Source organism: Nicotiana tabacum, chromosome 15, assembly GCF_000715075.1.
Source record: "Nicotiana tabacum cultivar K326 chromosome 15, ASM71507v2, whole genome shotgun sequence".
NCBI classification, from domain to species: domain Eukaryota; kingdom Viridiplantae; phylum Streptophyta; class Magnoliopsida; order Solanales; family Solanaceae; genus Nicotiana; species Nicotiana tabacum.
The window spans coordinates 10,115,670-10,187,758 of NC_134094.1; the positions used below are offsets into that span (position 1 = coordinate 10,115,670).

The following is a 72,089-nucleotide window of genomic DNA, read 5'->3' on the forward strand; positions in this document are numbered from 1 at the left end:
AATTTAAAATGGCCTAAAAATTGTCCGAAACCATCCGACACTCACCCGCGTCACTCGGGACCCCGTCTGAACATACCAACAAGTCTCAAAACATCATACGAACATAGTCGAAGCCTCAAATCACATCAAACAATGCTAAGACCACGAATCATTCCCCAATTCAAGCTTAATGAAAATAAGAAATTCCAACTTCTACATCTGATGCCGAAACTTATCGAATCAAGTCCGATTGACATCAAATATTTCACACAAGTCATAAATGACATAACAGAGTTATTCCAATTTCTGTAATCGAAATCCGGCCTCGTTATCAAAATTTCAACCTTCGGTCGAACTCCTTAAAAATCTTTTATTTTCCAGCTTTCGCCAAAATGCATCGAATTGTCCTACAGACTTCTAAATCCAAATCCAGACACACGCATAAGTCCAAAATCACCATACGAAGCTATTGACATAATCAAAATTTCATTTCGGATGTCGTTTCCACAAAAGTCAAACTCAGATCAACTCAAACTCCGATCAACTCTTTTAATTTTAATCTTCAAAATGAGAATTGTTCTTTTAATTAAATTCTGAATCGTCCGAAAACCAAACTCGACCGCACACGCGAGTCATAATACATATTAAGAAGTTTTTCGGGACCTTAAATCACTGAACAGGGCGTTAATTCTTAAAACGACAAGTTGGGTCATTACATTCTCCGCCTCTTAAACATACGTTCGTCCTCGAACGTTCCATCCGGACAGCTCAAATCTATCCAAATTAATTGTACAACCTCATTAAAATTCATCGGAAATAATTCTGGATAATAATACGTCGACTTAAAAAAAATCAAAAAAGTCAACAAAATTCAATGCGGGACTTGCCTCTCGGAACCTAACATAATTTGCACGATATCCGAACACCCATTCCGATACGATTTCAACCATACCAATTTTATCAAATTCCGATAACAACTCGACCTCCAAATCTTAAATTTTCGTTCTTGAAAGATTTTGCAAAAAACATGTTTTCTTCCATTTAAATCCGAAATATATGATGAATATAGCCATAGATTCATGAAATATAATCACTTTAAGATATAGAACACTTACCCCAATCCATATGGTGACAATCGCCTTAAAAATCACTTCAATCCGAGCTCCTTAGCTCCAAATATGTTTAAAATGGCAAACACCTCGAAATATAGCTACTGCCCAGGTATTTACTCTTCGCGATCGCGGAAAATGCTTCTCGATCGCGAAGCACAACTTTTCTCAGCCCAAAATTTGCCTTTTGCGATCGCGGAAAATGCTTCGCGATCGCGAAGAACAAGTGCCCAGCTCTTCCAGACAACCTTTAGTATAATGGTCATAACATTTTGTACGAAACACAAAATTTCAAATAGTTTAACTTTTTGAAATCTAGACACCAATTTCTATAACTTTTATTTGTTGCTCATCTCCCAATTCCCTATATATTACGAGATATAACCTTTCAAAGTCAGCCCTGTGCAACCGATATTTCGAAACTCTTCCTAGATAGCCTATAGCGTATACACTATAATCTTTAGTACACAACTCCAAATTACAAATGGTTTACCCTTTAGCAAACTAGACACAAAGAGCTACAACTTTCATTTTTGGATCATCTCCAAATTCCTTATAGATTGCGAGATATAAGCTTTCAAAGTCGGGTCAGTGCAGGAGAGGTTTGTTCTACGCAATCGTGAAATAGCTTCCGCGATCGTGATTCACAAGGCCCCAAACTGCTGTTTAACCTTCGCTAACGCGACCTAATGTTCGTGATCACGATTCACACCTCTGTGGACAAAAACCAGCAATTTAAAATGGCCTAAAAATTGTCCGAAACCACCCGACACTCACCCGCGTCACTCGGGACCCCGTCTGAACATACCAACAAGTCTCAAAACATCATACGAACTTAGTCGAAGCCTCAAATCACATCAAATAACGCTAAGACCACGAATCATTCCCCAATTCAAGCTTAAGGAAAATAAGAAATTCCAACTTCTACATCTGATGCCGAAACCTATCGAATCAAGTCCGATTGACCTCAAATTTTGCACACAAGTCATAAATGACATAACAGAGTTGGTCCAATTTCTGTAATCGAAATCCGGCCTCGTTATCAAAATTTCAACCTTCGGTCGAACTCCTTAAAAATCTTCTATTTTCCAGCTTTCGCCAAAATGCATCGAATTGTCCTACAGACTTCTAAATCCAAATCCAGACACACGCATAAGTTCAAAATCACCATACGTAGCTATTGACATAATCAAAATTTCATTTCGGAGTCGTTTCCACAAAAGTCAAACTCAGATCAACTCAAACTTCGATCAACTCTTTTCATTTTAATCTTCAAAATGAGAATTGTTCTTTTAATTAAATTCTGAATCTTCCGAAAACCAAACTCGACCGCACACGCGAGTCATAATACATATTAAGAAGTTCCTCGGGACCTTAAATCACTGAACAGGGCGTTAATTCTTAAAACGACAAGTCGGGTCGTTACATTCTCCGCCTCTTAAACATACGTTCGTCCTCGAACGTTCCATCCGGACAGCTCAAATATATCCAAATTAATTGTACAACCTCATTAAAATTCATCGGAAATAATTCTGTATAATAATACGTCGACTTAAAAAAAATCAAAAAAGTCAACAAAATTCAATGCGGGACTTGCCTCTCGGAACCTAACATAATTTGCACGATATCCGAACACCCATTCCGATACGATTTCAACCATACCAATTTTATCAAATTCCGATAACAACTCGACCTCCAAATCTTAAATTTTCGTTCTTGAAAGATTTTGCAAAAAACTTGTTTTCTTCCATTTAAATCCGAAATATATGATGAATATAGCCATTGATTCATGAAATATAATCACTTTAAGATATAGAACACTTACCCCAATCCATATGGTGACAATCGCCTTAAAAATCACTTCAATCCGAGCTCCTTAGCTCCAAATATGTTTAAAATGGCAAACACCTCGAAATATAGCTACTGCCCAGGTATTTACTCTTCGCGATCGCGAAAAATAATTCGGGATCGCGAAGCACAACTTTTCTCAGCCCAAAATTTGCCTTTTGCGATCGCGGAAAATGCTTCGCGATCGCGAAGAACAAGTGCCCAGCTCTTCCAGACAACCTTTAGTATAATGGTCATAACATTTTGTACGAAACACAAAATTGCAAATGGTTTAACTTTTTGAAATCTAGACACCAAGTTCAACTTTTATTTGTTGCTCATCTCCCAATTCCTTATATATTGCGAGATATAACCTTTCAAAGTCAGCCCTGTGCAACCGATATTTCGAAACTCTTCCCAGATAGCCTATAGTGTATACACTATAATCTTTAGTACACAACTCCAAATTACAAATAGTTTACCCTTCAACAAACTAGACACAAAGAGCTACAACTTTCATTTTTGGATCATCTCCAAATTCCTTATAGATTGCGAGATATAATCTTTCAAAGTCGGGTCAGTGCAGGAGAGGTTTGTTCTACGCAATCGTGAAATAGCTTCCGCGATCGTGATTCACAAGGCCCCAAACTGCTGTTTAACCTTCGCTAACGCGACCTAATGTTCGTGATCACAATTCACACCTCTGTGGACAAAGACCAGCAATTTAAAATGGTCTAAATATTATCCGAAACCACCCCGAAACTCACCCGAGCCACTCGGGACCCCGTCCGAACATAATAACAAGTCTCAAAACATCATACGAACTTAGTCGAGGCCTCAAATCACATCAAACAATGCTAAGACCACGAATCATTCCCCAATTCAAGCTTAATGAAAATAAAAAATTCCAACTTCTACATCTGATGCCGAAACCTATCGAATCAAGTCCGATTGACCTCAAGTTTTTCACACAAGTTATAAATGACATAACAGAGTTGTTCCAATTTCTGTAATCGAAATCCGGCCTCGTTATCAAAATTTCAACCTTCGGTCGAACTCCTTAAAAATCTTCTATTTTTCAGCTTTCGCCAAAATGTGTCGAATTGTCCTACAGACTTCTAAATCCAAATCCAGACACACGCATAAGTCCAAAATCACCATACGAAGATATTGACATAATCAAAATTTCATTTCGGAGTCGTTTCCACAAAAGTCAAACTCCGTTCAACTCTTTTCATTTTAATCTTCTAAATGAGAATTGTTCTTTTAATTAAATTCTGAATCTTCCGAAAACCAAACTCGACCGCACACGCGAGTCATAATACATATTAAGAAGTTTCTCGGGACCTTAAGTCGCAGAACAGGGCGTTAATTCTTAAAACGACAAGTCAGGTCATTACATTCTCCGCCTCTTAAACATACGTTCGTCCTCGAACGTTCCATCCAGACAGCTAAAATCTATCCAAATTAATTGTACAACCTCATTAAAATTCATCGAAAATAATTCTGGATAATAATACATCGACTTAAAAAGAATAAAAAATGTCAACAAAAGTCAATGCGGGACTTGCCTCTCGGAACCTAACATAATTTGCACGAAATCTGAACACCCATTCCGATACGATTTCAACCATACCAATTTTATCAAATTCCGATAACAACTCGACCTCCAAATCTTAATTTTTGTTGTTGAAAGATTTTGCAAAAAACTTGTTTTCTTCCATTTAAATCCGAAATATATGATGAATATAACCATAGATTCATGAAATATAATCACTTTAGGATATAGAACACTTACCCCAATCCATATGGTGACAATCGCCTTAAACATCGCTTCAATCCGAGCTCCTTAGCTCCAAAAATGTTAAAAATGGCCAACGCCTCGAAATATAGCTACTGCCCAGGTATTTACTCTTCGCGATAGCGGAAAATGCTTCGCGATCGTGAAGCACAACTTTTCTCAGCCCAAAATTTGCCTTTTGCGATCGCGGAAAATGCTTCGCTATCACGAAGAACAAGTGCCCAGCTCTTCCAGATAGCCTTTAGTATAATGGTCATAACGTTTTGTACGAAACACAAAATTGCAAATGGTTTAACTTTCTGAACTCTAGACACCAAGGTCTATAACTTTTATTTGTTTCTCTTCTCCAAATTCCCTATAGATTGCGAGATATAAGCTTCCAAAGCCAGCCCTGTGCAACCGATATTTCGAAACTCTTCCCAGATAGCCTATAGTGTATACACTATAATCTTTAGTACACAACTCCAAATTACAAATGGTTTACCCTTCAACAAACTAGACACAAAGAGCTACAACTTTCATTTTTGGATTATCTCCAAATTCCTTATAGATTGCGAGATATAAGCTTTCAAAATCGGGTCAGTGCAGGAGAGTTTTGTTCTACGCGATCGCGAAATAGCTTCCCCGATCGCGATTCACAAGGCCCCAAACTGTTGTTTAACCTTCGCTAACGCGACCTAATGTTCGTGATTGTGATTCACACCTCTGTGGACAAAAAATCAGCAATTTAAAATGGCCTAGAAATGGTCCGAAACCACCCCGAAACTCACCCGAGCCACTCGGGACCCCGTCCGAACATAATAACAAGTCTCAAAGCATCATACGAACTTAGTCGAAGCCTCAAATCACATCAAACAATGCTAAGACCACGAATCATTCCCCAATTCAAGCTTAATGAAAATAAGAAATTCCAACTTCTACATCTGATGCCGAAACCTATCGAATCAAGTCCGATTGACCTCAAATTTTTCACATAAGTTATAAATGACATAACAGAGTTGTTCCAATTTCTGTAATCGAAATCCGGCCTCGTTATCAAAATTTCAAACTTCGGTCGAACTCCTTAAAAATCTTCTATTTTCCAGCTTTCGCCAAAATGCGTTGAATTGTCCTACAGACTTCTAAATCCAAATCCAGACACACGCATAAGTCCAAAATCACCATAAGAAGCTATTGACATAATCAAAATTTCATTTCGGAGTCGTTTCGACAAAAGTCAAACTCCGATCAACTTTTTTCATTTTAATCTTCAAAATGAAAATTGTTCTTTTAATTAAATTCTGAATCTTCCGAAAACCAAACTCGACCGCACACGCGAGTCATAATACATATTAAGAAGTTTCTCGGGACCTTAAGTCGCTGAACAGGGCATTAATTCTTAAAATGACAAGTCGGGTCGTTACATTCTCTGCCTCTTAAATATACGTTCGTCCTCGAGCGTTCCATCCGGACAGCTCAAATCTATCCAAATTAATTGTACAACCTCATTAAAATTCATCGGAAACAATTCTGGATAATAATACGTCGACTTAAAAAAAATCAAAAAAATCAACAAAAGTCAATGCGGGACTTGCCTCTCGGAACCTAACATAATTTGCACGAAATCCGAACACCCATTCCGATACGATTTCAACCATACCAATTTTATCAAATTCCGATAACAACTCGACCTCTAAATCTTAAATTTTCGTTGTTGAAAGATTTTGCAAAAAACTTGTTTTCTTCCATTTAAATCCGAAATATATGATGAATATAGCCATAGATTCATGAAATATAATCACTTTAGGATATAGAACACTTACCCCAATCCATATGGTGACAATCGCCTTAAAAATCACTTCAATCCGAGCTCCTTAGCTCCAAATATGTTTAAAATGGCCAACACCTCGAAATATAGCTACTGCCCAGGTATTTACTCTTCGCGATCGCGAAAAATAATTCGGGATCGCGAAGCACAACTTTTCTCAGCCCAAAATTTGCCTTTTGCGATCGCGGAAAATGCTTCGCGATCGCGAAGAACAAGTGCCCAGCTCTTCCAGACAACCTTTAGTATAATGGTCATAACATTTTGTACGAAACACAAAATTGCAAATGGTTTAACTTTCTAGACTCTAGACACCAAGGTCTATATCTTTTATTTGTTTCTCTTCTCCCAATTCCCTATAGATTGTGAGATATAACCTTTCAAAATCAGCCCTGTGCAACCGATATTTCAAAACTCTTCCCATATAGCCTATAGTGTATACACTATAATCTTTAGTACACAACTCCAAATTACAAATGGTTTACCCTTCAGCAAACTAGACACAAAGAGCTACAACTTTCATATTTGGATCATCTCCAAATTCCTTATAGATTGCGAGATATAAGCTTTCTAATTCGGGTCAGTGCAGGAGAGGTTTGTTCTACGCAATCGTGAAATAGCTTCCGCGATCGTGATTCACAAGGCACCAATCTGTTGTTTAACCTTCGCTAACGGGACCTAATGTTCGTGATCACGATTCACACCTCTGTGGACAAAAACCAGCAATTTAAAATGGCCTAAAAATTGTCCGAAACCACCCGACACTCACCCGCGTCACTTGGGACCCCGTCTGAACATACCAACAAGTCTCAAAACATCATACGAACTTAGTCAAAGCCTCAAATCACATCAAACAATGCTAAGACCACGAATCATTCCCCAATTCAAGCTTAATGAAAATAAGAAATTTCAACTTCTACATCTGATGCCGAAACCTATCGAATCAAGTCCGATTGACCTCAAATTTTGCACACAAGTCATAAATGACATAACAGAGTTGTTTCAATTTCTGTAATCGAAATCCGGCCTCGTTATCAAAATTTCACCCTTCGGTCGAACTCCTTAAAAATCTTCTATTTTCCAGCTTTCGCCAAAATGCATCGAATTGTCTTACAGGCTTCTAAATCCAAATCCAGACACACGCATAAGTCCAAAATCACCATACAAAGCTATTGACATAATCAAAATTTTATTTCGGAGTCGTTTCCACAAAAGTCAAACTCCGATCAACTCTTTTCATTTTAATCTTCAAAATGAGAATTTTTCTTTTAATTAAATTCTGAATCTTCCGAAAACCAAACTCGACCGCACACGCGAGTCATAATACATATTAAGAAGTTTCTCGGGACCTTAAGTCGCTGAACAGGGCGTTAATTCTTAAAACGACTAGTCGGGTCGTTACATTCTCCGCCTCTTAAACATACGTTCGTCCTCGAACGTTCCATCCGGACAGCTCAAATCTATCCAAATTAATTGTACAACCTCATTAAAATTCATCGAAAATAATTCTGGATAATAATACGTCGACTTAAAAAAAATCAAAAAAGTCAATAAAAGTCAATGCGGGACTTGCCTCTTGGAACCTAACATAATTTGCATGATATCCGAACACCCATTCCGATACGATTTCAACCATACCAATTTTATCAAATTCCGATAACAACTCGACCTCCAAATCTTAAATTTTCGTTCTTGAAAGATTTTGCAAAAAACATGTTTTCTTCCATTTAAATCCGAAATATATGATGAATATAGCCATAGATTCATGAAATATAATCACTTTAAGATATAGAACACTTACCCCAATCCATATGGTGACAATCGCCTTAAAAATCACTTCAATCCGAGCTCCTTAGCTCCAAAAATGTTAAAAATGGCCAACGCCTCGAAATATAGCTACTACCCAGGTATTTACTCTTCGCGATCGCGGAAAATGCTTCGCGATCGTGAAGCACAACTTTTCTCAGCCCAAAATTTGCCTTTTGCGATCGCGGAAAATGCTTCGCTATCACGAAGAACAAGTGCCCAGCTCTTCCAGATAGCCTTTAGTATAATGGTCATAACGTTTTGTACGAAACACAAAATTATAAATGGTTTAACTTTATGAACTCTAGACACCAAGAGCTATAACTTTTATTTGTTTCTCATCTCCCAATTCCCTATAGATTGCGAGATATAACCTTTCAAATTCAGCCCTGTGCAACCGATATTTCGAAACTCTTCCCAGATAGTCTATAGTGTATACACTATAATCTTAAGTACACAACCCCAAATTACAAATGGTTTACCCTTCAGCAAACTAGACACAAAGAGCTACAACTTTTATTTTTGGATTATCTCCAAATTCCTTATAGATTGCGAGATATAAGCTTTCAAAGTCGGGTTAGTGCAGGAGAGTTTTGTTCTACGCGATCGCGAAATAGCTTCCCCGATCGCGATTCACAAGGCCCCAAACTGTTGTTTAACCTTCGCTAACGTGACCTAATGTTCGTGATTGTGATTCACACCTCCGTGGACAAAAAACTAGCAATTTAAAATGGCCTAGAAATGGTTCGAAACCATCTCGAAACTCACCCGAGCCACTTGGGACCCCGTCCGAACATAATAACAAGTCTCAAAGCATCATACGAACTTAGTCGAAGCCTCAAATCACATCAAACAATGCTAAGACCACGAATCATTCCCCAATTCAAGCTTAATGAAAATAAGAAATTCCAACTTCTACATCTGATGCAGAAACCTATCGAATCAAGTCCGATTGACCTCAAAATTTTCACACAAGTCATAAATGACATAACAGAGTTGTTCCAATTTCTGTAATCGAAATCCGGCCTCGTTATCAAAATTTCAACCTTTGGTCGATCTCCTTAAAAATCTTCTATTTTCCTGCTTTCGCCAAAATGCGTCGAATTGTCCTACAGACTTCTAAATCAAAATCCAGACACACGCATAAGTCCAAAATCACCATACGAAGCTATTGACATAATCAAAATTTCATTTCGGAGTCGTTTCCACAAAAGTCAAACTCCAATCAACTTTTTTCATTTTAATCTTCAAAATGAGAATTGTTCTTTTAATTAAATTCTGAATCTTCCGAAAACCAAACTCGACCGCACACGCGAGTCATAATACATATTAAGAAGTTTCTCGGGACCGTAAGTCGCTGAACAGGGCGTTAATTCTTAAAACGACAAGTCGGGTCATTACATTCTCCGCCTCTTAAACATACGTTCGTCCTCGAACGTTCCATCCGGACAGCTCAAATCTATCCAAATTAATTGTACAACCTCATTAAAATTCATCGGAAACAATTCTGGATAATAATACGTCGACTTAAAAAAAATCAAAAAAGTCAACAAAAGTCAATGCGGGACTTGCCTCTCGGAACCTAACATAATTTGCACGAAATCCGAACACCCATTCCGATACGATTTCAACCATACCAATTTTATCAAATTCCGATAACAACTCGACCTCTAAATCTTAAATTTTCGTTGTTGAAAGATTTTGCAAAAAACTTGTTTTCTTCCATTTAAATCCGAAATATATGATGAATATAGCCATAGATTCATGAAATATAATCACTTTAGGATATAGAACACTTACCCCAATCCATATGGTGACAATCGCCTTAAAAATCACTTCAATCCGAGCTCCTTAGCTCCAAATATGTTAAAAATGGCCAACACCTCGAAATATAGCTACTGCCCAGGTATTTACTCTTCGCGATCGCGGAAAATGCTTCGCGATCGCGAAGCACAACTTTTCTCAGCCCAAAATTTGCCTTTTGCGATCGCGAAAAATGCTTCGCGATCGCGAAGAACAAGTGCCCAGCTCTTCCAAACAACCTTTAGTATAATGGTCATAACATTTTGTACGAAACATAAAATTGCAAATGGTTTAACTTTCTGAACTCTAGACACCAAGGTCTATAACTTTTATTTGTTGCTCATCTCCCAATTCCCTATAGATTGCGAGATATAACCTTTCAAAGTCAGCCTTGTGCAACAGAGATTTCCAAACTCTTCCCAGATAGCCTATAGTGTATACACTATAATCTTTAGTACACAACTCCAAATTACAAATGGTTTACCCTTCAGCAAACTAGACACAAAGAGCAACAACTTTCATTTTTGGATCATCTCCAAATTCCTTATAGATTGCGAGATATAAGCTTTCAAAGTCGGGTCAGTGCAGGAGAGGTTTGTTCTACGCAATCGTGAAATAGCTTCCGCGATCGTGATTCACAAGGCCCCAAACTGCTGTTTAACCTTCGCTAACGCGACCTAATGTTCGTGATCACGATTCACACCTCTGTGGACAAAAACCAGAAATTTAAAATGGCCTAAAAATTGTCCGAAACCACCCGACACTCACCCGCATCACTCGGGACCCCGTCTGAACATACCAACAAGTCTCAAAACATCATACGAACTTAGTCGAAGCCTCAAATCACATCAAACAATGCTAAGACCACGAATTATTCCCCAATTCAAGCTTAATGAAAATAAGAAATTCCAACTTCTACATCTGATGCCGAAACCTATCGAACCAAGTCCGATTGACCTCAAATTTTGCACACAAGTCATAAATGACATAACAGAGTTGTTCCAATTTCTGTAATCGAAATCCGGCCTCGTTATCAAAATTTCACCCTTCGGTCGAACTCCTTAAAAATCTTCTATTTTCCAGCTTTCGCCAAAATGCATCGAATTGTCCTACAGGCTTCTAAATCCAAATCCAGACACACGCATAAGTCCAAAATCACCATACGAAGCTATTGACATAATCAAAATTTCATTTCGGAGTCATTTCCACAAAAGTCAAACTCCGATCAACTCTTTTCATTTTAATCTTCAAAATGAGAATTGTTCTTTTAATTAAATTCTTAATCTTCCAAAAACCAAACTCGATCGCACACGCGAGTCATAATACATATTAAGAAGTTTCTCGGGACCTTAAGTCGCTGAACAGGGCGTTAATTCTTAAAATGACAAGTCGGGTCGTTACATTCTCCGCCTCTTAAACATACGTTCGTCCTCGAACGTTCCATCCGGACAGCTCAAATCTATCCAAATTAATTGTACAACCTCATTAATTCTTAAAACGACAAGTCGGGTCGTTACATTCTCCGCCTCTTAAACATACGTTCGTCCTCGAACGTTCCATCCGGACAGCTCAAATCTATCCAAATTAATTGTACAACCTCATTAAAATTCATCGAAAATAATTCTGGATAATAATACGTCGACTTAAAAAAAATCAAAAAAGTCAATAAAAGTCAATGCGGGACTTGCCTCTCGGAACCTAACATAATTTGCACGATATCCGAACACCCATTCCGATACGATTTCAACCATACCAATTTTATCAAATTCCGATAACAACTCGACCTCCAAATCTTAAATTTTCGTTCTTGAAAGATTTTGCAAAAAACTTGTTTTCTTCCATTTAAATCCGAAATATATGATGAATATAGCCATAGATTCATGAAATATAATCACTTTAGGATATAGAATACTTACCCCAATCCATATGGTGACAATCGCCTTAAAAATCACTTCAATCCGAGCTCCTTAGCTACAAATATGTTAAAAATGGCCAACACCTCGAAATATAGCTACTGCCCAGGTATTTACTCTTCGCGATCGCGGAAAATGCTTCGCGATCGCGAAGCACAACTTTTCTCAGCCCAAAATTTGCCTTTTGCGATCGCGGAAAATGCTTCGCGATCGCGAAGAACAAGTGCCCAGCTCTTCCAAACAACCTTTAGTATAATGGTCATAACATTTTATACGAAACATAAAATTGCAAATGGTTTAACTTTCTGAACTCTAGACACCAAGGTCTATAACTTTTATTTGTTGCTCATCTCCCAATTCCCTATAGATTGCGAGATATAACCTTTCAAAGTCAGCCTTGTGCAACAGAGATTTCCAAACTCTTCCCAGATAGCCTATAGTGTATACACTATAATCTTTAGTACACAACTCCAAATTACAAATGGTTTACCCTTCATCAAACTAGACACAAAGAGCTACAACTTTTATTTTTGGATTATCTCCAAATTCCTTATAGATTGCGAGATATAAGCTTTCAAAGTCGGGATAGTGCAGGAGAGTTTTGTTCTACGCGATCGCGAAATAGCTTCCCCGATCGCGATTCACAAGGCCCCAAACTGTTGTTTAACCTTCGCTAACGCGACCTAATGTTCGTGATTGTGATTCACACCTCCGTGGACAAAAAACCAGCAATTTAAAATGGCCTAGAAATGGTTCGAAACCACCCCGAAACTCACCCGAGCCACTCGGGACCCCGTCCGAACATAATAACAAGTCTCAAAGCATCATACGAACTTAGTCGAAGCCTCAAATCACATCAAACAATGCTAAGACCACGAATCATTCCCCAATTCAAGCTTAATGAAAATAAGAAATTCCAACTTCTACATCTGATGCAGAAACCTATCGAATCAAGTCCGATTGACCTCAAATTTTTCACACAAGTCATAAATGACATAACAGAGTTGTTCCAATTTCTGTAATCGAAATACGGCCTCGTTATCAAAATTTCAACCTTCGGTCGAACTCCTTAAAAATCTTCTATTTTCCTACTTTCGTCAAAATACGTCGAATTGTCCTACAGACTTCTAAATCCAAATCCAGACACACGCATAAGTCCAAAATCACCATACGAAAGCTATTGACATAATCAAAATTTCATTTCGGAGTTGTTTCCACAAAAGTCAAACTCCGATCAACTTTTTTCATTTTAATCTTCAAAATGAGAATTGTTCTTTTAATTAAATTCTGAATCTTCCGAAAACCAAACTCGACCGCACACGCGAGTCATAATACATATTAAGAAGTTTCTCGGGACCTTAAGTCGCTGAACAGGGCGTTAATTCTTAAATCGACAAGTCGGGTCGTTACATTCTCCGCCTCTTAAACATACGTTCGTCCTCGAACGTTCCATCCGGACAGCTCAAATCCATCCAAATTAATTGTACAACCTCATTAAAATTCATCGGAAATAATTCTGGATAATAATACGTCGACTTAAAAAAAATCAAAAAAGTCAACAAAAGTCAATGCGGGACTTGCCTCTCGGAACCTAACATAATTTGCATGAAATCCGAACACCCATTTCGATACGATTTCAACCATACCAATTTTATCAAATTCCGATAACAACTCGACCTCGAAATCTTAAATTTTTGTTGTTGAAAGATTTTGCAAAAAACTTGTTTTCTTCCATTTAAATCCGAAATATATGATGAATATAGCCATAGATTCATGAAATATAATCACTTTAAGATATAGATCACTTACCCCAATCCATATGGTGACAATCGCCTTAAAAATCACTTCAATCCGAGCTCCTTGGCTCCAAATATGTTAAAAATGGCCAACACCTCGAAATATAGCTACTGCCCAAGTATTTACTCTTCACGATAGCGGAAAATGCTTCGCGATCGCGAAGCACAACTTTTCTCAGCCCAAAATTTGCCTTTTGCGATCGCGGAAAATGCTTCGCGATCGCGAAGAACAAGTGCCCAGCAATTCCAGACTACCTTTAGTATAATGGTCATAACATTTTGTACGAAACACAAAATTGCAAATGGTTTAACTTTCTGAACTCTAGACACCAAGGTCTATAACTTTTATTTGTTGCTCATCTCCCAATTCCCTATAGATTGCGAGATATAACCTTTCAAATTCAGCCCTGTGCAACCGATATTTCGAAACTCTTCCCAGATAGCCTATAGTGTATACACTATAATCTTAAGTACACAACCCCAAAGTACAATTGGTTTACCCTTAAGCAAACTAGACACAAAGAGCTACAACTTTCATTTTTGGATCATCTCCAAATTTCTTATAGATTGCGAGATATAAGCTTTCAAAGTCGGGTCAGTACAGGAGAGGTTTGTTCTACGCAATCGTGAAATAGCTTCCGCGATCGTGATTCACAAGGCCCCAAACTGCTGTTTAACCTTCGCTAACGCGACCTAATTTTCATGATCACGATTCACACCTCTGTGGACAAAAACCAGCAATTTATAATGGCCTAAAATTGTCTGAAACCACCCGACACTCACCCGCGTCACTCGGGACCCCGTCTGAACATACCAACAAGTCTCAAAACATCATACGAACTTAGTCGAAACCTCAAATCACATCAAACAACGCTAAGACCACGAATCATTCCCCAATTCAAGCTTAATGAAAATAAGAAATTTCAACTTCTACATCTGATGCCGAAACCTATCGAATCAAGTCCGATTGACCTCAAATTTTGCACACAAGTCATAAATGACATAACAGAGTTGTTCCAATTTCTGTAATCGAAATCCGGCCTCGTTATCAAAATTTCAACCTTCGGTCGAACTCCTTAAAAATCTTCTATTTTCCAGCTTTCGCCAAAATGCATCGAATTGTCCTACAGACTTCTAAATCCAAATCCAGACACACGCATAATTCCAAAATCACCATACGAAGCTATTGACATAATCAAAATTTTATTTCGGAGTCGTTTCCACAAAAGTCAAACTCCGATCAACTCTTTTCATTTTAATCTTCAAAATGAGAATTGTTCTTTTAACTAAATTCTGAATCTTCCGAAAACCAAACTCGACCGCACACGCGAGTCATAATACATATTAAGAAGTTTCTCGGGACCTTAAGTCGCTGAACAGGGCGTTAATTCTTAAAACGACAAGTCGGGTCGTTACATTCTCCGCCTCTTAAACATACGTTCGTCCTCGAACGTTCCATCCGGACAGCTCAAATCTATCCAAATTAATTGTACAACCTCATTAAAATTCATCGGAAATAATTCTGGATAATAATACGTCGACTTAAAAAAATCAAAAAAGTCAACAAAAGTCAATGCGAGACTTGCCTCTCGAAACCTAACATAATTTGCACGATATCCAAACACCCATTCCGATACGATTTCAACCATACCAATTTTATCAAATTCCGATTACAACTCGACCTCCAAATCTTAAAATTTCGTTCTTGAAAGATTTTGCAAAAAACTTATTTTCTTCCATTTAAATCCGAAATATATGATGAATATAGCCATATATTCATGAAATATAATCACTTTAAGATATAGAACACTTACCCCAATCCATATGGTGACAATCGCCTTAAAAATCACTTCAATCCGAGCTCCTTAGCTCCAAATATGTTAAAAATGGCAAACACCTCGAAATATAGCTACTGCCCAGGTATTTACTCTTCGCGATCGCGAAAAATAATTCGGGATCGCGAAGCACAACTTTTCTCAGCCCAAAATTTGCCTTTTGCGATCGCGGAAAATGCTTCGCGATCGCGAAGAACAAGTGCCCAGCTCTTCCAGACAACCTTTAGTATAATGGTCATAACATTTTGTACGAAACACAAAATTGCAAATGGTTTAACTTTCTGAACTCTAGACACCAAGGTCTATAACTTTTATTTGTTGCTCATCTCCCAATTCCCTATATACTGCGAGATATAACCTTTCAAAGTCAGCCCTGTGCAACCGATATTTCGAAACTCTTCCCAGATAGCCTATAGTGTATACACTATAATCTTTAGTACACAACTCCAAATTACAAATGGTTTACCCTTCATCAAACTAGATACAAAGAGCTACAACTTTCATTTTTGGATCATCTCCAAATTCCTTATAGATTGCGAGATATAAGCTTTCAAAGTCGGGTCAGTGTAGGAGAGGTTTGTTCTACGCAATCGTCAAATAGCTTCCGCGATCGTGATTCACAAGGCCCCAAACTGCTATTTAACCTTCGCTAACGCGACCTAATGTTCGTGATCATGATTCACACCTCTGTGGACAAAAACCAGCAATTTAAAATGGCCTAAAAAACTTGTTTTCTTCTATTTAAATCCGAAATATATGATGAATATAACCATAGATTCATGAAATATAATCACTTTATGATATAGAACACTTACCCCAATCCATATGGTGACAATCGCCTTAAAGATCGCTTCAATCCGAGCTCCTTAGCTCCAAAAATGTTAAAAATGGCCAACGCCTCAAAATATAGCTACTACCCAGGTATTTACTCTTCGCGATCGCGGAAAATGCTTCGCGATCGTGAAGCACAACTTTTCTCAGCCCAAAATTTGCCTTTTGCGATCGCGGAAAATGCTTCGCTATCACGAAGAACAAGTGCCCAGCTCTTCCAGATAGCCTTTAGTATAATGGTCATAACGTTTTGTACGAAACACAAAATTATAAATGGTTTAACTTTATGAACTCTAGACACCAAGAGCTATAACTTTTATTTGTTTCTCATCTCTCAATTCCTTATAGATTGCGAGATATAAGCTTCCAAAGCCAGCCTTGTGCAACAGAGATTTCCAAACTCTTCCTAGATTGCCTATAGTTTATCCACTATAACCTTTTGTACACAACTCCAAATTACAAATGGTTTACCCTTCAACAAACTACACACAAAGAGCTACAACTTTCAATTTTGGATTATCTCCAAATTCCTTATAGATTGCGAGATATAAGCTTTCAAAGTCTGGTCAGTGCAGGAGAATTTTGTTCTACGCGATCGCGAAATAGCTTCCCCGATCGCGATTCACAAGGCCCCAAACTGTTGTTTAACCTTCGCTAACGCGACTTAATGTTCGTGATCGTGATTCACACCTCCGTGGACAAAAAACCTGCAATTTAAAATGGCCTAGAAATGGTCCGAAACCACCCCAAAACTCACCCGAGCCACTCGGGACCCCGTCCGAACATAATAACAAGTCTCAAAGCATCATACGAACTTAGTCGAAGCCTCAAATCACATCAAACAACGCTAAAACCACGAATCATGCCCCAATTCAAGCTTAATGAAAATAAGAAATTCCAACTTCTACATCTGATGCTGAAACCTATCGAATCAAGTTCGATTGACCTAAAATTTTGCACACAAGTCATAAATGAAATAACAGAGTTGTTCCAAATTCTGGAATCGAAATCCGACCTCGTTATCAAAAATTCAACCTTCGGTCGAACCCTCTAAAAATCTTCTATTTTTCAACTTTCGCCAAAATGCGTCGAATTGTTCTACGGACTTCCAAATCCAAATCTAGACACACGCATAGGTCCAAAATCACCATACAAAGCTATTGACATAATCAAAATTTCATTTCGGAGTCATTTCCACAAAAGTCAAACTCTGATCAACTCTTTTTATTTTAAGCTTCAAAATGAGAATTGTTCTTTTAATTAAATTCTGAATCTTCCGAAAACCAAACTCGACCGCACACGCGAGTCATAATACATATTAAGAAGTTTCTCGGGACCTTAAGTCGCAGAACATGGCGTTAATTCTTAAAACGACAAGTCGGGTCGTTACATTCTCCGCCTCTTAAACATACGTTCGTCTTCAAACGTTCCATCCAGACAGCTCAAATCTATCCAAATTAATTGTACAACCTCATTAAAATTCATCGGAAACAATTCTGGATAATAATACGTCGACTTAAAAAAAATTAAAAATGTCAACAAAAGTCAATGCGGGACTTGCCTCTCAGAACCTAACATAATTTGCATGCAATCCGAACACCCATTCCGATACGATTTCAACCATACCAATTTTATCAAATACCGATAACAACTCGACCTCCAAATCTTAAATTTTTGTTCTTGAAAGGTTTTGCAAAAATCTTGATTTCTTCCATTTAAATTCGAAATAAATGATGAATATAACCATAGATTCATGAAATATAATCACTTTAGGATATAAAATACTTACCCCAATCCATATGGTGACAATCGCCTTAAAGATCGCTTCAATCCGAGCTCCTTAGCTCCAAATATGTTAAAAATGGCCAACACCTCGAAATATAGCTACTGCCCAGGTATTTACTCTTCGAGGTCGCGGAAAATGCTTCGCGATCGTGAAGCACAACTTTTCTCAGCCCAAAATTTGCCTTTTGCGATTGCGGAAAATGCTTCGCTATCACGAAGAACAAGTGCCCAGCTCTTCCAGATAGCCTTTAGTATAATGGTCATAACATTTTGTACGAAACACAAAATTATAAATAGTTTAACTTTATGAACTCTAGACACCAAGAGCTATAACTTTTATTTGTTGCTCATCTCCCAATTCCTTATAGATTGCGAGATATAAGCTTCCAAAGCCAGCCTTGTGCAACAGAGATTTCCAAACTCTTCCTAGATTGCCTATAGTTTATCCACTATAACCTTTTGTACATAACTCCAAATTACAAATGGTTTACCCTTCAACAAACTAGACACAGAGGGATACAACTTTCATTTTTGGATTATCTCCAAATTCCTTATAGATTGCGAGATATAAGCTTTCAAAGTCGGGTCGGTGCAAGAGAGTTTTGTTCTACGCGATCGCGAAATAGCTTCCGCGATCGCGATTCACAAGGCCCCAAACTATTGTTTAACCTTCGCTAACGTGACCTAATGTTCGTGATCGTGATTCACACCTCCGTGGACAAAAAACCAGTAATTTAAAATGGCCTAGAAATGGTCTGAAACCACCCCGAAACTCACTCGAGCCACTCGGGACCCCGTCCGAATATAATAACAAGTCTCAAAACATCATACGAACTTAGTCGAAGCCTCAAATCACATCAAACAATGCTAAAACCAGGAATCATGCCCCAATTTAAGCTTAATGAAAATAAGAAATTCCAACTTCTACATCTGATGCTGAAACCTATCGAATCAAGTTCGATTGACCTCAAATTTTGCACACAAGTCATAAATAACATAACAGAGTTGTTCCAAATTCTGGAATCGAAATCCGACCTCGTTATCAAAAATTCAACCTTCGGTCGAACCCTCTAAAAATCTTCTATTTTTCAACTTTTGCCAAAATGCATCGAATTGTTCTACGGACTTCCAAATCCAAATCCGGACATACGCCTAAGTCCAAAATCTCCATACAAAGCTATTGACATCATCAAAATTCCATTTCGGAGTCGTTTTCTCAAAAGTCAAACTCCGGTCAACTTTTTTCAATAATGTTATTTCGAGTGTACTTCCTTCAAATAAATATCTTTCAAATAGAATTTTGGAATATAATTCCTTCAAATAAAAGTCACCTTGTGACACCTCATTACATATTCATAAAAATAAGGGTCTCAATCCACTTTCATATTTTCACGGCACCTCGTGCCCATGTTTCTATCACAACTGTACGGACAACTCACGTGTCAAAAATATCAATATATAAAAGAATCGGCACGATCAAATTACTTTAGAAATAGTTTGAGTGAAGAAAATGACATTTGCACTTAAACTAAAGCATCAGATAAACTACTGATTTGGATGTAATACTTATTAATTTAAAACATAATAGAAATTTTCTTTTATTTCAAACAATCCAGTCATAAAAATTCAGTAAAAACCAGAAATATAAATCTTCAGAGTCTCGTACTAAAAAGCCAAAGAAAACACAATACAACAAGGAGCACAAAACACTTAATAATAAAGTCAACTAGTACATCACCGAAGAAGACAAGAATTTACATATCACGGAATAACAAAATAACCAAAGGCAAGTGCATCCATAGAAAAATATCAACAAAAAGGCACTCCCGAGGTACCGCCTCGTAGTCCCAAAAGTAAATATGCAAGATAGGGGGATCTCTCGAAATACCGTTCCGTAGTCCCAAAGTAAATATGCAGGGAAGGGTAATCTCCCGGATTACCGTTCCGTAGTCCCAACGTAAATATGCAGGACATGGGGATCTCCCGAAATACCGTTCTGTAGTCCCAAAGTAAATATGCAGGGCAGGGGGATTTCCCGAAATACCGCTCCGTAGTACGAAAGAAAATATGCAGGGGGTCTCCCGCAATTCCAATCCGTAGTCCCAAAGTAAATATGATTTCAACAACCGCACATCAAGTGCTCACATATCACAAATGGCTCATCAAGTGCTCAAATATTATAACATATCACAAATTTCAACAATATACATTATTTTTCCACAATAAGAAGCTCACGGCTCGGCCATAATGAGCACAACATCTTTAACAAAATGTTCGGGAGTGAACAACTCAATCGAATAATATTTCACAATTTGGCATTTTGCCTCAATATGATTCACAACATTTATAATTCAAATTCTTGATGATGATATAACGCATCGGTTTAAACTTATTTCATTAACTATTTGCGGATGAAAAATTCATAATAAAATTAAATTCCAAGAAATATCAAATCATCAAACTCACGGAATTCACATAAATATACAAGTAATAATCATATCAAATTGTTATATAAAAATAAATTCAACAAACGTGAATTGAGGCATGGCAAATAGATGATTTACTAAATGCCAACGGTTATCCGATTTACTACACAATATGCCTAAGACTTTAACCCAATATATTTTACACATATAAGCCCGAGTACGTACTCGTCACCTCGCGTACACGGCTTTTTCATATTTCACAAATAGCACGTAAAACTCGCTGCCTAAGGGGTAATTCTCCCACTCAAGGTTAGGCAAGATACTTACCTTTTTGAAGTTAAGCCGATATTCATAAATAACCTTCTTGCTTGAATTGGTCTCTGGACAGCTCAAATCTATCCAAATTAATTGTACAACCTCATTAAAATTCATCGGAAACAATTCTGGATAATAATAGGTCGACTTAAAAATTTATTCCAAAAAAGTCAACACGGAACCCGCCTCTCGGAACCCAACATAATTTTCATGAAATCCGAACACCCATTCTGATACGAGTTCAACCATTCTTTGATGGAATTACTGAAAATGAACTATAACTATGTAGCTCATCATTATCTTCAGTTCCTTAGTTATTATTGTTACTTGGTGAGTTGGTTGTCTTCATACTACACCATGCACTTCGTGTGTAGATCCAGGTGTTTCAGGATATAGCGGGTGTTGATTCTCTCACACAGAGATTCAGAGGTAGTTGTCGTGTTTCGCAAACCTTGTCTCTCTTTCCCTATCTCCGACTATTATCGACCGTATTTTTTTCAGACTTGTATTCATATTAGATGTTCATGTACTCAATGACACCAGATTTTGGGAGCGTTTGTATCGGAATTTACGAGATGTGTGGATTGTATTATATTTTCAAATTTAAAAGAAATTGTGATTTATTGAGAATGTCGGCTTGCCTAGTATCGAGATAGGCGCCATCACGACAAGTTAAGATTTTGGGTCGTGATAATAAAATTGCTCGGGACCTTAAGTTATTGAGCGGGACGTTAATTCTTAAAACGACAAGTTCGATCGTTTTACATAAAGATGAGACGGCTATGCATGCATTAAGCATTGCAAGTTTAGAAAGTAAAACGCGTCGTTTTCTTTATTTCTTATCCGCGTTTAGTTTCTTACATTCCGTAATTTGGCTATATATATAAAGCTCAGATTGAAAAATTATATATACAGAGCAACATACAACAAGAGGAGAGACTAGAAAATTAATGGCGTACTTTATTGAAGAAGAAGTATGGAAATGTCCAAAACACCCTTCGAAGAAATGCAGACCTGGAGTATGTTCAATTTGCCTCCGCAATCGACTTTCCGCTCTTTGCCCTCACTGCGTTAACGTGCGCCCTTGTTCTTGTATAATCGGCGCCGGCGGAGGATGCGACAGCGAGCCGGCGTTCTGTAGATCAAAATCCGTCGGAATTCCATTCATTAAATCGCGAAACAGTAATTCCAGTGACCCGAATAACCCGCCGGCGAGTGAGAAGAGTACTAAAATAGCGTCGTTTTGGTGGATTTTTAAGTCTAGCAAGAGAATTATTGGATAATCGGATAGGAAAGAGAACGAATTAGATTTGAAAGCAAAAACTGCTCAAAATAATTACTAAAATACTACGCGGATTAAGGAATTATCGAGGATGATGATGGTGAGATCGAGATCGGCGAATGTATATATAATGTCAGTCTCCGGTAGAAATGATTATGTCATGTCGCCGGTGAAGTTGAAAGGAAGGTATATGCTAAGTCCGATGAAGGTTTTCCGGCAATCCAGAGCTTTAAAATTGGTTTAGGAGCAAGGGCATTATCACCGGACGCCGAGTTGGAGGCAAAATTTTCATTAAAAGTATCTCGGGAGAATCTATGGTATATATACAAAAAATTTATTTTATTTATTTTCGATTCTATATATTATAATTTTTCAGCAAAGGACATATGAACTATTTAGTGAAATTCTTTAATAGTGTTTGTTGCTAAATTTTGTTGAGTTCGAATAAACCTATTTATACATATTGGGTTGAGGTGTTTACCATTTTGAAATTATAATGTGCACACTTTTCAATAGGATAATTGATGCAGATAGTTGCATACATATCATAGTACAGTAAATGCTTATTATCTGATTTTGATGATTTTATTTAAGCAAAAAATCGAATTTATGAAAATGGGGTTCATAATTTTCTTAAATGAAAACAGTGGGAGAAAGTGAATAGAGCTAAGCAATTTATAAATAGTACTCCAAAAACTTTATAGCTAAATAATAATATAGATGGGTTTTTATGTCTAAACTAAGATGGATTTTCTCTTCTTCTATTTTTTTCTTTTTTGGTTATTCATCCGATGTTCTTTATGTAAAGGAGTTCTGATTAATCTGAATTTGTACCACATAAGACTTATTAAAGAAAAAATATTCCGTACCAAGGTTTTTGATGTTCTGATCTTGCGTTGAAGATGATACTGAATCTAGAGAACTAAATAATGATCAAATTGTTCATGTACAAATAATTGGTACTCTCACGTTCACTTTTAGTTGTCCACTTTTGACTTTGTAATTTCTTAAAAAAATGAAGTATATATTTTATAATTTTACCCATAATAATGATAGCATTTCCAAAAGTCTTGAAAATGATTTGAAGAATTAGTAGTTAATGATAAGAGTAAAACAGGAAGAAAAGATTGTCTTTCTCTTAATTTAGTATAGTGAACAAGTAAAAGTAAAAATATATTATTAGTATAGTGGACAAGTAAAAATGACCGAATACGTATTTAGGTGATATAGACTTGTGATTTAGACCACCATTTGGAGGTGTACTAACATTAATTACGAGATAGATAAAGATGAAAATATGGTCAATTATAGATTGATAGTAACTTGAGAGAGAAAGCAAATTAAATCCAGCCATAGCACATGCAAGGTGTTGTCTCTTTTTAATGCAGAAATCTGCACATATCACTTCATATATTAGGCATTACATCGTGTTCAATATCGCCGTCCTAATAAAGTGTATGGTCTGATAGATGAGTTACCTACAATCGTAATCACAGTTTTTAGGTTCTAGCTCTAAAATAGAGAACCCCTTATGAGAAAGACTTTAAGGGTCTTGAATCTAGAAGTGCTAATAGTTGGGTTCGAAATATAATATTTTATTTATATTTTGTGGACTTTTTAAAGATATACACAATACTTAAGTCAAAGCTATCGGATTCCTCGAACCCACATATTGCACTCTACATTTGCCCATTGTAGAGAGAACTTTCTCTTTTAATAGGCCCTACATTCGATTAGTTGGACAATAAATTTTGAATATGGAATGATTAAAAGAATTTGCGGTCCTCTCCTAGCTTTGGTTTAAGCCTAAGATTATTTCATGTTGAGAAATTGAAGCCCCGATAACATAATGACATAGTAGGTAATGTGATTTAAAAGTTTAAGGAAAAAGATAAAAGTAATATATATCTTCTTTTCTTTTTAATTAAAGTGCTGGCTCATTCCTTGCAGAAATTGGTAATTTCGAAGAAAAACTACAAACACTCTTCTTGTTTTTTATATTTATAGAGTATCCTATAAGATATATAACGCATGCAAAAAAAATTAATATCTCTCTTTCATTTTAAGTGATACCCTTTTCTTTTTAGTTAGTTCAGAGAAAATTATATATTTTTATATTGTGAAGCTCTTTAATTTAATACTTTTTATTATAGGTACTCTTTATAATATGCTCAAATATTATATAAATGTTATAACATGTTTAAAATTACAGTTCTAAAAATAATTTTAATATGTGACAAAAACATTTGTTTGTTGCTTAAAGTTTATGCGAGATCATACACTGTCATATAAAATGAGATGAAGAGATTATTATTTTCTCAACGTCCCAAAGGTTGATCTCGCTTGTGTCAAGAGATATATTTAGAAAGGATTATCATGATATTTCTAAAAGCTTTATCTTGTCTTTAGATCAAAAGAAACTATTTAAAAAGGCTTTTTTTCATCTTCTTCTTTTTCTGTATTTCTATTCTCATAATTATTTATAATTCTAAGAAAACGACTGAAGAGATGGTAGGGATGAAATATGAGCCATAACTCTTGAAGAACCATTGGAACAAAGTTGTGGCCAGGGAACTTAGAGAAAGCCAATTATTGTATGAAAAAAATCTATAATTGACTTATTATCAAGAACATAATCTTATTTTAAAAATACCCCAAAGGAGTCACGACTGCTGACTAGCAAGAACATAAAAAGATATTGTAATTAAATTGTTTAATTCCACTCTCCTATTTTCTTTCTAACTGCCCTATATTTTTTGTAGATGTTGAATTCATGTTAAGTCTTCATTTAGCTTTTTCAGAATAAAAAAATTATGCACAAATGTAAGTGTATGCCTCGATATAAAAATTGGCTTATAGGACGGAAATATTACAACTAATAACTTTAGGATGCATTATGTTTTTTCTATTGACAGTACAAAAATTATGTACACAATTAAATCACTTATAAGATATGTGAGCTCGTAATTTTTGCCCTGTGAAAAATACTCCTATAAAATTCACGAAAAATAGAGTTTTTCTAATTGTTTTAATTTTTCATAGAATTTCTAGGAATTTCTTGTTAATTGTTGTTTGCATTTAGTAGCACATTTAATATCTTAAAATTATAAGAAAACACAAAAATGTCAAATCTTCATTACATAGAATTTTAGGTTTTGTTTATATTTTAGGATTTAATTACGTTTATTAGTTGCATTATTAAATAAAAATCACAAAAAAATACTATGATCTTTTTATATTTTTAGCTTTTAGTTTTAAATCATTAATTTCCTTTGATTAGTTTTAAATTAATTAACTATTCAAATGTTAGAAATATATATTATGCTTAATTCCACAAATTAGATTTGATGTAGGACTTAATTTAGGTTTTAATTAATTTTGTAGAACTAAAATCAAAGAAAACAAAGAAAAGAAATAAGGAGTCTATTTGGTCTTGGTCAAATTGGGCCCAAAGCCATTTCAGTGCCCCAAATTCGCCCACAAATTTGCCCAGCCCAATCCCCATAAGTCCTCACCCGGTCCAGCACTCCCATAACCATACGACACCGTTTTAGTAAGTTCCATCCCAACCGTTGATCATTACCTGATCTAACGGACCCAAACTAATTACCCCTCAGTCCAAATCCCTCACCCATTTCCCCAGAAACCTCCCCAAAATCCTTTAGTTTCAAATCCAAAAATAACCAGAAACCCTAAATCAGTCCTTTCTCGTTTCTTCTTTCAAATTTTGGTCCGTGTGTGTGAAATCAACATCAATCGATTGCTTTGGTTAAGAGCGATCGATTGATGATAATTTAACTCATTGCATGGCCATCGGAGTTTGGACAAGAGCTTGACCGTCGATGTCCGTCTACTAATGTTCTCTCCGGTCGAATAAAGCTATGATTTGACAATTCTCCTTCCCTTTTCATTTTCCTTTTTCTGTTTTGTCTCGGTTCTGTGCATCAAAGTTGGTTTAAGTGGCATATCTAGGGAATAGTTCTTTCCTTTTCTTCACTGTTTCCATTTCCAAATTGGTGATTCATTGTAGTGCCCGTTCTTCTTGTTTGAGTGAGTCTTAGGATCGTAGGTTTAGGTTATATCATAATTGTTGTTTTGGCTGTGCATTTATCTTGATTAGCATGTTTAGTTAATTGTTGATTCATGATAGTTTTTGTTTGTTATTTATTATTAGTTAAACTTAGTTAATTCTGTTAAAAGGGTGGCAGTGATTTAATTTTTGGGGTTTGGGATTAGTTTAAGAAAAGGTTAAAAGAAAGAGTAAAAATAGGTTTCCAACATTATTTTAAAAGGGGTGGGCGGAAAGCGAGGCGTTTTACATATGCTTCAGTGGTGCGTAAGTCCCGAGGCGTGGGGCGTAAGCCCCATAGGTATTTAGTTTTTAATATTTTATAAAATAATATAATGACAGTAAATATTTATAAATAGGTAAAATTGCATAAATATTGAAGAAAACTATATATATGTGTGCTCCATCCCCACAAAAAACTAATCAAAACAATCTATTATACGTTACTTACAAGCACAAGTAATTTGAGTCAAAGAATAAAGTTTTCTATATGGAGGAACAAAAAGGATGATTAACCTGCAATTTGAACTTTGAATTTTCTGTTATGAAAAAGAATGTAGTTCTCTTTGTATTTGTAAAAAAAAATTAAATATTCGTTGCTTTTGGGAGATATTAGCAGGCTACCGAACAAGATAAAAAATTAGAAAAACCATGAATTAGGGCTTAAATCAATAAAAAAGGTCTTTACTTTTAAATTTAATACGTTTGAGTTCTTTTTTAAACCTTTTGAGTAATTACCAAACTGACTTTTGAGAATTTGGCCATTATATGAAGGACTAATTCAACAAATTTTGTTTTAATTTGAAAAAGTCTATGGGGCTTACTTCTTACTAAAAAAACGCGTCCCGAATGCACGGGCGTACGTCTCTTGAGACTTTCGCCCCACACCATCGCCCCAGGGCTCGTCCCAGAAACGCCTTTTAAAACAGAGGTTTCTAAAAGAGTTTAATTGGAAAGAAATCAGGGAATTTTGGTTAGTCACATAAGAAGCTTCTAGATAATGGACAGTTGTCCAAATTTGTAAAAAACAAAAGATGCTGAAAATTAGATAATTATCTGAAAGTGGACAGCTGTTGTGGACATCTGTCCATTTTCAGTTAAAAAAGATGCCTTTATTTCCTAAATTTCAGCTGACACCCTCCTTTATTCCCTCCCTCATTTTCCTCCCGTAGTACTCCTCCTTATACTCTATATAAGACCTCACCTTCCTTCACTCACACACATTAATTCTCTGCAAAAAATCTCACACACATTCCCTCATTCTCACTGATTTCTCTCAAAGAAAACTCTCTGAAAATCCAATTTAAATACAGAAAAAACCAAAAAACAAAGAGAGCAGAATTCAAAGCTGTTTCTCATTCCCATTATGTTGCTGCCTATATCTTGTTTTCCATAGCTGTTTGAGTTGAAAACTTACCGTTTGTGCTGCTGTATTCATTCCGCTGGGTTGAGCTGTAGCTTTGAAGATCAGATTTCTCTGTTGCTGTTTTGTTGCTAGTAGCTCTGTGTTACTTCTGCAGAATTAGGTATACACATCAAGCTGTAATTCATTTCTTTCATTAAAATGACTGGATTCATGAGATAAATGGTGTTTTGTGGCTATTGTTATGTTTTCTGTCTTCCACATGTAAAGTGATGATCAGCTGGTTCTAAATTTGATATATCATGTCTACAATGTCTGTGATTGAATAAATTAAAGTTTTATCTCTAAGAAGTTGAATCATATGTATTTTTGTTAGTTCATTAGCAATGACTATTGTTTTGAGTACTATTTTTCTAATCTAGTGTTATTGACTTCTTCTCTTATTAACTGAACCATTTGGAGGTAGGGGTGGCATGTGGGCCGGGCCTGGTCCTAAGTGGGTTTCGCGGGCCCGGTCCTAAGAGGTTCGATCCTAAGCGGTCCCGGGTTTCGCGGGCTTCTTGTTGGAACCGATCCGGGACCGGGACCACGAATTAGCGGTCCCGTGTTAAGTGGGCCGGTCCTGGGCCTAAGCGGGCCCAGTGGGCCCAACGGAAACTTTCTATTTTTAAAATTATTTTTATACAAGTTAGAGGGAAAAAATGGTAATAAAAATATCTAAGGCAATTCCTAGTAAATTATATTATAGAATTGTCACCTAAATTTTTTAATTCAAATTTAAAGACAAAAATATTGTAAAGAGATATTCAAAGCAATGCGTTATAATATATATACTATACTATACTATATATACATCTTAAGATATATAAGCTATATTCGATTTACTATATATACATCTTAAGATTTATACATTAATATTCGATTTATATACTATATATACATCTTAAGATATATATATATATATATATATATATATATATATATACTATCGAATATATATATATCTTAAGATGTATATATAGTATAGTATATATATAAGCTATATTCGATATATATATTTATATACTATCGAATATGGCTTAAGATATATATCTATCTATCTATCTATATATATATATATATATATATATATATATATATATATATATATATACATCTTACTATATTAAGATGTATATATAGTATATCGTAAGATGTATACTATCGAATATGGCTTATATACTATGTATATATAGTATAGTATATATATAGACTATATTAAGATGTATATATAGTATATCATAAGATGTATACTATCGAATATGGCTTATATACTATGTATATATATATATATATATATATATATATATATAGAGAGAGAGAGAGAGAGAGAGAGAGAGAGAGAGTATAGTATATACTATATTATACTATATGTATAGCTTAAGGTATATAAAAAGACAAAAATATTGTAAAGAGATATTCAAAGCAATGCGTTATATTTTTATTATAGTATTAAAAAACCATGGCAATATCTTTCTTAGTCTTCCTCCCCCATATAGAATGAGCACAACAATGTGCTAATACCACCATTGAGAATAAAAAGAAACTAATCAAGATGTGCCAAAATACAAGTTACATATTAATTTACATGGTATCTCTTACAAATTTCATAAATTCTTCAAGGTCCGGTGAAATTTTCGTTGGTGGTGGCGGAAATGAAGCTTGGTCATCATCGCTTCCAGGCGAAGCATCATCCTCTGCAAGTTCAGCTAGCATTTCTTCATAAGCTTCGTCTACCTCTGGTTGTGATTCAGCAAGTTCAAAATTTCTTCTTTCCGAACGGATCCAATCTCTGAAAAGTACTGATTTTTCTAAGCTCTCCTTCATAGACGCTCTATAATCACCGAGTTGAAGTCTTGCTTTCTTGAAAGCGCTCTCTGATGCCACTGTTGAAGCTTGAATAGTTAAAATCTCTCGGGCCATCCTTGAAAGAATCGGAAAGTGTTTTTCTTTGTCCTTCCAGCATTCCAAAATATTAAAGGAGCCGTCGGGATTCACTTCCTCAATTTCCTATGACAAATAAACTTCAAGCTCATTTAGTTGTGAAAAATCACTAGTACTAGAACCTTGAGAACCCCTGAACCCTGCCCAAGCACTAAGTGCTCTTACTCCTGCAGTTCTTTTAGATGATTGAGAACTAGAAGAAGAAGGAGTTGGAACATTTGGTCTAGCATGATCTAATGCAACTTGATAAGCATTATAAATAGTTTGAACATTTATTTTAATTGAGGCTATTGCGTCTACAAGTGTAGACAACTCCTCATCTTCAAGTGCTAAACCATTATAAACAGTTCCATACCAAAATTGAGGACCTCCTAATTTCATAGTAGGATTTAACAATGCAGCAACATCATAAATAGGGGGAATAAGGAAAAAATATTTTTTAAATTTTTTTCTCGTGGAATCAATAGCAAGTTGATAAATTTCCCCACCCTCTGAAAAATGATCAAACAAATTTGCAAGTTCTACAATATAAACTAAACAGTTAGAAATAGTAGGATAATATTGCCCAGAAAATTCATTTGTAGCAATATGAAATTTTTCTAAAAAATCTACAAGCATTTTAACATTAGCCCAATCCGCATTTGTAAGGTGCTCGTCATCATCACTTACATAAGCATTAAACGTTGAGTTTATGGGGTTTCTATATTCATATGTAACAACTAAACTTTCATACATGTAATTCCATCTAGTTGGATAAGGTTTAGGAACCTTTCTTTCTCTTAGGCCAAATTCATTGTATCTTTTAAAATATTCTCTAAGTCTACATCTACGGTTTGAATAAAAAAGCCAATTAAGAGCCATTTTAACCTTTTCAATTTCAACATTTAAAATTTGCATACCATCACCCACAATTAAATGGTAAATATAACAAATACATCTAACATGAAAAATGTTACTAAATGCATGACTTAGTGTAGTGGTAAGTAAGGCTACAACATTTGTGTTATTAGTAGCATTATCCATTGAAACTGACATTATTTTATCACTAATGCAAAAATATCTACAAATATTCGTAATCGTGCTAGAAATAAACTGCCCTGTGTGACGTGAATTAATTATTCTATAAGCAATAATGCGCTTTTGCATTATCCAATCCTCATCAGTCCAATGACTGGTAACAGTAAGGTAATCACAGTCATTACCACTTCTACCAATATCAGTTGTAATAGTAACACGACAATTTATATGAGTAAATAAATAGCGCAAATATTGTTCATATTTATGTTTATATTTATAAATATCACTCTTTACGGTTGTGCGAGGAAAACCTTTATAAGTAGGATTATAAACTTTTCTAATATAATGCACAAAGTGAGGGTTAGAAGGAAAACTATAGGGTAAGCACAAAACAGTAATCATTTTTGTCAATTCTTCCCGATCTTTTTTTGGATCATAATATAAAATACCACCGGTTAAAATTGATTTGACTCCATACTAAGGTCAGCCTGACTAGGTGTACTTGTCCCCTCGACCAAAGCTTTCATACAAAAATATCTAGCTTTATCTTGAGGGTATAACAATATGTGTCTAGTCAAACTTCCCGTCCCCCCACCCGACTTCCAACATATTTAAAAACTAACTCCTTGCCACAAGTTTTACACTTAGCCCTTTTTTCCTCTTAGTTGAGTAAAAAAAAACCAAACAAGAGATGTTTCTGCCCGTTTAGAAGGTTGTCTAGAAAAAGTAGGGGCAGTAACAGGAGGGTCAGACAGGGGATCATTTGAATTATTATTAGTTGGGTTAACTTCAGGAGTAGGACTAGTGGGTGTATCGTCATCCGGTTGTATTTCATCAAAATCTATTTCTTCATCATCATTTTCATCAATAGTTGGATTACCATAAAGAGCATTCATATATTCATGGTTTAATTGTTCACCGGGTGCAATATTATGGCAAAATTGACTCTTGGTAAATTGTAATAAACTATTATCGCTATCAAGAATAGGAGGTGTAGGACGAGTAACAGGTTTCGGCCGGGGAGCCGGAGGAAGTGGAGGAGGAACAGATTGGCCACTAGATTCACCACTCTTGGATATTCCCTTATTTTTACTAAATATTTTTTTTTTATAGAAATAAGCCATCTTAATTAATCAAGCAAAGTAAATAAAACAAACAAAACTATAATATTAAAACTTAAGAGTTGGAACGAGTTTACCGAATTGACGAACAACTTGTTGAAAAATAATTATCGTTGAAGACTTGAAGACTTCAATTCACCAACTTCACAATTTTGCACAAATTGTAACAATTAAGTAAGCAATTATAGAAGAATATTAGAGAGAGATTGAGAGAGATTGATGATTTTGTGAGAAAAATGAAAGAATGAGGGGGTATTTATAGTTGAAAATAGGGAAAAAGTGTAATTATAAAAAGTTTGGGGTTAAAACAAAATTTGGAGGGTTAAATGGCTATTTTGCAAATAGCCAACGGCTATTTTGGCAGACCAAACGACTAGTTTTTAAATGGTCAAACGGTCAATCTTTTTAAAAAAATTATCCGTTGGGCCCGTTTAGGACCGCTTGAACCGGCCCACTTCTGAGCCGGTCCCGGTCCTAAACGGTCTCGCGGGCCTCCCCTATGAGACCGGCCCACCATCCCACGGTCCCGGTCCTATCCGGTTAGGACCGTTTAGGCCCACCGCTCATGTGGGCTTGCTGTCCTAGGCCGGTTCCGGTCCTAACCGGCCCACATACCACCCCTATTTGGAGGTATAGGGAGTTATATCTAAGGATTACTCTGTTTTCTTGAAGCCATCAAAGGGAGTGTAAGTGGACTAATTAAATGGCACTTGCTGAAACTCAAAGTTTGAAAAGATAAGTGTTTATTTGTACAATTTCACTGTTAAAGTTGTAGTCTATGTGATTCATTATGGTAAAGATTTGTGTATAATTTTATGTTAACATAATTGTCGATATTACTGATTAGAAGCCGATCTTATAGTCATTTGATTAAAACTTTATTTTGTTTGATTGTTGGTTGTGTGCCATGAGACTGGTTTGCAAAGCTAGCCCAGTGGCTATTCTTTTGTAAATCAGGAGTGAAGGAAAAGGAAGCATATGGTCCAGAAAAGGCTGTTTTCGTGAAGACATGATGCTATAGAATGACTTAAGATTTTTTTTTTCTTTTCCTTTACTCAGTAATTGTATAATTCGTGCCAGATTTTCGCTGCAATGTAATTTGTTAACTCTTATTTCACGTATTCCCTGAAAATTGGCAAATTCATCTAGTTCTCATTTACTTAGGTTCATTGTTAATATTTAAACAAGATTAGGTTGCAGGATGTTGAACCCAATGTTTTGAGCTATGATGGTTGACTATTATGTTCATTTCCATTTCTTATGATAGTAATAGCTTAATCAATCTGCTTCTTTTACAGTTATTCTCAAACATAGAGAATGAATAATATTCGAATATCATACTTTACTTTAGGCGCCATTAATAAATGATCGTGACTATAGGTACGGTTCCCGTGGCATAGTCACGATACGTAAATCTCAATTCGAGTGTGCATTTCACGTGATTCGACCATAACTTTAAATATTAAAAAAAAAAACATGTTGCAAATCGCGGGAGCGTTTCACGTGGCGCGATTCGCAATATGTACAAAAACAACAAGTGTGTGACATCGCAACTTGTTCAAATGAATTTCATAAATATTAAAAGCGGTTAAAAGGTTAAAAATGCACAATAGGTTTAAACATCTAATAAAATCATATAATTAGGCCAATTATTAATAGTTGAGCGACTGTGCAAAACCACGGAATCCGGGAATGTCTAACACCTTCTCTCGGGTTAACAGATTCCTTACCCGGTCTTTTCGTTTTGCAGACTTTAAAACAGAGTCAAATTTCCTCGGTTTGGGATTTAAAATAAACCGGTGACTTGGGACCCCATAAATTATCCTAATTGGCGAAAACTCCTATTTCTTCGGAAAAAGGAGGTGTGACAAAGATCTCTAATTAAGAGTTGAAAGATTCCAACTGCCCTCGACATACCGCTCGATCTCAGAGGTTGTTTTATGATATAATCTGCAAGTTCAGTTGAACTCAGCAGCTTTAATACAGACCTTATATATGTGTCATGTAATATACTAATATTGGTAGTAGTATTGCATTTCTCAGCAAATTTCTCAGTGTACACTTGAGAGTACTCTCTGTTTGGCAGATTTTCTTACTCATTCTAAAGCTACCATGCTGCTACGCTGAGCTTGCATTGACATGACTTGCAAACAACTCTGAATGATGCAGTTTAGGCAAGTCTTTAAACTATCTCAATATAGAAAATGCTAAGTAGCATAACTAACGTTACCATGATGCTACGCTGTACCTGCACTGACATGACTTGCAAATAACTCAGACACTATAAGCCCTCTAGCTACAGCGCTAACAAGTCAGAAAATGGATGCACAAAGGCACAATGGCTTTCGTGCGCAATTGACTACACCCTCGCTTCCTACTTTCAGGGCGGAGCTTGATAGATAGTGACGTGGTCGGAGAACGTCAAATAAAACTTATGGTAAGCAATTATCAAACTAGCCAACAATTTCATTTAGAGTGTTCAAACTTGAAATACGTAAAAATAAAATTCCGATAAAGGATGTTCAATATATGTTATATACCATTAAAATCTAATATTCCACCTATATATTCAGTGTAAGTTTTCGACGAAAGGTGGTCAGTTGACCGCCCTTAGGGCTATGTACCTTCGCCCCTGCAAGACAGAGAGGAAAAAATGGCAGAAACAATTTTCTTTTGGATCTAGAGAATCAATCTAGATAAACCAAGGAAGATATACTTAATGCTTTCACAAAAATATTAAACAGCTAAAAAGCTTGAAACTAAAGAGACGACTTTTTTGACAAGAACTCATTAGGTTTCAGTAATTAATATTTCTTCATTTTATCTTGAAATGAATCACAAAAATTCCTACCCAAAATAAATATAAAAACGGCAAGCGATAAAGAGCAAATGACACAGATAAATATAGCTAGGCTTGCAGAAGGTAGCACAACGTACAAGCCAGTCATAAACGCTATCATCATTGTTAGCATGGCAACCAAGGCAAGGACGCCAGCAACTACATAACGATTCAACCTTTTGTTCTCTTCCTCGTAAGTTGCAAGGTAATGCAGAAAAACAGCAGCTGTCGAAGATATCATGGAAATGGTATCTGTTACTGCGAATGCTTTGAACGCTGTTTTCTTGGATATGATTGCCATGCCTTTATTTGGATCATCAACACCATCGTAACCACCAGGAATTGTGAAGCCAGCCGCGAAAGAAACGGTTAATATAAGTGTAACAACTATCAAATGTGTGTTTGCTCTTTCTTTCCATACTTCCATGCGTCCTTTGAACCACTTCTCATCTAATTCTTCCTGAAAATAGAGTTAAAAATCTCTAATTACTTTTATGAGTTATAAGTGTATATCTCAATTGTGGTTTTAAAAAAAAAGAATTACTCCCTCCGTTTCAATTTAAATGAGGTAGTTTGATTTGTCACGAGGTTTAAGAAGAAAAAAAGACTTTTAAAACTTGTGGTGTTAAAAATTTTGTGGCACCAAGACATTTGTGTGGTTATAAAAACTTTTCATTATGGGTAAAATGAGTAAAATAAAAAGTTTAAAGTTGAATTATTTCCAAATTTAGAAATGTGTCATTTATTTTAGAATAAACTAAAAATGGGAAGTATCTCTCCTGTTTGAAACGGAAGAAGTATGCAATTTTTGTGTTGTAAAACTAACTCATAAGTGTTTTTAATAGGAAAAGACTAAAAAGAAAATAGCATCGGATAAACAAATATTTACCAATCTGATATCGTTGCGATCTAATTTTTCCCAGCAAAGGTGAGACTGAAACGACATGCTTTTCCCTGTAACCTTGTAGGGCACGTTCCCATCAGCGTCTCTTTGCTCAAAGATGTTATTGTGCCAGAGTTGTTCTTGGAATAATCTTATCATTTTCCTATGCTTCTTCGCGTATGCAATGTGAAGAACATTTTGGCCTTGGCTAGTGTCTGCGTCCAAGGAATCTCGACACTGCTCTATAGTTTTTTCCACTACCTGTATTTTATTATTGATGGCAGCTAATTGCAGAGGTGTTTTATTTTCTTCTTTAATAGTTCCATAAGCCATATGTTTATTCGCCATTAATAATGTCCTCACTGGTAGTTTAAACCCTAAGTAAGCCGCGAAATGGAGAGGATTCCACCCAAACTCATCTACTTGCTTTGTCAGACTTAGTTCCTTTCTTAGCTAGCGTTTGGGCATAAATTTTCAAATTTATTCTGAAAAATTTGATTTGGTTGAAGTTTAGTTTGAAGATGAAAATGTGTTTGGACATATGTTTTGGGTGAAGTTTGATTTTGAAAAACATGAAACATACTTATACCCACAAGTTCTAAAAACTATCACAAATACCTAACAGTACCATTATCAATAACATTCATTATATTATCGCAAACCATAATCCTAAACATAAATAAATTTAATACAAAATTATTATTTTTATAATGAACTACATGATACACTATTAGATGACTGAGAAGACGAAGCAACATCGTTACAAAATAATAAATGGTGGGCTCTTTTATAAAATACAAAAGTTTGGAGAAATTTTTAAAAAATATAATAGTGATATTTTGGCCCAAAACCAGCTATTGAGCTGGTTTTGGGATTTGGCATTTGGCATTTGGGGCTTGTGATTTGGCCAAAATGTAGGCAAAATCTATGGCCAAACATGTATTTGTCAAATAAAACCCAAGTTTATTTTGACAAAATCTATGGCCAAACGGTCCTTAGTATCATTTCCATGCGTTCTACCCAAAAACAATATCCTACTTAGTAAGGAAAGTATATATATTTCAATTCTCAAGAAAAATGTCATCCCTCCTCTTCGCCAAGGCTAACAACAATTTATGAATTCCATACAAATAAGGATCACATAAATTATAAACTCCTTGTTGGAAAACTTGTATTGATCTTCCAATATCCACTATGATGACATCCAGAGTTTGCTTTTAAGTGGAAAGTGGGGGGGAGGAATCCATAAGGGGATCTAGTGTTCGAACTGGGGTAGATCTGACAACCCTAGAACGTGAAGTTTAGACATAGACATGGTAGTCAAACAACAAATTATACAAAGAAACATAAAAATTACTAAGTTTGGTGGGAGAAAGATGGAACTTAATAAATTCCGGCCTCCACGACGGCTCTGTGCTTGTGTTTTCCTCTCAAAAGCATCCTCTCCAAGTATGTTCTCCCCCGATATGTTCTCTTCCGGTCTTTCTTTCCTCTATGGCATTTTTAGGTCTATTTATATGTGTGAAAAAAGACCTAAACATGTAGGACAAGTCCTAGTCAAACCCGGAAGCGAATTAAGTCTTCATAACTCGGATTGGACCTGGACCCAGGCCTAGCGTCGCCAGCCTAACGCCAGCTTCAGCCTGGCTTTAGCCTTGCAAAGCCAGCCTAAAGCCAGCTTCAAGCCTGGCGTCGCCAGGTTCTCTCATTCACTGCTCCTGCGCACGCTTTCGACTTGTATGTCTCCTTTTTCTTCTACTTTCATCTCCAATTCACCTACACATAAAATAGACTCAATTAAGCACAAATATAGTATAGTATAGCATTAAAGCCCAAAAATATAAGGTAAGTAATGCACTAAAAATATGTAATTATAACCAAACATCACATATCTATGTCAGAACCCTGTTTTCCATAGTCGAATGAAGCACATTGCAATTGATTTCCATTTTGTTCGCGATCAAGTCCAGCAGAAGCAACTTCAAGTTGTACATGTTCACTCAGCTGACCAACTTGCAGGCAGCCTCACTAAAGCTCTTACAAAGGCTCCTTTTCAACGACATCTTAACAAGCTAGGAGTCGTTGACACCACTCCTAACTTGAGGGAGCGTAATAACAGAATATCTGAAAACAAGAGATACACCAAATAATATTAGTGATATATATCCTTATCTATGTGTTCTTATCTGTATTTTGAATGAATAGGAAGTTGTTTCTATCCCATTCATTTGTAGGACTCTTGCTACTGTTGTAATCTATATAAATAGAGACATTGTCATCAATAAAATAACATACAATTGCTTCATCTTTAGTGTAAAGGTAACAGCTTTCATTGTTTATTTTCATTTCCATTGGAAAATAGCATGGCCATATATTCAGGTGTTTTTTATTGTTATAGTGTTACCTGGTATAAGTCAATATTAACTTGTATCAGTTAGGTGACCTTATGGTTCTTGGTGTTTGATTCCATCCTATTGTCCATCTTTTTTGGTATGTTAGGGGTTGTCTGATAACCTCATTTAACACTTTACACTGAACGTGTTAAGTAATTTGACATCAGAAGGTGTCTGATTAAAGAAAAAAGAAAATGGAGTAATATATTATGTTGTATTTATAAGTACTTCATTTGTTTAAGTGAAAAATGTCGATCTGTTACAATTCTTTTAAGTAAAGCAATCACAAGATTGAAGCAACAATGGTATTCTCTTTTATTTTTTTTTATTTACTATATCCTTTTTGTTTTTTATTTTTTTTTTATAAATCCCTAAAAGATTCTGAGTATTGTTATACTCGAAGAGCCAAAGCTCTAATACCAACTGATAGCATAGGTGAAAACATATGCAATATCTAATATAAATTCTAGGGCTTGCAATTGAAACTAATTGACAAATAATTAAGAATAATGCAAATTAAGGCAAATAAAGATATTTGTTGAATGAAACTAACATGATAATCGTCATCGAGACCGTAAGCCATTCAACCCCACAATCCCATTATAAAAACGAAGAATGTTGGAATTAGAATAGTAAACTAATCAATTTTATTAAAATAAGAAGAAATATTAATAAGAAATTAAATTACCTTGGGAAAATCAAGAATTCAATAATTAAAGTGTTTTTCTTTTCTTAATAATGTCAAAATAATCATCAAAAGTTTTGAAAAATGAGTCTAAGAGTTATATTTATACTAGGGCTAAAATCGAAAAGAAGACCATGAAATAAAACTTCTAGATTGACGTTGAGCTACTGTGCGAGCCTACGCGGTGAGCGTGACATATCAGAAGAGCTTGCTCGCATCGCGCACATGGAAATTAGATATAAGTGCTCCAAGCAGGAGGTTGAAAGAGCAGTAGTTGCCTGCGAGGGTGATCTTGAAAAGGCTGAAGAGACTTTGAGATCACAAAAGCAGGAGCCCGCCTCTGTTCCGTCCAAGCCAGAAGAATACCAATTGCCATTCTAACAAGAGTACCTGTAAAACCTTCATTATCTAGTACAATACCAGCAAAGAGAGATGAGAAAGACTTCAATTATACTAAAGTTGCTGCCGCAGCAGGGCCTCCTTTGGATCGTGGGAGCAAAAACATACCATTGCTGAAAAGGGTTCCGCCAAAATTGGACTGGGCCAAGTCACCACAAGTGTCAGTACCTGTTGATAAAAGGTGTCCAAATGGAGGATCAAATCCCTCTGTTTCCTATTCTTTGGCATCTTCTTTGCAGGCATCACCTCCAACCCCAAGACAGAAGCTCGTTATGTGGCTGTTGGAAATGAATTGAAGAATCTACAGATAGGAACTGTGAGAGAGAACCAGTTATAGTCATGCAATGACCCCAGTCTGTCAATGCCAGGCACACTCCCACCTCAAATCTAAGCTCATCTCCTCCAGGAACAGCAGTGTCGTGGTATCCTAGTAATATTGCTGAAACAATGACATCCAATGGTATGATTCCACATATTCCGTGCACAAGAAGCCTGAGCATGAATGGTGTCAGCACTAACCAATTGTACAACCAACTTCATTATCAACAGCACCCGCATCCAGAACAATTTGTTTCCAGCAATGGCACACTCGAATCACCAGGATCTAGCCGGGGAAATAGTTTGTGGAGTAACACAGGTGCATATATCCCAGACACAAACAATTGCTGCAGCTTCCTCACTTGGACTCTTGTCCGGGTTGGGCACCAAATGGTACTTCTGGGCCATCGTCTTCTGTTGACTGGAACAGCGGCGGTGGCTCAATGCTGCAGCAGCTAGATTACGCCAACACAGACTGGAGTTTAGATCGCGGCTCATTGCCGTCGAGAACAGGTGGTATGTGGCCAACAATGAACTCTTTTACGCAAAACGATGCTCGTAAATATGATTCCTTTACCCCTGGACTCGCGGTAAAGTAGACCATAAGACCTGATCTGAGCAATGGGATTGGCATACCGATTCCCCGGTTGCACGATGGAGCAAGTACAGCAGAAACGAAGGCTGATGGTTTTTTGAAGGGCCATAAAAGTACTCCTGGTAGGGGAAGCGAAGACAAAAAAAATGTTTAGTTTTGCATTACAAGGACAAGGTGAAAAGTAAGAGGACCGTACTCCCTTAGAGCAAGTGTTCATGTCTCTTCCGCTCAAAGAACCGTGTAGAAATATATATATATATATAACGACTTTTTAAAGGGCGTTATACCTTAATGACCGTTTGCCCAGTTAAGTATAACGCCTTTTTAAAAGGCACTATAGTTGAAGTTGAAAAGACGGGAAGGTATAGCGCCTTTTATTAAGACGCTATAGTATAACGTCTTAATAAAATGCGCTATACCTACATAAAAAACCGTCCCCTTCCCTTCCCCACCAAATCAGAAACTCCCCCCCCCCCCCAAAAAAAATAAAGGTTCTCGGTCCCATATCCTAGCTAAGACGTTATCTCGTAGTGAGTTGCTCGTTTCGGCACCAAATCTTCAACTTTCCAAAAATCTTAAATCGAGGTATTCCGACTTAGTTTTTGTTAAAACTTGTATAGAAAATGCATATTAGTTGTTTTTAGTGTGCTCTATGTTATTTTGTGATTGTTTTGCAATTTAACTAATTTGTTATTTTTTATCCGGATTATAGTATTATTGTGCTAATAAAATTAGTAAATTAGAGAAATTATCATTAGTTGTTAAAACAAATATTAATTAGTTACTTTTTACTGTGGTATATGTATTTTTGTGATTATTTTTTGATTAAATTAATTTGTTGTTGTTATCTGCTTTAAATTATTTAATTTCTAAAAGACTAGTTTCCTGTAGTAGTATCTTGTGGCCTAATGTAGTGCTCGTATTTGTAATGTAGTGCCTTTTAGTTTAGTTAAATTTAGTATCTTTTAGCGTAGTATCCTTGTAGTTATTGAAATTAATCATTTAAGTATCTCTTAAACCCAAAAATACGTCAAAAAAGCTGATAGTTCAAACACAAACTCTCTCCAATTCTAGTCAAAAAACGTAATAAAATAACATAAGAAAACAACAATATTTGTCAAACTAAGTATTGTTATATGAATATTTAATAATTAAAATTTTCATAGTTATGAAAATTAATTATTTAATTTTATTATAGTAAAAAATAAGTGAGAAACAAACAAACATATAAAATAATAAAATTAAAATATAAAATAATAAACTAACATATACAATAATAAACTAACATATAAAATAACAACCATGTTGAGTGATAAATTGAAAAATTTTTCTCATCATGAACACAATAATTCGGATACCTTGGTGCTACTGGCCTCAAGTATGGAGTCCGGAACCAAAATGTATCAACCTAATTAGCAATATAGTAAAAATATCGAATAAAATTTAATATTAAATGTATTGCAATATATTTAAGCAATGAAAATAAAATAATATAATTAATATTGTTCAAATTACAGTAGTCGTCATGGAGGTTCCGCTTTTGCATCTCGGACGTGCCTCGCTAGAGCTACTGTTGCTACATGTCGAGCATAGGTCTTCCTACATATGGGAGGGACAGTTATTGGCCCAGACGTTCCGCCCCAGAAGAGTAGACAATATGTGGGACTTTCTTAGGGCCGCCATCTCCATCCTCATATAGTCAGATGCCTCCAAGATACGGGTTTTTATAGGATTGTTGAGATCGGCCAGCTGTAGCTGGATTGGTCGTTGATCACGACTTTGATAGAGCGGTGGCGACCGGAGACGCCCACATTCCATTTGCCCATTGGTGATGTCACTATCACACTGCAGGACGTGAAGGTTCTGTATGGGCTGCCGGTTGATAGACATCATGTTGCTTTGCCGCATGCCATGAGAGATATACGGGAGACCAGTACATGGAGATGTTGCAGCGGCTCACTGGTTTCCAACCAGCAGATGAGGGTGCATTGATTGGGGCTAGTCGTCTGCAGTTGACGTCCGTCCGACTGCATATAGAGGCGATGCATGCTGACATTATGAATGATACACCAGATCTTCATATTAACCGGTACATGAGGCTGCTGTTGCTGCTTATGTTTGGAGGGGTATTGTTCCCGAACATTTCGGAAAACCTGGTCAGCTTGAGATTTCTTCATCATCTTGAGCGGCTAGATGATTTACATGATTACAACTAGGATGCTACTGTTCTTGGTTACTTGTACAGGCAGATGTGCCGGGCGAGCATGTGCACCCAACGAGACGTTGCTGCAGGTGAAAATATATTCAAATACTCTCTTCATTATAACATACATCCTAAAAATATACCTTAAATTTTACGTCCAAATTGTATATTAGGTTTGGGCCTGGGAGCGGTTCCTGCAGTTGTAGCCACCTCTACCACCCATCGCTCCGGATGCACCACCTCCACCGTTTCTCCCTTTAGCTAGGAGATAGGTTGATAGGTGAGGATACAGACGTGAGTACGAGTCTCGACATAATCTTCCCTATTGCAGGGATTTGTTGGATTTGCTGGAGGCCGCGTTGGTAATTGTATACTTATGTTTACTTGGCCTGGATTTATATGTGCTGCTTATACTCATGGTTCGTGTTTTTACGTAATAGTTCATTTGGATGCCATACAGCGACGAGCTAATAGCCGGTTTGCCCAATTATTGCTCGATCGGCCGATTTATGTGGAGCTCTTCTGTCCAGTTGATGTGTCTCGATATTGTCGAGCATCATGCCACCGAGCGAGTCCTTCGCCAGTTTGGTCGATCGCAGCTTGTACCTCCACCGTCCGCTTGTATTAGGACACATTACCAGTGGGATGATAGTTCCAGGGTTGACTAGATATATATGGCATGGCTAGAGTTGCAGACCGAGATTTGGGACTAGCGGCATGAACTGATTCTGCCACCCCCTCCACCCGAGCGTATGGTTGGTGAGCATGAGTATATGGACTAGTACCGCAGCATTACCCTACTTTTCATTGGGAATCCCGTTCATCGCGCTGGCAGTCGGTTCGCTCCATACGCCGGGAGGCATGAGGCACTGGTATGTTATTTGGTATACTTAGTTATAATGTTAACCTAGCATTCCGTAATTAATATTTACATATTGTGCAGGCTATTAGCCTACATCTGTTCTACCAGTTGGGACTGTAGATGCAGCAGCATACCGATGAGGGAGAGGTCGCTTTGCACGAGTATGGCCGGTAGGTTACAGATCTAGCTGCCCGAACATTGCAGCGAGCCCGAGATGATGAACGCTTAGGATATGAGGCTGATTATGTGGCGCTAGAGTAGTACCAGCGTGGGCCAACAGTGGCGTCTAAACGTGGTCGATGTGGTAGGCGTGCCTTGAGAGGTAGGGTTATCCCATGAGGTCGTGGGGGTCGGCGAGGAGGTGGTCCCCAGTAAAGGGGCGTTGAGGCACATGTTGAGGATGTTGGAGTTGATCCTACGGGTGATCACCCTGAGCTAGACCATGCTCCTAGTGATATGCCCTCATTCAGCCTAGGGCTTAATCCAGGGACTTCGCAGGTGACCCCATTAGCTCCATTGATCGCGCGCACGACCATTACCTCACATGACTGGGATGAGTATTTTCCTGCTTCTACTGTGATTACGAAGTACTATGTCGCTGGCATGGGCTTGTTGTGCCACAAGCACTGTCTGCAACATTCCAAACAAACACACACAAAGATGAATCAGAAGTGATTAGGCATCTGATGAAGGAGATTCTAGAGATGGAAAGTTGTTCATCATGCAATGGATGATCTTAACTTCTTGGGAGGAACGGAGGATCAGTACTGGAATTTCTTAGAAAATAATAAATTGCATAGAGACAATGATTATCTTGTTTTCCCAATAGTTATCGAGTTGGAGGGACTACCTAAGTTTCTACCATAGACGTTGGTCGTAGGTGTCCCATATTGTTCTAGAAATCAAGCAACTGGTCTTCTTGATGATAACGATGAAATGCGAGAAATATGTGTCAACTGGAGCCTACATTACGATGCCCTCGGTCCCGAAGGGTACATACACGATGTTGACGAAGAATTTGAAGACAATGACAATGCAATAGTGCCAGACAGCGACGATAATGGCGAGTGATAATTGTTTTTTCTTGGGGTGTATGTTAAATTGTTGGACTGGAGTATTAATGCTAAATATCAATAAGACTTAACACCAATGGAAACATAATTTTATTTTTGGAAGATGAACCTGTACATACACTTATTGAAACAAATTACTAGAAAAAAAACACTACGGGTATCCAAACTTTACATATACCTTTATATATTCACTTACAAATCTTAATGTGTTGATATCCCATGATGGACATTATTATATTGATGATGACTCCCGGATAGACCACCATGATCCAACACACCAAAATTAGGCATATTCCAAGTGGGCATTGGTTCATAACTTATAAAATTTATATCTGGTCGGTATCTCCTGTGGATATATGGTTGTTAATACAAATTCAATATACAAAAATATACATCTTAACACAAAGGAAAATTGAAGTTTACCACTCAGATTGTGGATCATGTAAACTGGGGAGAAATTATTTTCTCGCTCCTCATTCGCCCGTGGAGATAAGTTTAGATCAGGCCAAACTCTTTCACCCAGAACCTGTTCGGCTAAAACTACTCCAAAATAACCACCCGATGATTGAGGGATATCCCTACTTTGCGTAACCTCATTATTGCGAACGTCTTTAGCCTTGACGTACATTTCTAGCAGTTTTATCACAAAAAATTCCCGATATTCATCCGGAGTCCTCAAAAAATCTCTCAGAATTTCATCGCCTTCGATGTTAAACTCAGTATAACAAGCAATCCCTTGCGGAGTCACAGAATGAGGCTATCTTTCGGTCACTTTAATATTCACCGAACGTTTGCTCACACTCATTTTATTACATAACAATGATACCAATCTATCGTACTCCATTGTAAGTGCAACTTAACATGACACTGGAGATAAACTATAGTTTGCTGTGTTATTCGCCACCACAACCTCACTCCCCCTAATATAATGAAACCTTAATTCTTCGTTCTTTAGACATTATGACAAAATGTAAAATAACTTAACGAAAAAATATTTCAGAAGACTTGAAAATGTTTATGAATGGATTTTTACAAAATCTTTAACCTCTTTAAATAAGGCAAAAACCAGTCCGGACTCCTCACAATTATGGGAGGTATAGCGCCTTAGCTTAAGGCGGTATACCTAGTTGAATTATTGTTATGTCACTCACGACCTCGTGGGACACCCCTACCGTCAAAAACTGTAGCGTCTTAATAAAGGGCGTTATACCAAATATAGCGCCTTTTAAAAGGACGCTATACTTAACTGGGCAAACGGCCGTTAAGATATAGCGCCCTTTAAAAGGGCGTTATATATAAAATAGTCATCAAATTTTTTTTTCACACATTTTGGTTCTTTGATTCCAAAAGAACCACATTTTGGTTCCGGACTGACTTTTTAGCTGCTCTTAATTCCCCTGTTTGAAATACAATTAATATGCTATATATAAATATTGCTGCCGTACTTTTGCATTCCTTGATACAACACCACCGGACTTTTGAAGTTTCACCACATCCACATTAGGTCGATTCTTCAATACATCTTTTAGCATGCTACAAAGTTTTTCCTGCCCAGAGTACGACCATATAATAGAAATAAAATCAACTCTTACACGGTAGAAAACAGCTCTACAAACGAGTAATTGCTTGAAACCAGTTCTCAAGCTTAATTAATGTCTAACAAGAATAGTTTGGCAACACCAAAATTTCAACTTTCCATACTTTCACTCTCTATTTCCTTTTGATATCTGTATTATTTGGTCCATTTTCAAATGTTTCCTGATATACTTCTCTCTTCTACCCCTCTGATAAAACACCCACTCAAGAAAATGGCTTTAACATATGTGGGACTGGCCAAGCAATGCACAACAACTCGATAGTTATTATAATGAAATTTAGGCAATAGCTTTGCCATTTTGGAGAGGGAGAACTGAGAAGCCATAGGTGGGTGGAAGGGCATCAGTTAGAGGAGGAGGTCTCATGTACTTTAGTATTAGAGAGTATATGCCGGAATGAACACACTTACGGGTGCAGTCATTTTCATTTTTCCTAGAAAACCTGCAGAATGTCCAGGGATTACCCTAAATGACATACTGTGTTGCATTTATCTTCTCCGATACTTTTCCAGAAAGAGAATACCACAGTACTCACTTTCAACATTTCCTAAACTGAACGGAAAAGAAACCAAGAGAATCTTCTGGACTAAAGAGCTTCAACCCCACAAAACTCTCCTGTAGCAAGAAAATCTCTTGAGTTATTTTTTCCATGGAAACCTTTATTTTGAGCTGCAATATGGAGGACAGTGTTGTTGTAAGGAGTTAATTGGGTGGCGAACTGGCTCTTGTATTCTTCCAGAACTTTCATGTCACCTTCTTTAACAGCTGTGTACAACCGCCGATTCATCGGCATTTTATTTATCAGAATTAATCTACTTGAAGAGGGATATATGGATGAGTCTGTTTCTCATACATATATGGAGTACGTACCTTGCGCACGAGAGGAAAAGCAAAAACAAACGTGAGAATATTAAAATTGTTACTTAAACTCACGTTAAGTCTCTAAAAGAAAGACATAAAACTTTAGCGTTTGGTACATTATTTTATTATATCGTTTCGGTCAAATTCTATCACATTAAATTAGGTCAAATTCTATCACATTAAATTAGTTGCTTAAAGTTGTTAACAATTTTAAATGATCTAATCATCCTTTAAAATAAGGATTCCTCGGTCAACTAGTGGTAGGTGATGCTATATGCGGCAAAGAAAGACTAATGTCATAACCCCCCGCAACATCATCATGGCACGTAGGTACCACTTTGACATATATTTTTGTCATATGGAAGGATCACATAACTTAGGACTAGCATTGGGTGGAATATTCTAGAACTATGGAGAATTTCCTTGGGAAAGCTCTAAATATTTATGGACTTCGTAGGAAGACTCTTTTGGAAAGCCTTGGAATGTTCTAGTCATGTAGAAAATTCTAGAAGGTGTACTTATTTGTAAATATGGAAGGACTTGTGGAACAACTATTATTTACGCACTAGTGCCTAGGTGATTAGAATAAATAGGGGGCATTCATTTTTAACTCATCAAACAAAACAATAAATTTCTCTTTAATACAAAAGTTTCCTGGTAATTCTCCTGTGTTCTAACATTCCTTAGTAAGACTGACTTGGCATAACAAGAACGTGAGCAATATGGACAAGATCGTGAGCGAGTTGTCAAGTGCCGCACGTGTACTTAGTTAACGACTAAGGACGTGACAATGTGGTATCAGAGCAAAGGTTATGACTAAAGGAATGTTATAAAGAATACAAGAGATTGCTAGAAGGAAGCTTTGTAGGGAACCATGGTCGGAATTACCAAGGGCATGGTACTTGTAAAATGGACCAATGTGAAGGTCCCTAAGCGAAAGCTGTATGGCAGTGCACGTGATGCACATGAGGTGGCAGACTTGTTGATATCCAATTTTGCCCTCATGTCTTATAAATGTCATATAATGTCATATACAATTATATTTGTATTTCTAAAGCTATTTACATAATTTTGCAATAACGGCCTATATTCTATACATAATTATACTTACTATATTATTTATGCTAAAATGATATTTCCTATATTTTTATAATGTTAAGCTATTATTCTTAAGTACTTTACTGCATAAATAATACTTTTATTATTCACTAGTCATTTTTATAATTTATTTCTAATGTATTTCGTGTATTTAATTTATAGCCCTAACATAGGGCTAATTTCGGACCTAAATTTGGCCCAAGTTATTAGCCTAATACCCCCAAAGCCTAAACCAAAAATCCCTTTAAATGACCCGGTCGTGACCCATTAAATGACCCGCCCCACTTATTCTTCAATCCTGGCCGTTGATCTCGCAAGATCAACAGCCCACGATCACCCCACCCCTTTTAATTAGTCAAATCCCTGAAACCCTAACCCATTTCCTCTAAGCTGCCACCCAAAAACACTTTCAATCCTCCTCTTTTGTCTTCTCTGAAACCCAAATAGCCGCCTCCCTTAATTCTCTCCAATTCCTACCCCAAAATGGAATCAATCCATGATTCCCTTGCCTTATACGTTTTGTCATCTTGTTACTTACACGATTTTGGTATCACCCATTACTTGCCTATTTTTGGCAAGTACCAGGCCCTGAGTTATGAACGTAATCATCTCCACATCTTCGAGACTTTGATGATATTTCGTTTTTATACACTCACTCAGGTTATATAGGTCCGATTTACCAAGATCCTCGCCCAATCTTTGATTGCCGTCGAACTAGGTTTGAAATTTTAATTTTTTCCTTTACTGGTTCTTTTATCAATTGCATGTGATTTTCTTTCCTTATTTTGTGTTTAATTAATTATTTTTCATGTTTACTTGTTCGATTTCTACCACTATATAATCCCTCCCCAATTTTTCCTTTGAATAGACTTTAATCATCTTAAGAACTATTATCTCACTCTCACTTATTCTATATTATTCTGAAATTGAGCTCTTGGTCGACTGAAAACCAAGGCCACATTATTCTGTTCACCTTCCTCCAGTGCAAGCACTGCTCGGGGTCCGTTTCGAGACTCTTGAACTCTGAAGCACTGGAGATTTGGGGGTTTTCATTACTCTCCTGCAATTGCTGCTATTCCTGAGATTTTGAGTTTCTCGTTCTTTATTCGTTTGTTTGAAACTGGTTAGTGTCATGTACTATCATAAATCTACTTCTTTCTATTGGTGCGTATGTTATGTGCATTAGTGCTATTTGGATTTTCCTGAGTTAATTTCGATATTATGCCACTTCATATTCAATTTTGCTTATTTTAGCACTACTCTGTAGTTCTAATAGTTCAATTATATGCAAGTCCTGATTTTAACTCACATGTGGATAGCTAAGTTAATTCATGATGCTTGCCTGATTCGTATTTGAAATCTAATTGATGGTTGTCGGACTTTGTTTTGATTTCCTGTATTAAAACCCCTTAGAAAATTATGTTCTTGCTCAAAATTGCTCTCTTCATGTTGAATCCTTTATGTACAATTTGCTATTTCTCTGCAAATTATGTGACAATACTGTCCGAGGGCTTAGTTTAATATGTTAACCTTAGTGTATGCTCATTATAAGTGTCCAATCTAATTGATTGCTCATCTTCATGTTTAAATATAGCCGGTTACTTAAGGTCTGTTGTTTATCATTGAATCCATGATACCTTTAAACTTGGGGATCTTTGTGTTGCACTCAGCATGATTAGGATCCCAATTGACTGTCTGCCTGTTCGTTTGTTATGTGTAATTGTCGCGTCCCAATGCAGACTCCTGTCGACCTTCACAACTTAGACTCCTAGGTTCAAAAATACTTTTTTTTAACTATGGATCATGCTCGATGCTAAGCTTACTTTGGAAAACTTAGCATATTCATCTTGTATGTGTCTAGTATGTTTGTCTCGTTAATCCCATGGCATAAACCCTTAACTCCCCTAGTATTATGTTTATCTTCAGCATGATGTTACCTGCTTAATGGTTTTAATATATATTGCATTTACCATGTTGGAAATCAAGCATGCGGGTTCTCCTAGTGTCACAACCCAAAATCCAACTAGTGGTGATGTCACCTAACCCAACCCGTTAGGTAAGCCAATTACCAACTATCTGATTCCAATGAAATTAACGAGGCAAATAATTAAAAGAAAATATCTAAAACCAATACTTTTCCCCAAGAACTGGCAGTACAAATCATGAGCTTCTAAGAATGAGTTTACAAAACTGATATGAAATAAATACATCATCTGTTTGAGAAGTACATAAACAGAGTTTTATGAATCTAAGGTTACCATGAATAAGAGGCAGCTACAACCGGAACACAGATACATCTTCAAATCCAGCTCCTATCGAACACAGCAACATCAGCAGCCAACATCTGCACGCAAGGTGCAGAAGTGTAGTATCAGTACAACCGACCCCATGTACAGAGTAAGTAACAAACCTAACCTTAGGTTGAATGCAGTGAGGAGCTTTTACCAAGGTCGGGTCCAAAACCAATAGTCCACAACAATATCCAGAAAACAAATCTCATAACAACAGAATTGAGGCAGCACAATGAATAACTCAATAACAAAGTGCTCAGTTCGTTCTCAGTTCCGGAAAAATAAACATTTTTCTTTTCAAATATAATAGTAAAACTTAATTCTTTTAATTAAAATCACCAAAATATGAGTAAGTATGAAAACTGTGATTTTCCCAAAATCCTTTCAATAATAAATGGGATGTTTCATTTTTTTTCCAAATAACCCGTATAAAACAATTGCATCACTATGCCCATCTGTCAACATGTGTGAGAAATCATGAATGATGTGATACTGTACAGCATGAGAAAAAATCCATCTCTATGCATGTATGTCATGTGTGCATGTCAATGCGATGCAACTCAGTGATAAAATCATATGCATACTCTCAGAGTATCATTTCACTCAGTCCTCCCAATCACTCAGTCTTCACAGTCACTCATGCCTCACAATTACTCAATCCTACCAAATCACTCGGCACTCGCACTCAGTAGGTACCTGCGCTTACTGGGGGTGTGTACAGACTCCGGAGGGGCTCCTTCAGCCCAAGCGCTATAATATGTACGGTGCAACTCACATGCTGCACGGACAACTCATATGCTATAGTATCAATATTTGTATCCGCACGGATAACTCACGTGCATTAATAAAGCCAATATGGCATGCTACAGCGTGCAGCCTGATCCCATAATTATCCTCACAATCAGGCCCTTGGCCTCACTCAGTCATCAATCTCTCCAGTATCTCGGGCTCACAATGTCATGAAAATAGCCCGAAAATGATGATATGATGTATCAATAAATAACAACAGAGACTGAGATATGATATGCAATGAAATGAATATGACTGAGTACGAATTATCAATTTAAAATAAATAATTCACAACAATATGATCTCTGTGGGTCCCAATAATACTGGTACATAGCCTCAACATGAATTTTAATATGATTCTCAACTAAATTTCTTTAACACATAAAACTGCATGGAAAATGCCAAGATTATTTGACTACAAAATTCCACGAAACAATTACGTCACAATTTCTATGGTGCATGCTCACACGCCCGTCACCTAGTATGTGCATCACCTCCAAACAATTCACATAATATGTATATTCAGGGTTCATACCCTCAGCTCCAAGATTAGAAGAGTTGCTTACCTCGAACAAGCCGAATCCAATATCGAGCAAGCTAAACAATGCTTCCAGAAATTCCATTCTGCGCATAACAACTTCTGAACGGCTCGAATCTAGTCACAAATAATTTGATTTAGTCAACCCAAATTATAGGAATTTATTCCATATCAAAATACTAATTCTTCCATAAAATCCGAAATTACACTCAAAAATCACTCGTGGGACCCACGTTTCGGAACCCGACAAAAATTACAAAATCTTAATGCCCATCCAACCACGAGTCAAACCATACAAATTTCACCAAATTCCGGAATCAACTCGGCCCTCAAATCTTCAATTAAAGTCATTGAAGATGTTTACCATTATCAACCCAATTTTTACCCATTTAAACTCAACAATCTTTCCATAAACCTTACTGATATGTATAAATAATGTTATTACACCCAAGAATCATACTCTTAATCACCCATCTTTAACCAAACTCGAAATTGAAGACTAGGGGTTAGAACCTTACCTCTTGGGTGAAAATCTTGTGATATTTCCTTGTTGGATTTCAAAGCTTGAACAAGATCTTGATGAACAAAGCACTTGAGCTTATTCCTCTCTCTAGAACACTCTCCCTTCTCTCTAAAAATGTCAGATTTTTGCTCCAAAATGAGTCCCAAAGCCTATTTATCAAAATGGGGTCGGGTTATGAAAATAAAAAAATTAACCCTCCGAAAGCAGGTCTACGGTTGCATAATGGACCGCAGAATGGGTATGCGGGTCGCAAAATGGTTGCAAAAATTGGTGCCCAGAACTGGGATGTTCTTGTCCGTTTTGTGACCAGTTTGCGGTCGCAGAAGCAGTTTTGCGATCGCATAACTGTTTTGCGATCGCATACTTGGTCGCAAAATTGCATTTTTCCCGCCTTTGGTAGTCATAACTTCTTGCAAGAATGTCCAAATGACAAACGGTTTGAAGCGTTAGAAACTAGACTCAAAGATCTTCCATTTGATAGGTAATACACCATATAACACTTCGTGTCCTTAGATTTATGCTCATTTGAAGCTAGGTCTTGGGCAAACTCACTTGACTTTAGTCTATTATGAAATTTCCAACTTCTACATGCGATGCCGAAACCTATCGAATCAAGTCCGATTGACCTCAAATTTCGCCCACACGTTATAAATGACATAACAGACCTATTTCAATTTTCGGAATCGGATTCCGACCCCAATATCAAAAAGTCAACCCCCGGTCAATCTTTCAAAAAATTCAACTTTCGCTATTTCAAGCCTAATTCTACTACGGACTTCCAAATAATTTTCCGAACACGCTCCTAAGTCCAAAATTACTATACGGAGCTATTGAAATCATGAAAACTCTTTTCTGGGGTCGTTTACACATAAGTCAACATCCGATAACTATTTTAACTTAAGTTTTCAATTATGACACTAAGTGTCTCATTTCACTCTGAAATCCTTCCGGACGCGAACCAACTAACCCGATAAGTCATAAATCAACTCTAAGGCATAAATTGAGTAGTGTAACGACCCGACCGGTCGTTTTGAGTATTATAACCCTGTTTTTCCATTTACTGCTCAATTTATGCTTTATATTTGTTATGTGACTTGCCGGGGGTAATTGGTTCGGGTTCGATGAGGTTTTTGAATGATTTGGAACACCTAGTTCCAAGGTTTCGAAATTTAGTTGAAAAGGTTGACCAGATGTTGACGTATGTGTAGTGACCTTGAGAATTTTTGCTAAGGAAAATTAAAGTTTTGTGGTGTCGAGGTAGATCAATTAGTACAAAGGTTGTAGAAATTTCTCGCGGCTCGGACCTTTTGGGTTGAACAATGCACCGGGAAGTAAAGAAAAATATTTGGCGGAAAAATGCGTTTCTGCGGTCCATTATGGGACCGCATAATCACTATGTGGGCCGCATAATGGCCGCAAAAGTAAGGCAGAAGAGGGCCAGTTTGGATGAAATCTGCGGTCGACTATGCGACCGCATTCACAGACAAATGTTTGCTAGTATTGGGCACCGATTATGTGACCGATATACGGTCGCATATGTGACCACAGAACCTGTTCCGGAGCTTCATTTTTCTGGTTTTATAAACCCGACCCCATTCTTATAAAACACTATTGGGGGGGTCATTTTTAAGGGTTTCATCTGATATTTTAGAGAGAGGTGAGAGCATTTTAGAGAGAAAAAGTGAAGACTTAGTTATTTATCCATCAATTTCTTGTTCAAGGTTTGAAGATTTCACAAGGATCTTGCTAGGGCTTCAAAGAGGTAAGAATTTCTTTCCTCAATTCTTCAATTTCGGGTTTGGAGTAAAGATGGGTGATTAATAGTATGATTCTTGGGTGTAAGAGTATTATGTATACATACCAATAAGGTTGTGGAAAGATTGTTAAGTTCAAATGGGTAAAGATTGGGTTGAAAATGGTAGAAATCTTTATAGAATTTAAATGAAAATTTGAGGTTCGAGTTGATGTCGGATTTTGGTGAAATTTGTATGGTTGGACTAGTGATTGGATGGAAGTTCATATTCTGTAACTTTTGTCGGGTTCTGAGATGTGGCCCCCACGTGCGATTTTGAGTTAATTTCAAAATTTTCGTTAAAATGTTGATTTTGTTAATTAGATGAGTCTATTATTGTTGTATTTATGATATGTAATTGTTTTTGGCTAGATTTGGGCCATTCGGAGCTGATATTCATGGGAAAGGCATTGTGACCGATTGATTGAGCCTGGTTCTAGGTAAGTGGCTTGCCTAACTTCGTGTGGGGGAAATTCCCTTAAGATTTGGAACTATTGTGCTATGTGAGCACCGTGTACGTGAGGAGACGAGTACGTACACGGGCTAGTTGTGGAAAAACCCGATTTTCTTACTGAGCAGCAACATGTTTTCCTGTTATTTTGAGTTATACCATTTTTAATGAGCACTAATCTATTTTCATTCTTAATTGAGTTATTAAAATATGTGTAGCTATCATATTTAGTCTAATACAGCATGTCTACGTGTCTTAATTGTTTATGTGAATTATGTGCAGCATGCTTAATGAATTTCCTGCTTCTTCCCTGACTGGTACTTAGTCTAAATTGTGAGAATTTCATGATGTACTTGTATTTCTATCATTCGCGCTGCATATTTACTTTGGGACTATGGAACGGTATTCCGGGAGATCCCCCTATACTGCATATTTACTTTGGGACTATAGAATGGTATTCCGAGAGATCTCCCTGTACTGCATATTTACTTTGGGACTACGAAACGGTATTCCGGGAGATCCCCTTGTCTTGCATATTTACTTTGGGTGTACGGAACGGTATTCTGGGAGATTCACCTGCACATTTATTTTGGGACTATGGAACGGTATTCCGGGAGATTCCCCTGCACATTTATTTTGGGACTACGAAATGGTATTCCGGGAGATCCCCCTGCACATTTATTTAAGTACTACGGAACAGTATTCCGGGAGATCCCCCTGCACATTTACGTTCTGGACTATGAGACGGTATCTCGGGAGATCCCCTTTTATGTTTCTGTGTACTGAGCTGTTACCTTTTATGATTTCATTGTTGTTAAATTTCAGCCTTTATTTTATTGTGGTATTACATTCTATATTGTTTTATTATATATTTACCAGTAGGGCCCTGACCGGACCGCATTACTACTCGACCGAGGTTAGGCTTGGCACTTACTGGGTACCGATTGTGGTGTACTCATGCTACTCTCTGCACATATTTTTCGCGTGCAGATCTAGGTGCACCTTATCAGCCCCACTATCAGTGAGCCGGGACATCTTTGGAGACTTCAAGGTATATCTGCCACATTCGCAGACCTCGGAGTCCCCTTCGACTCTTTCTCACGTCCATTATCTTCTGTATTTTTCCTTGTTAGACTCTAATGTATAGACACACTAGATTTTTCCTTCTGTAGTTTGTGATTCACGATGTTCCGGGTTTTGGAATTTTACTGTGTATTTTTGAACGGTTAAGTGTTAAATTTATGTTTTCATTTCATTATTCCGCAAATGTTAGGCTTACCTAGTCGTAGAGACTAGGTGCCGTCACAGTGTTATACGGAGGGGAAATTTGGGTCGTGACAAGCAGTAAATGGGGGAACGGGGTTATAATACTCAAAACGACCGACCGAGTCGTTACATTCTCCCCCACTTAAACATACGTTCGTCCTCGAACGTGCCATGAGTTATTTCCAAGCCACCACATCATTATTCTATCTTACCACGCACGTACCCGGGGTGATCCCATGCCACCCTATTCCGTGTAAATTGTATAGGCCTGACAACATAACATAATTAAAAATCATTACTTCAACCTTAGCCCATAAACCTTGGAATTCAATTTACAACATTTAGAATTTCTTTTCAAGACCTGAATCTCACATCAACACGTTGTATGAGTCTGAACAAGCTGTATTGAGCCATAACCATAACCCCAGATATAATCACTTAACATACTACACAACTCGCATGCTCGCAGCACCATTTTCTACCACATTAACTACTCCAAAGTAACCCAGTAATAGTATTAAACCCCATATCAAACAAAACCTCGTTCTAAAACTGTTGCACACTACTGATAATGAAAGAAACACGCAAAAATCTCAAGACCCTTTATCAGATCAACAAGTAATGGAGCTCTCTCGCCCCAACCAGAACCATAATCACTTTCTAAGCCGAATTGCCATATTATCTTCCCGAATATACCGTTTCAAACCTGATAGTACTCATTCTAGGTCCAATGACCTTATGTTATTAAACACAACTATCCCACAGACACACCACATCAATATAGCTCCAGCCACCACTGCACAATCCGTGTACCCAAATATGGGAGATGTATCATGGAAGAGAACCATATTGCAAGTTCAACAAGCACCACCACAACCACAGTATTACAACCAACTCCTCAAATTTTGTGACGAGGATAACCGTAGGCGCATGTGCACAATTGTAGAGGAAGGAAATTAATGAATCAGATAAATTAACATAGAAATAAAATTCCCACACACGGCACGGATGACTCATGTGCCAATAATATGAATCGCCCGGCATGGTCACAGGCCTCTAGTCCCAGCATATCATACAAGAGCAATTAAACAAGTACACGTGTATATGATAATGAAATAAGATTCTCATGCTCATGGACTGGTATAAATGCCATAGTGTAAGCATGTGCAAAGTCCGCTATCACACTTCAAATCGGCAATTTAACGCAGAAATAGTAACTACCCCGTTTATTCAGAGAATTAGCCCTTTTGTAACCACAAGTGTAGCCCTGATAGTTCTCAACAAAGGTAAGAATACGAGAAACGTTATACCTTATGCTTAACAGTCAACTCTAGTCAAATCATAGCCTAAGCATTCTTTCGAGTATAAATATCTGCCCTTATGCCTGCACATTGGCTCAACATATATGCACACTTATAGCGCATAGCTATCACAAATAATTAACGCAACTAGTGCATCCACTGAGTTAAAATAAAATACTCACCTCAAATAGGCCACAACCCGAAACAATATACTTCTGAGAACTCTCAGTCTCCAAATTCATCGAACACATGAATCACCGTAACTGATCTCAACTCCAGCACTAAAATGACTAACACATCTTCCATTCATGATAATTCCATAAGGAATACTTTCATAATTCTTCCGTGCCATACAGAAATAATTTGGATATCAACAGTCTATCAATTAGGTGGGTACTGCAATACTGATGAACATCCGTAAGTCAAAACATAATGCGCCTTCTGAAATGCGCACCCTTCTCAAAAATTACCAAGAAGTTATAACACTCATCGAAATATTTGAAACTGACCATGCTGTCCAACATTCATTATCTTCTCTTCAAGACTGAACTGTCACCCTGTACATGTAAATCCTAATCCCGCACAACATAACACATCTATTATGCCATCATGTGAAAAGAACAAGAATCTTATTATCAAGTTTGAGTCACCAACAATTTACATACCCTATTAGTTAGAAATCGTTCTCTTGCTTCTTTCCAGGAGGAAATCACAATACACAACACGTTCTCCACACTGGTAGAAAAGTATCTGATACAAACCATGGTAGATACCATCATGAACACTTTGAAATTCATCTACACATAACCAAGCTATTAGAACTAAATTCCTCTAACTCGACCAAACCACGTAGGTCACCAAAACCCAAGAATATTGCAACCAAAACATCTGTAAAGTCTTACCACGTCGTAATTACCCAAAGGACCGATCCTACCATTACCATACTTGTCCAGCCTACTACCCAGTTGTCCCATTTCTCCGAGTCCCTTCCGAATTTGCCTTTCGATTGATACTTCTCCTTGCTAAAATGCCACGATCTTTAGCCACACTCACACCACAAACCTTAGCATAGAACCACAACGCCCTACGACCCTTAAGCAATTGTGTTCTTCTTAAGCACCTCCATAAATACCACAACTGTAACACTCACTCTGAAAATACCTTATGTGAATTTAAAATTGTTCTTCTTAACTTCCTTATACTGAAACATAGGGTCCCTAGTCATACAAAATTTCTGCAAGTCCAGTCGCCATTAAATACAAATCCCAGATTTTATCCATACCCAAGTCCGGAAATATTCTCAATTGCTATATATGATCCTCGAACCTATTGGACTTTCTCGAGAGTCCCCACCTTTGTTAAAATCCAAATTACACGGCCCAAATGGGCCAAGAGACACCTGCCCCAATAGCACAACAACACTCAAAGAATTAACTCTACTTTTTAATACCACCAATTAATTTCATACTCCGTGGGCACTACATCATTCACAAATAACAAGTCACTCATCCCAAGATTTTTTTATATACTCATAAAGTGCAATATAACCCGTATCCAGAAATTTCCTTACTAGAGTCATTCTCGAACTCCACCTCTGCAAGTCATCACTGATTCCCAAGTAAACCTCAGACAAAAAAAACAACAAATTGACACATATCCATGAACTGATTTGTCCATAGCAGAGTTCCCCACTTGGCTCAAAGCCATAGATTAAAACACTCCATAACTCACAATACCCATACTTAGTTACTGTCATAATACTGCAGTCGGTCCAACAAAAATTCTTTTCAAGCTCATGCAACACCAACCATAAAATACCTCAATCGTCTGCTAAGTTCGCATTCATTCTCATAACACTCAAGTCAACTTTCTCAACCAAATTCAAATTCATATCTCAACACATACACCCCGCTGGTAGCAAAGAAACTCTCCATTCATTATAAGGAACACACCTACGTAGATTTCTTCGCAGGGGATAACCCATCTCCTTAGCCTCAAATTGGTATCTTGTTATACCCTTTCGCAATTACAATTACTATGAAATCACTTAATATTTCTGAGTCCAAACTCATTTACCAGACCTGAGAATTTAATTTGTCCCAAATTTTAACAACGTGAAAGATCCTTCAAAACATACTCGAGACTGTACGTCACATCAAATCAAAAATCAAGCACTCCCAATGGAATTTCCTTTACATTTCAAGGAAACACTTCTCGTCATATTCAAATCGTCTTGACACATCCCGTGGTCACATCATACCCATCACACAACCATTCCACCGCTCATCGAGCCACAAATTCCACTCGTAGGGTCATTACCGGACATATGAGTCCTGTTGTACAAGTTACAACTAAAATTGCCGAGCTTAAGCTACGGTCTAACCATGGCCTCAAGTACTCTAGACTGGCCCATCACCAAAACACAGAATACACATCTCGCACATCATCCCTGAAATCACAAGCCAACGATACATAGCTGATACCGAGCGCTCATATGCGCATACGAATGCGTGGAAGGAATTCAAAGAGTTATATTTCAAGCTGAATCAATTCCGCACGATAAAGAAAGAAAGATGGGAAATTATCCTAAATGCCTTGTAGCCTCTCGAAGATAAGTATGAACGTTATCATACCGATCCGCAAGACTCTACTAGACACTTGCTCATGATTTGTAGAACCTATGAACCTAGTGCTCTGATACCACCTTGTCACGACCCAAAATCCAACTAGTCATGATGGCACCTAACCTAACCCGTTAGGTAAGCCAATTACCAACTATCTGATTCCAATGAAATTAACGAGGCAATTAATGAAAAGAGAATATCTAAAATCAATACTTTTCCCCAAGATCTGATAGTACAAATCATGAGCTTCTAAGAATAGAGTTTATAAAGCTGGTATGAAATAAATACATCATCTGTTTGAGAAGTACATAAACAGAGTTTTATGAATCTAAGGTTACCATGAATAAGAGGAGGCTACAACCGAAACACAGATACATCTTCAAATCCAGCTCCCATCGAATACAACAACATCAGCAGCCAACATCTGGACGCAAGGTACAGAAGTGTAGTATCAGTACAACCGACCCCATGTACTGAGTAAGTAACAAACCTAACCTTAGGTTGAAAGAAGTGACGAGCTTTTACCAAGGTTGGGTCCAAAACCAACAGTCCATTACAATATCCAGAAAACAAATCTCATAACAATAGAATTGAGGCAGCATAATGAATAACGCAATAACAAAGTGCTCAGTTCGTTCACAGTTCCAGAAAAATAAATATTTTTCTTTTCAAATATAATAGTAAAACTCAATTCTTTTCATTAAAATCACCAAAATATGAGTAAGTATGAAAATTGTGATTTTCCCAAAATCCTTTCAATAATAAATGGGATGTTTCATTTTCTTTCCAAATAACCCGTATAAAACAATTGCATCACTATGCCCACTGTCAACATGTGTGAGAAATCATGAATGATGTGATACTGTACAACATGAGGAAAAATCCATCTCTATGCCTGTATGTCATGTGTGCATGTCAATGCGATGCAACTCAGTAATAAAATCATATGTATACTCTCAGAGTATCATTTCACTCAGTCCTCCCAATGACTTAGTCCTCCCAGTTACTCAGTCCTCACAGCCACTCAGTCCTCAGAGTAACTCAGTCCTCACAGTCACTCATGCCTCACAGTCACTCAATCCTCCCAAATCACTTGGCACTCGCACTCGGCACTTAGTAGGTAGCTACGCTCACTGGGGGTGTGTACAGACTCCGGAGGGGCTCCTTCAACCCAAGCGCTATAATCTGCACGGACAACTCATGTGCTGCATGGACAACTCACGTGCTATAATAATAAAGTATGCTGCGGGCGGACAACTCACGTGCAATAATAAAGCATATATGGCATGCTGCGGCGTGCAGCCCATTTCCATAATTATCCTTATAATCAGGCCCTCGGCCTCACGCAGTCATCAATCTTTTCAGTCTCTCGGGCTCACAATGTCATGAAAATAGCCCAAAAATGATGATATGATGTATCAACAATTAACAACATAGACTGAGATATGATATGCAATGAAATGAATATGACTGAGTATGAATTTTTAATTTAAAACAAATAATTCACAGCAATATGACCTCTGTGGGTCCCAATAATACTGGCAAATAGCCTCAACATGAATTTTAATATGATTCTCAACTAAATTTCTTTAACACATAAAACTGCATGGAAAATGCCAAGATAATTTGACTACAAAATTCAACGAAACAATTACGTCACAATTTCTATGGTGCACGCCCACACGCCCGTCACCTAGCATGTGCGTCACCTCCAAACAATTCACATAATACGTATATTCAAGGTTCATACCCTCACCTCCAAGATTAGAAGAGTTACTTACCTCGAACAAGCCGAATCCAATGTCGAGCAAGCTAAACAATGCTTCCAGAAATTCCATTCAGAGCGTAACAACTTCCGAACGGCTCGAATCTAGTCATAATTAATTTGTTTCAGTCAACCCAAATTATAAGAATTTATTCCATATCAAAATACTAATTCTTCCATAAAATCCGAAATTACACTCAAAAATTGCCCGTGGGGCCCACGTCTCGGAACTCGACAAAAGTTACAAAATCTGAATGCCCATCCAACCACGAGTCAAACCATACAAATTTCACCAAATTCCGAAATCAACTCGACCCTCAAATCTTCAATTAAAATCATTGAAGATTTTTACCATTTTCAACCCAATCTTTACCCATTTGAACTCGACGATCTTTCCATAAACCTTATTTATTTGTATAAATAATGCTATTATACCAAATAATCATACTCTTAATCACCCATCTTTACCCAAACTCGAAATTGAAGACTAGGGGTTAGAACCGTACCTCTTGGGTGAAGATCTTGTGATATTTCCTTAATGGATTTCAAAGCTTGAATAAGATCTTGATGTACAAAGCACTTGAGCTTCTTCCTCTCTCTAGAACACTCTTCCTTCTCTCTAAAAATGTCAGATATTTTCTCCAAAATGAGTTCCAAAGCCTATTTATCAAAATGGGGTCGGCTTATGAAAATAAAAAAATTAACCCTCCGAAAGCAGGTCTGCGGTCGCATAATGGACCGCAGAATGGGTATGCGGGTCGCAAGAAGGTTGCAAAAATTGGTGCCGAGAACTCGGCTGTTCTGGTCCATTCTGCGATCGCATAATTGGTCGTAGAATTGCATATTTTCAGCCTTTGGTAATTTGGTCATAACTTCTTGTAAGAAAGGTCCAAATGACAAACGGTTTAAAGCGTTAGAAACTAGACTCAAAGATCTTTCATTTGATAGGTAATACACCATATAACACTTCGTGTCCTTAGAGTATGCTCATTTGAAGTTAGGTCTTGTGCGAACTCACTTGACTTTAGTCTATTGTTAAATTTCCAACTTCTACATTCAATGCCGAAACCTATCGAATCAAGTCCGATTGACCTCAAATTTTGCACACAAGTCATAAATGACATAACGGACCTATTCCAATTTTCGGAATCGGATTCCGACCCCAATATCAAAAAGTCACCCCCCCGGTCAAACTTTTCAAAAAATTCAACTTTCGCCATTTCAAGCCAAATTCTACTACGGACCTCCAAATAATTTTACGAACACGCTTCTAAGTCCAAAATAACTATACAGAGCTATTGGAATAATCAAAACTCCATTCCAGGGTCGTTTACACATAAGTCGACATCCGATCATTATTTTAACTTAAGTTTTCAATTATGAGACTAAGTGTCTCATTTCACTCCGAAATCCTTCCTGACCCGAACCAACTAACCCGATAAGTCATAAATCATCTGTAAGGCATAAATTGAGCAGTAAATGGGGGAACGGGATTATAATACTCAAAACGACCGACAAGGTCGTTACACCTAGTCTCTTGTTCTTTGCTCAATCAATCCTGTCACTCTCCCTTTTGAAATGCCAATGTGTTTATGAATCCTGTTAAATGTCACACAATTATGTCTCTATAAGGTATTGACTTATGGTTGTTTAGTTGATTTTCATGTGTGGTCCTTTTACGTGTTTGGTTAAGTGGTCAATATTGTAGATGTCGGGCTTGATACGAGCCTATGAGTGGATTTCCAAATGAACGTACACCCCAATGTTTGAGCTGAATTTGGGGTTTAGGTCTGCTACTTGTGTGAGGAACGAGCCTAGTGAAGGACCAGCCAATCTGGGTTATCTCTTCTTGGGGCTGCTTAATTCATGGAGCCTATAGTCATCTCGATTCTGTAATATATTTAAATTTGTTTCTTCTTTTATCTTTGAGCCTGTAATAATTTGTAAACAAACAATGGGGAGATTAGTGAAAAGGGGTTGGGGTATCCAGATTCTCGCATAAACAGGTAGAGAACATGCCTATAAGACCTACTTTCTTTGCTTGCTACTTTGATCGACATGCTTTATTTCTGTACACATAGAAACTATGCCTATAGGAAATCACACACTTCAATTAACTTTCCGAATACTTATAAATTATTCAAAAGCATAATTGTTTGACTAAATATTTTACCTGCTCTCATGCCTACTTCTATATGATTATTAGATAGCATGCTTATAGGGTTGTAATAATATATACTTATATTAATGCTCATCTAGATACCATGACTATATGGCCTTAATTGATTAATTAAGTGGCTGCTTCTGTTGTTTTATTATACTGCCACCTAGATAGCATGCCTATAGGAGTAAGTATGATAAAAACGAGTTCAAGTACCAATTATTAGAAATTTTGCCTATAAGAACACTGTTATTCACATAGAAAGCATTTCTATAGAATCAAACGCTAGTAATTCCAAGTTTCCTAATAGTCCTTACTACCCATTGCACAAACAACTTAAAAATCATGTCTATAGGTTTTTAATAACACCTGTAATCTGCAAATTAGTTAACTTGGAACAGCAACACTGCTTGTACGACATTTGAAATCAGAATCGTATAGAAATCATGACTATAGGACAGTGTCATCCGCCTAAGACACCTATTTATAAAACATAAGTGCTAATGCTCCTAAGTCTTCAAACAATTTACTGCCTCCTTGCCTAAGCCATTTAGAGCAACAATGATGCATCTACGTTACTGAAATTCAGAATCACCTAGAAACCATACCTATAGGACTTTAAGTCTCGATTCTGAAACTATGTAATGCCTAAACTGCCTTCATGCTTTTGTTGTTTATGTGTGGAAGCTAAATTCGGCCTTTAATTGTCTTTATGTGAAGTCTTATCTGTTTTGAATGTCATTTAGTTTTATCATTTTGAGAACCCTAAGTAAGGTATAGAACCATCTAATAGTAGGTCCAAAACCTCCTGGACCATATGCACGGGACGTGTAGTGCATGCATAGGATAAGGTTTAGAATTGAACTAGAGCGCCTTTAAATAATACCTTAAACATAGTAATTGGGTACAAGGAGATGATAGTCTGTGCCCACTGAATAACATGATCAACCCCTACCTTAAGGGAGTAGCGAAGTGTTATTTATGTTGCACGGGGTGCTTCTTTAGGATAAAAAATGTAGGACCCCCACTTTTTCTTTATATACCGGTTATTTACACTTAGTCATTTCACATAGACCAACGCGGTTATATCCTTGTAATCATTAAGGACTTGCACCAATTCTCATGCTTTATGATAATACTCTTCGCTCTATATTTTCCTTTGTTTATTTGATCACTTAGCCTAATTATATAATCCACATAGTTTAAAATTCGGCCGGGACCCACAGTTATAGACCTCGAAGAGTGCCTAACACCTTCTCTTCGAAGTAATTTGAGCCCTTACCCGATATTTGGTGATATGGACTAGTTAAACAGAGTTATTTACCAATAGGTGCCCTAACACACCTTAAAAATCGTTATGTGGCGACTCTTCCCTTTTAAAGCCCATTTAAAAGAGTTGTGACACATCGAAGCCCGCTTTCGCAAGAAAATGGGGTACGACAGACTTATTTTGGAGGATGGACAAGTACTTTGAGGTAGTCAAGGAGGATGACAAAATTGTTAAGGTACGCAACGCCTCAATGTACTTGATCGAGGTTGCCACGTTATGATTGTGTCGAAAGTGTACTGACACAGAGAAGGGTCTATGCAAGATTGAGATGTGGAAGCAGTTCAAGAAGGAGTTGAAAAAGAAATTTTACCCGATGAATGTGGTGTACAAGGCTAGGCGGATGCTAAGGGAGCTCCGACAAATGACCACAATTCGAGAGTATGAGCGCGGGTTCACTACCTTAATGCTGCAAATCCTGTCGTTGTCCGAGGAAGATTCCCTATTCTATTTCATGGATGGGTTGCAAAATTGGGAAAAGCAAGAGTTAAGAAGACATCAAGTAGTCAACGTGGACGAGGCCATAGCAGTAGCCGAGAGGGGTGGGGGAGATCATGACAAGGACAACGGAAAAGGCATAGCCGAGGTATAGAAGGGCAGTGGCAATGGGCCATCCCATAACGGACATAGGTCTAAGAGAAACGGCAAGGGGTTGAAAAACAGCAGCGAGCATGTGCCTAAAGGAGGGTGCTACTTCTATAAAGGATTACATCGGGCAAATGAATGCCAGAGTTGGGGAAGCTTGCAACAATGATCGGGAACTTTGCTCACGCACACTAGGGTGACATAGGAGGGATCACCTGCATTGGAGGGATGCGCTTGGAATCTAAGAGAAAGTAGGGGATTCCAAAGCCTATCTTGGTGCCTCGCAAATGGAGCATGGTGGTAGCAAGAAAAGTTGGGCAGACATAGTTGAAGAGGATGGCGAGTTACAAAGTGATGGAATACTATCGGACTTAGACGATACACCAAGCAAAAGGGTCAAGTCTGCTAGCAAGGCTGGGACCACAAAGGGCATCCAAATAGGGAGTGAAAGCATGGAACCGATGCTTGAGAAGCTGCTAGACTTGGTTAAGTCATGGGGAGATTAAGGCCAAGAGAAAGGAGAGGCATCTGATGGGCGGAGGATTGAGGCCATCATTGCTAGCCGTCCAAAGTACAAACTGGGCAATAAGAAAGGTGACCGGTACCTTGTGACATGGGAAGGTGAACCACTCCATAGGGCTTCATGTCTAATGGACAAAGATCTCCGGCGATGCCAAGGCGAGGTGCGCGCGTACGTGTCGATGCTTTGTGCCGAGGGCAACACAAAATTAGGTGGGGGAGAGTGTCATGACCCGCCACATCATCGTGCCACATAGGTTCCACTTGACATATAGTTTTGCCATATGGAAGGGTTTCATAAGTTAGGACTAGCTCTTCGTGGAATATTCTAGAACTATGGAGAATTTCCTTGGGAAAGCTCTAAATATTTATGGACTTGGTAGGAAGACTCTTTTAGAAAGCCTTAGAATGTTCTAGTCATATAGAAAATTCTAGAGGGTGTACTTATTTTTAAATATAGAAGTACTTGTGAAATAATTATTATTTACACACTAGCCCCCAGGTGATTAGTATAAATATGTGGCATTCATTTTTAACTCATCAAGCAAAACAATCAACTTCTCTCTAATACAATATCTTTCTTTGGCAATTCTCCTATGTTCTAACATTCCTTAGCGATCTTAAGTGTAGTAAGGTTGACTTGGCATAACAAGAACGTGAGCAAGTTGTGCAAGATTGTGAGCGAGTTGTCAAGTGCCACACGTGTAATTAGTTAACGACTAAGGACATGACACTAATGGTAATGACGAATGACTAACTACGAGTGTTTAAAGTCTTTAGTCATTTTTAATGCTCTAATGATCCTTCAAATCCAGGTTTTTGTCCGACGAATGTCTCGATTTTTTTAAAAACCTAAATAGCCATCCACCGAGAGCTTAAACTAAAAATAGCTGGCATATGTCTAATTCATGTTTACTTGAATCTAATTGATTAACAATTTGTTTGGATAGCTGTTATTAGGGGTGTCAATGGTTTGGTTCGGTCAGTTATTTTCAAAATTTTATACCATACCGATTTTTCGGTTACTCTATTTTGTATACCCAAAATTAGACTTTTTGAAACCGTCCCGATCGTATCAGTTTCTCTTTGGTAAAAGTACGGTTCGGTTAATTTTCTTAAAATGTTACATAAGAGTCGATAATAGAAGTTAGAATATAAGTACTTACTTAGGACTTCAGTAAAACTCTCTAGACATTTTTACAGTTTAAAAGACGATGAGTCACGAGAATATGAAAGATAGCCAGAATATATAGAGTTTCATCCCACTATTCTACTACAACATAAAAGAAACTAAGTAAAGACAAAAAAATATAGATCAGACGAGTAGGAATATATTAATCAAGATTGGATTCAAGAATATAGTTTATTAGAAAAATTAAGTATCCAATAAGAAAAATCTAAATCATACGAGAGGAAAGATATTCAATACTTATAATTTGCCACTCAAGATCGCTGGAATACCAATGGTATGCTATTTAAGATGCTAGCTAGAACTAATTTAGTTTCAATAGGACTAACATAATAGATTTGAGAGTAGAGACTTTGGATTTTAATTACTTGTTGGCTATAAACATTTCCATAGTCACAAAGGCCAAGGAAAAACTAATATTTTATTATTTTGAATTTAATATATAAAAAATATTTTTTAATATAAAATTATTTAGTATGGTTTGGTATTTTTTCTGTTTATTTTTTTTAAAAAAATAAAAAACCTATGGTAATATATTTATATAAAAATCTACGGTTTTATTAAAATAAATATAATAATCGGTTCAGTACGACTCAGTTCAGTCGGTATTTAAAGATCCATTGACGCCCCAAGTTGTTATGTATCGTTTCATAATGAATCGTATAGTAATATATTGCATGGTATTGTACATGTCGTTTTGATGTATATAATATTTGTATAGATTGTTTCCCATCGGTTCATGATGTTGTGCACCAATAATATGAAGAATAAATTTGCAATATCATAAAGAAAAAATAAGGTACACGATAAATTATTATATAAAAACATAGGATAAAGGATAAAATAGGATTATTTAATAAAAAGGAAGAGCAAGATGAGAAAAAAAGGTGACGACGCGATCACACCAAATTGGTCGTTCCATAAAGTGACAATATTTATCGTTACGTAACAACAGATTTAATGATACAATAAAATACAATAAAATTTAAGTAAAAATAAAAACAAATATTGTATTTAAAGTAACAATACAATACAATACAACATGTAACAACTTTGTCCTCCCCACAATTTATGGTTATGAGCTTGAAGCTCCATTACAACAATTTTGTTTTGCAGCAATTTTAGTTTCTCACGAATTTTAGGGGGAATTTGCTCGCGTTGGGTTGGATCCCGTTCTTTCAATATTAAGATCCCGTTTGACCATGAATTTGTTTTCACTTGAGTAGATGTCACGACTGAAAACTAGCCTGTCATTATGGCGCCTAACGTGGTACTAGGCAAGCCAACATTTCAAAATAATTCCAACACTCTTAACAGAAAATGAATTAAAGAAGTTTTAAATAAAATAATTTCTTATAACGGGATAAAAAACCCAAAACACAACGCAGAAATTCCCAACAATCGGGGTGTCACAGAGTACATGAGCATCTAAATATCACAGGTCTTGAAAATACTGTCTAACATAGTCCGAAAAGAAATACAATAAGTGGAAAGGATAGGGAAGGAGAAACAAGGTCTGCGAAGCGTCGAGCAAGTATCTTGGAATCTCCTAGGATCAACTGTGCGGTGAAGTCAACACCCACCGTGTCCGGAAATACCTCGATCTTCACACGAAGTGCAGGATGTGGTGTGAGCACAACCAACTCAGTAAGTAACAAGACTAAATAAAGAGCTGAAAAGAGTGACGAGCTTTGCAATTATAGTTCAATTTCAGTAATTTCAACATAGGAAGGTAGCATGCTTTCAAGTTCGACAATATTTAGGTCAAATCAGTTACCTCATGTCAAGTTCATGTAAAATAGAATATAATATCACTCAGAAATTTCAAGACAGTGATATATGGTAGCTAAGTGCAACAATAATGAAATCAAAAGCCTCATCTCAGAGCAACTGTCACTCAGTCTTTCTCAATAACTCAGCACTCGGCACTCGCACTCAGTAGGTACTTGTGCTCACTGGGGTATGTACAGACTCCGGAGGGGCTCCTTCAGCCCAAGACGCTATATCAAGCCAATCATGGCATAAATTAATAAAACACGTTGCGACGTGCAACCCGATACCATAAATATATATATACCGTAAGGCTCGTTGCGGCGTGAAACCCGATCTATATACATATACAGCCCTAAGGCTCGTCGCGGTGTGCAAACCGATCCATATATATACATATATCCCTCACAGCTTGGCACTCAGGCCCTAACTCAGTCACCAACCTCTCCAGTCTATCGGGCTCTCAGAAATCATGAAAATCAGCCCAAACAGAAATAATGTAATATATCAACAAGGAACAAAAGAGACTGAGATCTGATACGCCAGTAAAATTATGACCGAGTACAAGACAACAATTAGCAAATAATTCAACAAGTACACGACCTCTGTGGGTCCCTACAGTATCAACACATAGCCTAAGCATGATTTCTAACATCTTTTGCAGTCAAATTCCTATAACACATGGAGGACATACAACTAACAACAGGTTATTCAACTTCACAGTTCTACAGAATGGACTAAGTCACAATTCCTGTGGTGCCCATCCACACACCCGTCACCTAGCATGTGCGTCACCTCCAAACCAGTCACAAGACACAAAATACGGGTTTCATACCCTCAGAACCAAATTTAGAACTGTTACTTACCTCAACCCTAGTAAATCTCTACTCCAACACACTTTTGCCTCGCGTAACGACCTTTGAATTCCAAAGGAATCAATTCCACAAGAAAATATAAAGTTATTAATCAAAAGTCAAAAATTGACTCAAAGCCGCCCCCGGGCCCGCGTCTCAAAAATTGACAAAAGTCACAAAATCCGAAAGCTCATTCAACCACGAGTCTAACCATACTAAATTTATCAAAATCTGACACCAAATCATCACACAAATCCCCAAATCAAACTCTCCAAATCTCTAGCCTCAAACCACCAATTTACACCTTATACACACACCAATTAGGTGGGAAAATCAATGGGGAAACAAGATTATTGATCAAAAATGAGTACAAGGGACTTACCTTAAGAATCCCCTCAAACATCCTCTCAAGAATAGCCAAACCCCGAGCTCAAAATGTTAAAATGAAGCCAAAATCACGAACCCTTGTTTTTAAACATTCTGCCCAGGTCTTTTGCACCTGCGGCCAAATAACCGCACTTGCAGAACTGCTTTTGCGGTAAATCCTCTGCTTCTTCGGAAATCACTTAAATCCTCCAGGCCCGCATCTTCACTCCAGGTTTTGCACCGGTAGAGGTGCTTTGGCGGCCTTCTATCTGCTTCTGCGGAAGCAGACTTCCCCCTCAACTCCGCATCTACGGAGCCTCGCTCGCACCTGCTGACTCGCAGATGCGGTGAACCCCGCGCACCTGTGCCCCGCCCAGGCTAACCCAGCTCCGCACCTGCACAAATCCAGCCATATATACGACATCGCACCTACGGCCAATCCCTCACAGGTGCAATCACACTAGAAGAGTTCCTGCTTCAGCAATGTACTAACTTCCATTTTTGATCCGTTAACCATCCGAAATCAACCCGAGCCCCCGGGACCTCAACCAAACATACCATCAAGTCCAAAAAGACATCAAACAACATAAAAAAACATGAATCGCATTCCAATTCAAGCCTATTGAAACTAAGGAATTCTAACTTCTACAAACGACGCCGAAACTTATCAAATCACGTCCGATTGACCCAAAAGTTTGCACAAAGGTCACAAATGATGCTACGGATCTACTCTAACTTCAGGAATTTCAATCCGACCCCGATATCAAAATTTCACTCCTGGTCAAACTTTCCAAAAATCCAACCTTCACCATTTCAAACCTAATTCAACTACGTACCTCCAAATCATAATCCGTACACACTCCTAAATCCAAAATCACCTAACGGAGCTAACAGAACCATCAAAACTCCATTTTGGAGTCGTTCATACATAAGTCAATATCCGATCAACCATTTCAACTTAAGCTTTCAACCTTGAGACTAAGCATCTCATTACATTCCGAAATCCTTCCGGACCCGAACCGACTAACCCGGCAGGTCACATAACAGCTATAAAATATGAAATAAGTAGTAAATGAGGGAATACGGATACAACTCTCGAAACGACCGACCGGGTTTGGCCAATCAGTTTATGAGGTTAGATTTTCAGATCCCAGTCGTGTTCTAGCCTGCACAGTCGCTCGGTCTTCCTTGAATGAGCGCATCAGAGAGCGTCAGTATGATGATCCCCATTGCTTGTCCTTAAGGACACGGTGAAGCACGGTGGTGCCAAGCATGTTATTGTTGGAGATGATGGGACTTTACGGATGCAGGGTCGTATTTGTGTGCCCAATGTGGATGAGGTTCATGAGTTAATTCTTGAGGAGGCCCCACAGTTCCCGGTATTCTATTCACCCGGGTGCCGCCAAAATGTATCAGGATTTTTGGCAGCATTATTGGTGGAGGAGGATGAAGAAGGATATAGTTGCATATGCAGACTGGCGTCTAAATTGTCAGCAAGTTAAGTACGAGCATCAGAGTCCCGGTGGTTTGCTTCAGAGGCTGGAGATTCCTGAGTGAAAGTGGGAGAGTATCAATATGGATTTCATTATTGGACTCCCATGGACTCAGACAAAGTTTGACGCAGTATGAGTCATTATGGACAGGTTCAACAGGTCATCACATTTCATTCCATTGGCAGTTACCTATTCTTCAGAGTGGTTAGCTGAGATCTACATCCGTGAGATTGTCCGTCTTCATGGAAATCTCATATGCTTAAATTTTCTCTTTAAATTAATTAATTGTTAAAAGAAATTGTTCATCCTCTCGAATTGATCTTAAAATAAATATACTCTCCTTCCGGAGGTACATAAGAAAATTTTCTCCTTTCTTGTGAAGCGGGCCGAACGCCTCGGTAGGATAGATGCATCCATGGATCGCGCCGCACGTCCCTCGGCAGTGTACACGACACTCTGGAATTGTTAGTACGACCTCGGCAGAAATCGTGCCTAATAATAATAATAATTACAAGATACCTTGCTATTTTTCTTGCAGCTTGTAGATTTAATTAATAGACTAGAAATTGTTGCATTTGAAGGATTCTTATTATTTCTGCTAATTGAATAAAATTATTGTTAACTCTGTGAATCATGCTGATTTAAATAATTCTATTTTATTCTATTTATTATTGTTGACCCTTAGCGAGTGTCAAAGTCGACAATCTCGTATCTACCACTTCGAGATTAGGCTTGATATTTACTGGGTACACACTGTTTACGTACTCATACTATACTTGCTGCACTTTTTGTGCAGAATCTGAGGCAGGTACTAGT

The 72,089-nt window shown here is 37.2% G+C and overlaps 1 protein-coding gene across 1 annotated transcript; it reads right to left on the minus strand.

The window, feature by feature from the left end:
• Nucleotides 1–27,644: 27,644 nt before the first annotated feature.
• LOC107792122 (protein ACCELERATED CELL DEATH 6-like) lies at nucleotides 27,645–35,935 on the minus strand. The gene is made up of 4 exons (XM_075231394.1): nucleotides 35,594–35,935; nucleotides 34,803–35,164; nucleotides 27,799–27,895; nucleotides 27,645–27,671 (listed from the first exon to the last, which is right to left on the minus strand). Exons 1-4 carry the CDS (start codon nucleotides 35,933–35,935, stop codon nucleotides 27,645–27,647), a joined length of 828 nt encoding a protein of 275 aa, XP_075087495.1.
• Between the last annotated feature and the right edge of the window lie 36,154 nt (nucleotides 35,936–72,089).

What these genes read in the sequence shown, in the direction of transcription:
- LOC107792122 (XM_075231394.1), bottom strand. Translation starts at nt 35,935, where the DNA reads ATGGCGAATAAACATATGGCTTATGGAACTATTAAAGAAGAAAATAAA. An exon ending in ATAGCGTTTATGACTGGCTT is followed by an intron (nt 27,896 to 34,802) that starts GTACGTTGTGCT and finishes CTAATTCTGCAG; the next exon opens with AAGTAACACAGAGCTACTAG. An exon ending in TGAATACAGCAGCACAAACG is followed by an intron (nt 27,672 to 27,798) that starts GTAAGTTTTCAA and finishes TTGGATTTTCAG; the next exon opens with AGAGTTTTCTTTGAGAGAAA.